The sequence below is a fragment of the Pseudophryne corroboree genome, chromosome 4 (assembly GCF_028390025.1).
Source record: "Pseudophryne corroboree isolate aPseCor3 chromosome 4, aPseCor3.hap2, whole genome shotgun sequence".
In the NCBI taxonomy this organism is placed as follows: domain Eukaryota; kingdom Metazoa; phylum Chordata; class Amphibia; order Anura; family Myobatrachidae; genus Pseudophryne; species Pseudophryne corroboree.
Window position 1 is genome coordinate 541,495,968 of NC_086447.1, and position 72,089 is coordinate 541,568,056.

Below are 72,089 nucleotides of genomic sequence, written 5' to 3' on the forward strand. Positions count from 1 at the left end.
GAGATGCTTCGTCGAGCTGCAGTCACAAGAAGGGGGGGAGAGTCACTCCCGTTATGTTACACAGCAAAAAGGGGATTTTGTGACTGCGCTGGGTTTTGATGATCACAACACTGATGTTATTTTCAATAAAACAAATTTATTCCTAAAATTGCACAATAGATATATATTAAGATAATAGATAAAATATGCACATGTATCAAGTGTTAAATAATACAATTATTAAAATGTAAAAATAACATCTTAAAGGACTACCCAATTCGCCAGGTGTTATATTAGGACTTCGTGGAGATATATGCAGTGACCGTTCCTGATGTATTTCCCCTATATCAATACAGTCCAGCTTATGTAATAGTCTCAGAATTTTAGGCAGGGTCCAATGGATGGACTAGTTACCGTTAGAGGGTAATGTGCTCCGGAATCTGTAGTGGAGAGCTCCTCATGCATTACGGTGTATGCTGTCCTTTATGCGATAATTGCCATATGTAGTCTGAGAATAAAGCAGGACGTCTGGACGAAACTTCGGGGAATGGTTCGGTCCTCCTTAGAGTCACTTCCTGGCAGGGGTCCCTGGTAGCACCTGACGCGTTTCGCTGCAACCAACTGGCAGCTTTCTCAAAGGTATGTGCAGTCTAAAACATGTGGGGTTTATATACCACCTCTAATATGGTGGCTAATTAGCCCCTTGAAACACATGAGTGCAATTACATGACCACGTTTTAAACTAGATACATAAAATCACAATAAACTTATTAGCTGAGACAGACCTACTTCAAGTGACATGTGTTAAGTAATAAATGTATACATTCTTTGTAAAAACGAGTTGTTTAGAAGGTTTTTATTAGTATGTAAATAAATGAATAGGGGCAAACAGGAAGTGTGCAAACGGACCTTGGCCAATGGCTTTGTTTGTTGTGGGTGACTTCCTATTCGATGGATGTGATAATACAATATTTAAAATACTTGTTATCAAAATTTATTTATTCATAGTCCAAATATCGGCCCTGAGGGGTCACATTCTTAAACATATTTGAAAGATACAGGCTTTAGTCTAATAGAGAACAAAAAACACAAAAAATTTAAATACCATCCCTTTCTCTGGTTCCTTGGATGGCGGAAGTACTATGCCCCCAATGCATTGGAGGGCGGAAGTAACGCTTACAATGACCCACAGATAAGGATGTAATTATGCTCTCTGCTATATACAGATCAGGGCCTAAAAACACGACCATTAAGTCAACATGAGCCCGGGCCAGTATAAATAAAGATACCATCTGGTTGCTTAGCAACCGTTTCTACACTCTGCCGTACGCTGTGGACATAATACAAGGAAATTCCGATCACGTGACATCAGTCACGTGACCGGAACAAAATAGAACATTGGAACTTCAGTCCCGTTCCTCAACTGTTCCCCCACCTATAATGTTAGTTGCCTAGCAACCGCTTCTACACTATGTCGTATGCTGTGGATATAGTATAAGAAAACTCTGATCACGTGACAACAGTCACGTGACCGGAATTGAATGGAACTACGTAACTCCAGTCCCCTTCTTTAACTGTTCCCCCACCTATAAGGGTAGTTAATAACCCCGTCCCCTAGACAACAGGACCCACAACAAACAAAGCCATTGGCCAAGGTCCGTTTGCACACTTCCTGTTTGCCCCTATTCATTTATTTACATACTAATTTTTGGACCCTGCCTACTAATAGAATTTTAGGCAGGGTCCAATGGATGGACTAGTTACCGTTAGAGGGTAATGTGCTCCGGAATCTGTAGTGGAGAGCTCCTCATGCATTACGGTGTAATGCTTTGTTACAATATGACATGAAACACTCACAGATAAATTGAAACTTGTATCCATTAGATGGTATTTCTATAACAGACAGTTCCACAGACATAAACGAGAGCTAAACTGCTTATCCAGCAGTGTTAGACATATATGCGAGAATAATGGCTGAAATATTGCTTGTTAAACAAAGCTCTGAAAGCGTGCAGCAGAACTAATCTGCAAATTGTCTCTCTGAAACTATTTGATACACATGTAGGTAACAGGTAAAGTGAGGCTGTGGAGCATATCACATATTATAGCACCTTAAATAGCAGAAAGCCTGCCAGGTGCACTGTATCATTCAGCTCTATAAATTACATCTAGCCACCAGAACAAATCAAATACATCCCTGTCATGGTAGACTAGTGACCAGCATATAGAACCTGTGAGTCGGGCATCCTGCTCTGCGCAGATAGTGGAGATGCCTGGAGACAGCTCCTGATGTACGTTTCACTGTGGGGGGCTTTTTCAGAAGGAAATCGTTCGCTGAGAACTACTGTAGACCCATCCAAAAATAAGGGACCTGGGGTGATTTGTGCAACTGCTTGGATCTCCCTGTCTGCCCTGAATCCCAAATCAATGCAAAACCTCAGGATCCCGCTGTTGGATCCTGTGGTTTTGCCTCTGGGACCTACCAGTCCCATTAAATTCAGTAATTAGCAGAGAAAGCCATCTCTCAGCCAATCAGCACATCCCCATAGACTTCAATGGAGTAAGATGGCAGCCCTCATTGCTCTGATGACACTGCCACCGGCACTCCCCCACTGCCGGCCCACCTGCACAGCTGGCACTCCTGTACTGAAGGCACCCCTGCACTGAGGACACCAATAGCACTGCTAACATAGCTGGCAGCCCTGCACAGAGGATACCAGAGTTACCCCACACTGCTGACACAGTCTGCACCCTTGCACAGAGGACACTGCCAGCACTCCTGCATATCTGTAACCTGTACTGTATCTGATCTGCACACTATCCAACCCACACTTTATCTGACCCACACTGTCTATAACCTGCACTGTAGCCAACCCACACTGTTTTTGACTAGCACTGTATCCGGTCCACACTGTCTGCAACCTGTACTGTATCTGACCTGTAATGTAGTCAACCTGCACTTTATTCGACCCACGCTGTATCCAACCAAAACTGTATCCAATCCACACTGTGTGCAACCTGCACTGTATCCGACCCATGCTGTTTTTGACACACACTGTATACAACCTGCACTGTATTCAACCCATACTGTATCTGACCTACACTGTTACCCTCACTGTATCCAACCCACACTGTATCTGACCTGCTGGTAAGGAACACTGTATTTATGGTTGGGAAGATTGTGGGGAATTGTTCATCAAAAAAGGATGATTGCTCTGGACTTTACATGGGCACAGAGTGCCATTCATCAGTGGCCCAGGGACCCCAGGAGGGAGGTACAGATTGGGCACTGAGAATAAGCATATTCTGGGGGCCTGTGCACTTGTGTAGGGGGTATCCATGGCTGCTGTTGCTATTTTACGCAAGGTTTAGGTTTTTTTTCTATTTGTTAACTATTACTACTTTACAGTAATGATATGATTAGCTGAAGGCTGCATAAAGATAACAAGAAAAAAAGGCTGCGCTGAATGTCAGAAAGTATAATGAGAAGAGAGCATACGTATGGATTATAAAATAAACAGATTTAATAATAAAAAATGTGATATATGATAACATTAAAAACAATGAAGAATGAATGAATAATGCTCAGTCACTTGTCTCAAAGTGTCAACACCATTCAGAAGCTTATAACGTGCTGCAGCTGTAGTTTAAAAAGCTGAAGTCCATATTCCGTAACTGGAAATGAATGCTGCTATTGAGCACAATACTGAACAGACGGTGCAATAGTTAGGCTCCAATGGTAGATGGACTGTGTGTAGCCAGTGAACATTCAATGATTGATACCTCTCCGATGGGCTGGTCCGTTTACCGGGCGTCCCCGGTCGGGTGTCCTGCGTTGCCCACAGATGCTGTGCAGCGGAGAGGAGATAGAATGCTGTGTGCTGTTGGCTGGCTTAGGCGGCATGAATAGTAGCGGCCGCTGGAAACGAGGATGCAGCCAGGAGCGTAGCCATCTGAAGGTGCTGAGCTCTGCACCAGACGTGAGACACCTGAGCACGGTGTGTGGAGAGGCGGGTCCTAACGCGTTTCGTCACGCTCCACGTGACTTTTTCAAAGGTGATTTCCTGCCTCCTGATTCTCCAGTATTTAAACTGTGATATATCCAGAGCAGACAGCTGTCTGCACTCAGTCCCAAATTAACGGACGAACATAAACCGTTTGTACTACGTGGCTCTCTTATAAAAACACAATACTTATCATATAGATCCATGGTAGACTTGACTTGCTAACAATAAGGATAAATAAGGATATGGAATAATAAATTGTTATGACTAGATGTGCATTTGAGAACTCATTGCAGTAAAAGGAGGTCCCAAGTAACGAACCTCAAGCACATGTAAATCAGGCTCAGACAACTTTTATATCCCAAGATGGAAACAAGATTTTAACCCTATATGTAGGGCAACAGACTGTGCCATAAGGAGACACTCTCTAGCCCTGATTAAAAACCTTCAATTAGTGGGAGACTACATACGAACTCATATAGCCTGCAATAGAGATTTCCATAGACATTCTAACAAGAGGAGAATTAAATTAAAAAGTGTATATATACATGATAGGGATATACAGAGTTGCCACCCTGCCCTATAATCAGATACCCTCTGGCACCTTGCTGACTCGATTCAGAATCGAACTAGGTATCCTTCAGACTAAGAAGGTCCATCACTCGACCATGCACGCCACTGGGCACACAGGAAAATATATAGCACCAAATAATACATTCTCTATAACTAAAATGTCAGTTAAATTACAAGGAGTCATTCCGACCTATAGAACACTATGGAGTCTGGATAACTGATATAGTCGGTAAAAACATATTCAAATGGATATATACTCCTGATACTGTACCTATACATAAAACATACTAAATTGGATATGATCTATCGCACCATTAGACTCTTAGGATTGAATGGATAATGTTAAAGATATAAGCGCTAACATCAGCGCTATAGATGCTAGAGTACATAATGCACGGGAACTGTAATAAGTTCTAACTAATGGAACACTCGGGTTCTGTCTGAGTAAATCTGAGGTACAGTTTCCTAATGTCAGATAATCAATAATAAATCCTGTGAGGTCAATCTAACAATTGTCAATAGATATAAAAATTAATTAAAAGATACAAAATAAAAAATAAAGTATAAAAAATATATATATATTAAAAAAAAAAAAAAAAGGGGAAATAAATAAAAATGAACAACTTCAGTGGTCTTGGACATCTCGTTCCATTGCGACAACTTGGGGGTGGTGCACGCTATCAATAACCAGCGTTCTTCCTCTCAACAGGCTTTGCGGCTTTTGCGTCATCTGATGTTAGTTTGCTTGCGGCGCAATATTAATTTCAGGGCCCGTCACATTCCCGGTATCGACAACGGAATTGCGGATGCGTTGTCTCGGTTCCAGTTTGATAAATTCCGGGTGTTGGTTCCGGGAGCGGCGGAGGAGGGTTTACCGTGCCCACCTTCTGTCTGGCAGATTGTCGAGTCGGTTTAGCTGCTCTGGCCAGGTGTGCGTTGGCTCCTTCCACGCTCAGGGCGTATGATGCAGCCTGGCGTGATTGGTCGGCCTTTCAAAGTAGTTATGGTGTGGCAGGTGAGTCCCCGGCTGACGTTTTGATGGCCTTTGTTTGGGAACATTATCAAAGGGGTAGGTCAAAAGCGGCCATGTCTTCTGCCCTTGCGGGCATTTCTTTTCACTCTCGGCTCCGCGGGATGACGGATCCCACCGGGTCTTTTGTCCTTTCCAAAGCACTTAAAGGATGGGCTAGGATGCGACCGGCGCCCGCGGACTCCCGTAGACCCGTGACGTTGCAGCTTCTAACGGAGTTGCTGCGTGTGCTGCCTCAAATTGCGACCTCGGAGTTCGAGGTGGCTCTATTTAGATGTGCTTTTGCCCTAGCTTTCTTTGGGGCTTTCCGAGTGAGCGAGTTAGTGGCGTGCAGTAAGGCATCTCGTGAGTCCGGTATACTTTACGGGAATGTGCGCCTGCAGGATGGCCTGTTGCTCTGTAGGATTGTGCGGTCCAAGACAGATCAAACAGGTCGGGGTCGCTGGGTGTCCTTGGAGGCCCAGGAGGAAGCGAGTGTTTGCCCGCTGTGTTTGGCACAGGAGTATCTCCGGTTGAGGCCTTCGGGGGGCGACCAGTTGCTGGTGCACGCGCACGCTGGCCCGCTGACGAAGTTTCAATTTGCTGCAGTGTGTAGGAAATGTTTGGCGGCGCTAGGCTTGCGTGGGGCGGACTTCGGTATCCATTCCTTTTGGATTGTGGCGGCTACCCATGTAGCTGCTACGGGCTCATCCCCGGCGGCTATTCGGGAGCTGGGCCGTTGGAAGTCTGCCTCCTATAAGTCTTATGTCCGTTTTGATAAGATGTAGGTGCGCCTGTTGCGCTAACCCAAAAACTTGTTTACTCGTCGGTTTTTGAACGCTTACCGTTCAGGAATCGAGGGTGTGAAGTGAATTTTTTAATTTTTCTCCGAGGGGGCCTAATTTCAATTGGCTGTTCTCTTAAGGTCCACAGGAGGTTTTTTGAGTTTTCTCCTTCACTTGGGTTATTTCTGTTTATTGCATTATCTATGTTTTGTGTTCAAATTTCTGATGTTAGGGTGTTTTTCTTTTTCAGCTGTTGTTGATTTTGGGGAGCATGTGTGGCTGGTTGGCCATTCTTATATTTTTTGGGCGGCGAGGCATCCCATGGCACTTAGGGCGGCTGATGTTTTTGGGTCTAGGGAGTTGCGTTGGTTAGGTGTCAGGGGCATGCTTTGGGGTGATTTGTTGTGGCTCCTTTTTCGCCGTGAGTGCCGCTGGGGTCGCCCCAGTTGTATTGTCCTGCATTTAGGTGGCAATGATTTGGGCTGAGTTAAGGGCATAGATTTAATTTTGTCCATTAAGGCAGATTTGGTGGCGATTCGTTGTCACTGGCCGGGAGTCCGTATTGTGTGGTCGGAGATAGTTCCACGTTTTCATTGGCGTGGTGCGGTGCGTTTCTCGGCTCTGGAGAAGGCTCGCAAGAAGGTGAATTCGGCGGTGTCTCTGTTTGTTAGGGCCATAGGTGGAGTAGCTGTCAGGCATCCTTTACTTGTGTTGCGTAATCGGCAGTTCTGCTAGAGATAAGGGCGCACAAGCCAAAGTACAGGTAAGTATTGTTTAAGTAGAGGCCCCCAGAAAGATTTATTGATTTAATTTCATTCTAAAGTTATCAGAAAAAGTGGGGGGTGCTACCACGGACACAAAGACTATAATCACATGATTCAAGAAGAAGAAAAAAATGTCCAAAGTTTGGTGCACAAAATATTACATAGTAGCTAAAATATAACTTTTATTAGTATTCTGAGTAAAAGATGTTCATAAAAAGCGAAAAATTTATTTAAAAGAAAAAGTGTAGAAGTGTCAAAAGAGATGAAAATGTGTTTTAAAAATCGCTATATGTGAAAAGACTCCATGAAATATTTTTCTGAAAAAAATCAGGAAATGGAAGGAGAGAAATGTATCTGTGCCCAGTATATTAATGTATCATGATATAATATCTAATCTTGGGTACAGTATGATCTCCAAAAAATATCAATCACTATTAAATCTATGGGACCTTATGGGCTCATTCTTCATATAACTTTGCATCTTAAGGTATGCCCTAATGGGTATTATTCCCAATGTCCTCAAAGGGTGTCATGCACCTAGATCTCTAAGCCTCACAGTTAGACAAATCAGCTGGACACATCAGTTTTATGTATATAATACATTAATAGGTGCTAACGCCCACTGCCGAGCCTCTTTTGGATATATCCAAATACATACACAGGTGATAATTTAGATGTATTAATTATGAATCAATCCACCTATAGGGCTCAAAATTCCTATATGTTGTTACAGCATATGTGAAAATGATGCACTCCATGTTGTTATAATTTTGTTATAATCATGTCAAAATACTTTATTATCAATCATGTGTAAATGCACCTAGACCCACAGTTTAGATATATCTGGTGCATAGCTGCCCCACAGTGGTAGAAATAGATAGTGTTGAATATACACTGATTTGTCTTACTGTGAGGCTTAGAGATTTAGGTGCATGACACCCTTTGAGGACATTGGGAACTCTACCCATTAGGGCATACCTTAAGATGCAAAGTTATATGAAGAATGAGCCCATAAGGTCCCATAGATTTAATAGTGATTGATATTTTTTGGAGATCATACTGTACCCAAGATTAGATATTATATCATGATACATTAATATACTGGGCACAGATACTTTTCTCTCCTTCCATTTCCTGAATTTTTTCAGAAAAATATTTCATGGAGTCTTTTCACATATAGCGATTTTTTAATACACATTTTCATCTCTTTTGACACTTCTACACTTTTTCTTTTAAATTAATTTTTCGTTTTTTATGAACATCTTTTACTCAGAATACTAATAAAAGTTATATTTTGGCTACTATGTAATATTTTGTGCACCACACTTTGGACATAATCGGCAGTTCTACAAGGAGGATGGGGTTCATCTTTCTCCGGACGGAGTGCAGGTTTTCCTGGAGGATGTTTTTGGTCCTTTTCGTTAGGGCTTTTTAGTTTGTTCTTATTTGTTTGTTCAGATGGCGGTGGCGGTTTTGTAAACCTTTGGTGGCGGGAGGTCGCTACCAACCAGTGGTCAAACAGGCATAAGTGGTCATTGTGGGGCACCCTCTTTAGAAGGACGGCAGGTGTGTCCTTCTCTTGCGGTTGAACATTTAGATGTCCCCTGCGGGAACTGAACGTTTGCCAGTGAAAAGAGTGGTGAGGCCAGCACAATGCGAGTTATGCAGGAAGGAGGCGGGGTTTGGGTACTCCCCTCCTTGGTTTTTTGGTTTTCATCTAAGTGACTGGAGCTGGTGTCTGGTAGCGACTTTTCCTTTGCCATCCTCCAATCTAAATTTAACTTTACAATCTAAATTAATTCCAATTCAATTACAATTATAGTTTAAAGAGTTGGTCAGCGATCAATAAATATTGTCTGACCTTTAACTCCAGCTACCGTGTCCGTGTCTTTATTTCAGTGTGTGTGTCGTTTTATTTTAGTGATAAGCTAACTTAAGAAAGGTTTATGTAATCACAATAAAGTTATTGGCGCCTTATTCACACACAGTTCTGAATTAAAAAAAATACAGATCCAAAAACAAAACATACAAGGGCAGTTTTAGCAAAACCAAATACAGATCCAAAGCATGTGAAGGAGATACAGATACAACACCAAAACACTGCATTAATCTTAAGCAAACATATGCAAGGTAGATAAATTATAATAGAACTAGATTAATTTCTTCATAGCACACTAATAATTACAGCAAAACTTACATAATAAATTATTAATGTTACTTAAAAAAAACATAACTTTTTGTACACTATTACTGTCACATCCTTTCATTTTACTACTGCACCAATATCTGCTTGTGGAGGCATATGATTCATCCATTTCACATGGACGTGAGACTTTTACACATTTTATCATTGCAGCACACTTTATAACATGCTGCTTTATTGACATTTATAACATACAAAATGAAAATGCCTACAAGATATCTGAGACTTCTGAGAAGACAAAAGATGAAAACAACAGGATGTGGCTTGCCAGTACCTGAGCAATTATTGAGTTGCCATTGTCTGTTTTACTGCTTTCATGGGACTACTCTAGCATTGAAGATTATTTAGGAAATGGTAGACATCACATAATAAAGCTCTAGTGTATATTTATTTTTTATTGTTGTTTTGTACCTTTGCAGTGTTTAATGTTGAAGGAGGTGGCTAACCTTTGTTTTAGAAAATAATGTATTTGAGTTGAGAAGCAACAGAAGGGCCAGACACTGGCCCTTACTTAGAAAATAAGATAAAAATGTTTTTAATATGTTATGCTTCTCTTCAGAATACTGGCTGTCTCTTGGATGTCATAAAGTCACTGACATGTAACCTGTTCAAGTCTTAGGTTAGAATATCTCAGCATGTCTCAGAGATACAGCAAATTCTCCATTTCCTTAGGGTCAATGTGTGCTTTTAGTTGACACCAGTTACATTTTTATGTATTTGTATTTCGGAAACTTTTGTATCCTGTATTTATAAAGAAATGTTTCCTACTGATAATATTGCTGCAACTTATATCGTATTTCTGTAGACTATATCCTACTAACCATGGATAAAATCACTGTTTTTATAGTAGATGGGAGAACATTGCATTAAAGTCATAAAGCAGTGCACTCTTCCGAACTTTCTAAGGAAAAAAAAGTGTTTATACCTTTACAGCTATCAGCAAATGATTTTATTAATTATGTTCTCAGTACTTGTGCTTGTTATCCTACTGTGTTCATATAACAACTATATTTGAAAATTACAGGAACACTGTACGCTTAGAACACAATCTAAAAATTCATTAGCTACCGAAGCCAAACGTGGACAATGGTTTTATGAGCATAACTCAGTATGGTTAGTTTATCTAAAGAGAAAAATGTAAACATATTATACCTTAGATTGTATACATGTATCATTAACAGCCAGCATTTCTTCAGGGGATTAAAAAAAATTATGCAGCACATTTTTTGTTTACAAATGTCCATATTTGCATGAACACTCTGCAGATACACAGGTGCTTGTCCTGATGATAGACTTTGATGTGGGTATGCAGAGATGCTATGTTTTATAGGAAAGTTGTTTGTTGTAAGAGTACACAACTCAGTAGAAGAGAAAAAGCACTTTAACGTAATGTTTATTATCACTAATTAATTGTAACTTATTTTATCAATAAATACTATTCATTGGAATTTTTATTTTATCGATATCATAAACATAGTAAGAAGGCATCAGAGCTGTCGTATTTCACATGGTAAATATATACATCATATGTTCTTATGGGGATTGGTATGATATACCGGTGGTCAGGTTTCTGGCAGTCACATGACCAACCGTGGCGATCCCAACATCAAAGAGGGTATTTTAACCCTCTTCCCACCTCTACACTAATCCTCCAGGGATGGTGGCTAAGGCTTACCCTCAGGAGGTGGTGGCTAGGGCTAATCCTTGGAGGGTGGCAGCTAGTGTTAACAACCCCTAAGGATTAGCCCTAGCCACCACCCCCCAAACCCTCCCATCCCACAGGCCCTAGCCTGAACCCAGATACTTACCTTCGTGATGTTGACTGTCGGTGGTCCGGTGTTGGTCTCTAGGCTTCAGTCACATGACTGCCAGGATGTCGAACGCATCCCATGCTATCATATAGCAACCTAGTGTTATTTAAGAAAAATGAACACAAGCATTTTATCTGTCACTATGGGGCAAATGTACTAAGCCTTGGACACTAATAAAGTGGGGAAAGATAAACTAAGCTCCTAACTGTCATTTTTTAAACACCGCCTATAATGTTGAAATAAGGATCTTATAGGCTGGTACTTTCTCCCTCTGCACTTTAGCACCCTCTACAGTTTCGTAAATCTCCCCTTATGGGTTTCATGACATTTGTGCTTATATAATAGCTGGATTAAATTAGCCACAACCAAATGTAAGCTAAATCCAAAACTAAGTATTTTTAAATAATTTAGAATTTTGAAACCGCCTCTAATTATTTCAGTCCAGTGACCAGGATTCATTTTGTTCCTACACAGAAAATTGTGATATTAGTACAACAGTATCAATTCAATTGTTTTGCCAACTGTGCAGCCAAAAAGTGAACTTGTGCCATTTTTCAAAGAATTCCACATACTGTACTTGTAACACAATGCATCAATATTTTTATTTTAAATGTAGATATTAATTTGTGTGTAATAAATGAGGTTGGTGAAATGTTCTATTGTTTAGAAAAACATCTTTTTGTCTGGGTTTAAAATTCATTTTAAAAAATATATATTTAATTACATTACAGAAGTATGCAGGAAACTTTATTTATATAAATACAGTATAATACTAATTAACTTATGATAAAATGAATTGCTTTTTGCTAAAATTGTTTAAAAAATTCAGTCCTTTTATAATGTAACACAGACATGAACACTGTTACTAATATATGTGCATTCATAAACACTCATCTCTGTTTAATAGCTTACACTTACAGAGAATAGCTGATGGAATTCTAACATTCTTTTCATCCTTTAATAAGACATTTCTCATCTTTTTTTTTTTACAGAATTGAATTTTTATAATTTGAATTGAACTTGTTTCATGTGTGGTGAAAGTAGGCTATGAAGTTTTCCATTAAAATAGGCACAATAAAACAGAACTCACTGTCTTTAACTAGTACTGTTACTTAAGGTTCATGCTATGCTGACAAATAAAAACGTGATTCTGAAGGAGTGAGCTATAGAAATTTACTTAGCAAATGAAAAGAAATAAAATGTAAAAAAAAATACAGCAAACTTTGGAAAATAAATAACAACTTCCAAGCACATACAGTAACTGGGGAAATGTAATTGGTTCCACTTCACAAAATCCATTTTTTTTTTTAGTTTTGATTGCTGTTTTTAAAATATCAATGTTGTTAAAGGTAAAACTCCAGTGGCTTTTGCATTTAATAGCATTTTTTTTACAAACATAACTGAAAACATCTATAGTGTATAGTACACATGCAATGATTACATACTGAGAGTTTGAAAACAGCTGTTTCACATAAGAGAATTACTGTATTCTGTGTAATTGTTATGATTACAAGCCTAAAGTATAAATGGAATTGGATCAAGAATAATGTATTCTATAACAGGATTTGGTTCCTACAATAAGTGAATTTCCAGGACATTACGTATTCACAATAAATTTATCAATAGAGGCTATTCCAGGTTCTGTACACCATTTAACCATGGGCACAGAATCTGTGGGGAATTTGATTCCTTAGAGCATTATTTAAAGCTACCAGCCTCAGTGATGGTGAATCCTTTCACTGATATTATCTTAAGGAATACCATCAGATTTATGTTTATGCTGTCTTACAGTATATGTATTTACATGTTAATTGGAAATAGATCCCAGTATCAATATTAAAGACATTGAGGAGCAACAACATTTGTGAGTGGTGAGAAATATGCCTATTCTCTATTCAGCTCTATAATATGTAAAACACAATATGCTGTGATAGAAAGTAACTGACAGAATATAGACCTCCTATTATTATGTCTAAGATTGATGCAAATTGCGATCAATATTGGGTGTAAGACACAGGGGGTATGCAATTAGCTCCAGTAATCTCTGAGCTATTGATTTCACCCCACTGCCTATTCAATTGAGCCCGTTTTCACCCATTTATATGTGAAATTTTCACCAATGCCTTTTCTTTAGTGAAAAGGCATTGGTGAAAAATGCCTCAAAATAAAAAACATGTGGATTCGCCAAGCCACATGTTTTTCTCTCCTGCTAAAATTTTTGCATAGGCAAAAAAACGGCCCTGCTATTGAATAGGGTGAATGACCATTCGCACTAAAAATAGTAAAAAGTCAATTTTTTTAACCTGGGCAAACAAAATGGACCTAATTGCATGTCTCCCCACCCCCCTCCACAGTTTCTTTCCACAGTGAAATGTATACAACTAGTGAGCATGCTTGACTGACATGCACAATAAAGAGGTTGTCCCTACCTGCAAAATTATTTGCAAGCGATCTAACAAGATAAGGTGATAAGTTATATTTAAAAACCAATCAGCACAGCACACATGAATAATCTTACTTGATGTAACCATGATACTTTGTACAGCACAAATTGTTAAACTGTGAACACTATGAAGAATTGTATGAAGAATGCATTTTTTAACTCACCAACCTAAGCAGTCAACTATTACTCAGTAGACCCGGGAGCTTCAGATTGTGTCTGTGGAAATGCAGAATAATAAGTATTTGGGGTGCTATTTATCAAACCTTTTAGAGAGATTGTGGAGAAGTTGCCCATAGCAAACAACCAGTTTAGCTGTGCGAAATAAATTATATCTAGAAGCTAGCTGGTTGCAACCTCTCCAATTTATCTCTCTCAAATGTTTAATACATCTCCCCTTTATTGTACGAATAAAGAATGGAATTATCTCTGAAATAGCACATAAATAAATACCACTGAGGGGCCAAAAGAGATAGGGATGATTCAAGTATTATTATAAATCATACTAGGAAATGCAAAAGGAAATTGCTGTTTGAGATATTTTTAACTATACCCCTTTGAAATAGACATTTTTATATAAGTGAACTGATAAGGAAAGCCCAATAATCCTATTCAAAATTATTGTTTGAAACACACAAAATATTGATCTTATTTTGAGTAATACAACTCTTTTTTTCTATTAAATATTTTTTTGTTTTAATTTTGCTAGTTTTAAACACTAAATTATGTAGATGTCAGGTTATTAAAAATTCACTAAAAGTTATGTATCTACTGTACCTGCGATATGTCATAAGACACTACATACCCCAGGAACCCTACCTTCTGTTTCTTTTGTGCATACTGTGAATGTAATTTTCAAAATTCAATTGATTAGCATAGTGAAAAAGAACACATCACCAAAAAGAAAGAGTAACAGTGCAGGAAAGTAATTTCCAGCAGTTTGCCCACCACTATCATTCTCGTCCTTAGTCGTCTGGGCCCACCAGTGGTGGCAAAGTTCCCACCCCCTTCAGTCCACACCAAAAATAAATTCCACATGTGTCTATTTAAGTTCTCCAAAGCAGTATCCTCAGCATATGCCAAATGGTCCAGCCCAATTCAAAGAGGTTCTTATCTTTCATGCAGGGATTGGTTATTTGACTATAGCTGGAGTTTTGTTTCCTGAACTTATATTGGCTAGTTGGTCACTTGTGCGCTTTCATTTTACTGCTGCTCTCTTCAACCTACAGTAGTTCAACTGATGGGTGTAATACAGTTTACCTTGCGGTCACCTGACCGACACTGGTATCCCGACAATGATTTGTAATTTTTAATAACATATTTATTGCTTTGAAAATCATATTAAAAAAAAGGATGAAATGTACTGCTCATATATATTAGTTTTCTCATGGTTGACTTGCAGCAACAGATGTATTTACCATACCAGTACAAATTGATCGTAGTTTGATTACAGTCAGGGCCGGTTCAAGGGCGCTCTGCGCCCCGGGCAGGAAAAGGGACGTGGCCTAATACAGGGGGCGTTGTCAGTTACGCCCCCTGTACATTGCTAGCGCCGCTTGAATGCTGAGCGGTGCGCGATGACGTCATCGCGCACCGCACAGCAAAAGGTCCTCTCCAAGAAGGGAAACTAGACGCTATGCGTCTAGTTCCCTTCGTGGAGAGGACCTTTGCTGTGCGGTGCGCGATGACGTCATCGCGCACCGCTCAGCAAAGTTACTCTCTACGAAGGGAAACTAGACGCATAGCGTCTAGTTCCCTTCACAGGAGGCGGACGGGGACGGCAGCGGGCAGCGGAGGCGGACGGGGGACACAGCGGGCAGCAGTGGCGGATCTTGCCACGGTGCGGCACCCTCCGGATGGCGCCAGCGCCCTCCGGAAGGCGGCACCCCGGGCAAAAGTCCTGCTTGCCCGTGGCAAGATCCGCTACTGATTACAGTATGTTAGGCCTTGTATGCATCAGTATGATGACTGCCGGGATCCCATCCGTCGGTCAATTGACTGCCTCCCCCTGTCTTCTCTGTGCATACGTTGGTACAGCAGGAACAGTGGCACAGGCACTTTGTGGATTTTTAACAAAATCATAGCTCATGCTACATGTAAAAACTTGAAAACTTTTCTAAAACCAATAAAAATTTCATTTACAAAAGACTGTTGAAAATATGTGAAAAAAATTAATTGAACAAGTTTATTTATGTATATTAAAGGTGTTTTTTTAATCATCCTTTTCCCTTTGAAAACAGGGAATAAGAATTTGAGAAAATTATTTGTCAAAAATGTATCTGGTTGCTTGATGAATTACCTTGCAAATTAAATTACATGGTTCACTAATTTCTGTTGTTAACATAAGGTAAAGTATGCATTCATCAAGAATATGAATCTTTGTAAACCCTAACCTTAACGGATGTGGTATGGCTGACCGGCGGTCAGGAGACCGCCAGTCAGCATACCGACCCGGGATCCTGGCAGCATACTGAAACCAGGATACCAGCGGGGAGGGGCGAGTGCAGCCAGCCCCTTGCGGGCTCAGTGGTGACCTGCGGGCTCGGTGGTGACCTGCGGTCACCACGGGTTCTATTCCCACTCTATGGGTGTTGTGGACACCCACGAGTGGAAACAGTCCCTGTTGGTTGGCATGCCAACCGTCGGGATAGTGAGGGGGTGAGATGTTGGTGGAGGTCGTGTGACCATCGGTCTCTTGACTGCTGGTCACATGAATACCATCCACCTTAACTACAGCAAAAGGAAAGAACATTGAAAGTAAAAATATGTATGCAGTCTATTGGAAACCACAATTTTTATTAGGGAATCATACAAGGCAGTCATGTATTTGCTGCAAAATCACAAATCTCAGAATTAGCTCTATGAATTTTGGCCAACATAGAGTATAGGCAGAACTAGTTCACAACCATACAGCATTTATAAATCCAATTCACAAGCAACAATCAGAATCAGGAACAATCTGTCAGTATCAAAAGGTCAAATAAAATGCTTTTAGCTAATTAGCCAAAGAATAAAATGCAGTAAGAAATAGTTTTACTTGTAGGCACATGCTAACAATAGTCATAGGAAAGCTACAATTACACAAAAAAACATTTTGGAGATTAGCCACATGTATAGTTATAATCAGTGAATTGAACCCCATATTATTTAACAAATAGTCTGACATTTACAGAAACGATATAAGGACTTGTTACATATATTAAAGTGTCAAAAGAGTCGAATATATGATATTTATAGAAAGGTAAATTGATGGTCTATTCTTTAATATTATATTGTGTTCCGTAAGACTCATATCCAGATATACTGTATGTAAGGTATAATCAGGAAGGTTTTAAAAGTAATTAGGGAAGTAGGAGTATTTAAACTCTGTTATGAGTCAGTATGGCCACTCACATAGACCATTGCAATGGGCTCGTTTTGGATATCAATCAAATTAAGAGCTTGTATTTTTACCAAGGTTCACTGATTCATTAGAAGATACAATTCTATGTAGTTTATATTTTGTAAGCTCTTCTTTTTTTTTAAACTGTGTTCTTGCAACATATTAGGGGGTAAATTTACTAAGGTGGGAGTTTATTTAGAACTGGTGATGTTGTCCATGGCAACCAATCAGATTCTACTTAACATTTATCTAGCTGCTTCTAGCAGATAATCAATATAATCTGATTGGTTGCCATGGGCAACATCACCAGTTCTAAAAATCTCCTACCTTAGCAAATGTACCCCAATGTGTCATATTGTAACAGATGCTTACAGAATTTAGTAGTAAAATGCTTCAAACTGAAGAGCCGTAGGATGCCACCTTTCCAACATGGCGCTTTGTTAAATCTCTGCCCTGATTAACTGTAACTGCTGTTATTATGAAGTGAAAACATATAGGAGCAACAGCAGCTCAACCACAAAGAACTGAGCCACACAACCTCCCAGAACAGTGCTGCTGAGTAGTGAATGCATCTGAATGGAACTTGTCCTCCCTAAATTCTTGTTGTTAATAGTAAATTGTACAAGAGGAGGAATAATCGTCTGGGGCTGTTTTTCAGGTTCCACTGAAGGAAAATGTTAATGCCAGAAAATATTATGACAACAACAGATAAATATATAAATAAATAAATAATAAATCTAAAACAAATTTTCGACATCATGGTTGATAGCAATAAAATAAACAGAATGGAAGACAGTATGGCATGATGTGGGGCAGCTAGGGTGGGTGGGAGGGGGGGGGGGGCACATGAGGCACATGCCCTGAGGCAGATCAAGATTTAGGAAACATGGGGCCCTAAGCAAGATACTGCTTTGGGGCCCTCTCCCTCAAACAATCCTTAGCACTATATTTTCATGACTACATTTGGTTTTCTATGATGGGGGACTAAGCACTTCACTACAGTGGATATCAGGAATGTGCAGCTAGGCCTTGTAGGAAAACCCAATGCCCTACTGGAGTACACTACATAAGAAGGAGGGAGGGGGCATCTGTGCTGATTTTGTTTTATTAATAAGGAATTGTACGGATATGACAATTTAATAATAAAATATTTTTAAATGAGTCACAGTCCTCCACATCAGTTGAACATATAAAAAAATGCACATTTATTAGACACATAGGTGCATATTAATGTAAATTAGCAAAAATAAGCACACATATAGGGACTAATTCAGACCTGATTGCAGCAGCAAAACTGTTATCTAACAGGCAAAACCATGTGCACTACCGCTAGGGCAGATATAACATGTGCAGAGAAATTTAGATTTGGGTGAGGTGTGGTCAAAAGCAGCCAGTATTTACCCTGCACAGAAACAAAATAACTCACCCAAATGTAACTCTCTCTGCACTTGTTATATTTGTTCCCCCCTGCAGTGCACATGGTTTTGCCCATTAGAGAACAATTTTGCTGCTGCAATCAGGTCTGAATTAGGCCCATATAACACACAATTGTGGTGTTGATCATGCAGCAAAATAGAAAATAATACAATTGTATCTTTATAGTAGGTTGGTTACCGCCGACCCCAGCTGTTCCCAGGTACAAGGATTGCCAATATTCTAGCACGTTGAACATTGCCAGCACACACTGCCATTACTAACATTACATTATCAGCAAACACTGCCATCGCTATCACTAACATTACACTATCAGCACACACTGCATCACTATCACTCACATTACACACTGCATCACTAGCACTGACATTACACAATCATAACATGCTGCATCACTATCACTCACATTACACGATCATCACACATTGCATCACTATCTCTCACATTACACGATCACCCACTGCATCAATATCACTCTCATTATGCAATTATCACAAACTGCATCACTATCACTCACATTACACGATCATCACACACTGCATCCCTATCACTCAGATTACATGATCATCACACACTGCATCACTAACAGACATTACACAATCAGCACACACTGCATCACTATATAACTCATTCAGTGCACACCACAAACTACATCAACACAAACTGCATAGTCAATAAATCAGCAGAGCATTTAAAACTCTCACTTGGCAGCTTACACAAGATTCCTTCTCTTCCCATCTGTGCAAACCTCAGTGACTGACCTGTCTTCAGGTCTCAGTTCAGGGCAGGGACACAGACAGGAATCTGATAAATGAAGCACTTCCCAGGAGCTCAGGTTAGGCAACTGAGATATTTTCCCTAATATAGGGATACAACCCAGAACCCACACTCTAGTACGCAGGGCTGGCCAGGGCCATCTTAACAGCAGTGTAGGCCCCTAGGCAAAGCAATGCACTGGGGCCCCTACCCATCCTCCAGCAGTAGGAGTAGGGGGTGCTGTCAGCGGCAGTTTTAATGTCCCGCGGGTGGTAGGGGGTGTTCTACCTTTGGCTCAGCATGTAGAACCTGGAGCAGTAATTTCTGCTAATTACTCCTTTACTGCATAGATGGTGGGAGGGAGAACACTAAACTGTAGAAGGCAGCATTGGGTTGAATGAAGAGGCCCTGATACATGACTTCCAGGGTGGTAGGGGGTGTTTTATATGTAGGGGAGGGGTGGATAGTGGAGTGTGCTTAAATTCATAATTTTACAGTGGGAGGGCAGCTTGCTTGGATGCAGATATCTCCACTTACCAGAAATAGAGTTACTAGGGACTAGGGACTTGGGGATCAGAGTTCAGGAGCCAGAGCAATCCACCAATGAAAATATAAAACTGCATAACAGGCTAGTGGAGCTGGGGCAGGACCAGCTGCTGGAAGGCTGATATCTCTGGTTCTGGGCATGGTAGAGACAAGCTGCCAGTGTCCACTGAAAGGTGATGAGTTCCAGCTTTAGGAGTATACCCTCAAGAAAGCACTACATCAGACATAACCTGAGATATCTGGCTCGGAAGAGCAATTAACAGGCTCAGATGGGGACCACTGCTTTGAAGTCAGATATCTCTGGTTCCCCTGGGCTGATTTTCAAAAATCTGGTACCCCTGGAATGAGGGGACCCTCAGTTATCAGCCTAGGGCCCTTATTCTACTGGGGCCCTTGGGCAAGTGCCCATTGAGCCCATATGAAAAGATGACCCTGGGGATGGCCATACCACAAGTCACTCAGCACAATCCTCTAGAACCAATCACTAGAAACAAGAGAACAAACAACCACCATCAATGCTACCACTCCCACTGATTGTCCGGTGAACTAGAGTTTGTCTCAGAAGCTAGTGATAAGTCTAACAGGGATGTAGTTGGGATCAAGGTGCTTGGGATCCTGACATCAGAATGCCAGTGCCAGAATAACGACACCTGTCAGAGTATAGACACCGGCATACCAACAGGCAAGATCTTGAATGTAAGTAGCCCACTGAGGTTAGGGTTAGGCTCTGGGTGAAGGGTTAGGGGTAGGCTGTAGGGGGGAGGGCTAGGTTTAAGCTACAAGGAGGGAGGGATAGGTTTAGTTTGTGGGGAGGGAGAGGATTAGATTTAGCTGCCTCCTGCACCCCTGTCAGCATTTAAAACAGTAGGGATGTCGGTGTTGGTATTATGACTGCTGGGATCATGTACCCAACACGTCCAATGTATACTTGCTGAGAGGAAAGGCAGAAGAAGAATCTTGAACTGGGATTCTTCACTGAAACCTGGATTATCCCCTCTGACACCGTTTCACCTGCTGCTCTCTCTGCTGGGGGTCTCACATTCTCACACACACTCTGACCTGGGGGTTGCCACGGTGGTTGTGTTGGGCTCCCACTACCCTCTAGTTACTCATACCAACTCATACAACCAGAACCATCCCTTACATTCTTTACATTTGAGGCCCATGCCATACACCTCTTCCAACCTGTTCATTTTCAAGTTGCTGTCATTTACCGCCCCCTGGTTAGCCCCCCAAATTCCTTGACAGCTTTACTTCCTGGCTTCCTCACTTCCTCTCTTATGACATTCCCTCCATTATCCTAGGTAATTTCAATATCCCTATCGATAACTCCACAAAATCACCTGCCTCTAAACTCCTTAGCCTCACCTCTTCACTTGGTCTCTCCCAGTGGCCCTCCTGCCCCTCCCATGTGAATGGGAGCCCACTGGATATGATTTTCACTCACCACTGTGATCTTTCTGATTTCCACAACTCACTGTTTCCTCTCTCTGACCATCACCTGCTCACTTTTAACCTATCTCTCTCTCCTTCTTCATCTCTACCTCCTAAGATTACCATCACTAAGCGTAACATTGAGGCTATTAACACCACTTCCCTATCCACCATGTTTGACTCACTCCTCTCTCCTATTCTACCATTCTCTCTCCTGCCCTGAACAAGCTACTTCCCTATACAATGCATCCATGCTCTTGACTCTGTCGCCCAACTGCCCACTATTCACTCATATCGACACCTCAACCCTGGCACACCTAATACACCAGATATCTGCCTACATACTGCTGAGCGACAGTGGAGGAAATCTTCCTCCACTACAAATTTATGCTATCATCCAACTTTGCTGCCCTTTCCCTTTCTAAACAATCATACTTCAAAAACCTAATCTCCTTCAAACCCCCAGTGCCTCTTTGCCACTGTCAACTCGCTCCTCTGTTCTCCCCCGCCTCAACTCCCCTCTTCATTCTCTGCTCTTGACTGTGCCACCTACTTGACATGCAAAATTGACTCCATATGTCAGGACATAACATCCCACCAGAACCTGAGCCACCCCCTCCTCTATGCCCTGACCCCCCCTCTCCTTCCCTCCTACCAACTCTGACATCTTCTTCCCTTTATCTGGAGAGGAAATCATGGTCCTCATCCGGTCCTCAACCCCCTCCACCTCCCCATTTGACCCTATTCCCTCCTGCCTCCACCGCTTCCTCTCTTGTTCTGCCTGTTCCCATCTTGCCCATTTACTCAATCTCTCACTCTGATCAGGCACTGTCACCTTTGCCTTCAAGCATGCACTTGTCTCCCCTATTCTTAAAAAACCTACCCTTGATCCAACCACTACTGACCTCCAAACTCCTTGAGCACATTGTCTACAACCGCCTGTCTTTCTTTCTTCCCACTCACTGCTTGACTCTTTCAAGTTTGGTTTCTGTCCTCTCCACTCCACTGAAACCGACCTCACAAAAGTCTGCAATGACCTCCTTGCTGCTAAATCCAAGGGCCACTACTTTCTGCTTATTCTCCTTGACCTTTCTGCTGCTTTTGACACTGTAGACCATCCTCTCCTCCTGAAAATCCTTTACTCCCTTGGTCTGCATGATACTGCTCTCTCCTGGCTGTCCTCCTAACTATCTGACCATTTCTTCTCTGTCTCCCCTCATGACTCCACCTCCCCCCTCCCCTTCCTCTACCAGGTGTCCCCCAAAGTTCTGTTCTTGGGCTTCTCCTTTTTTCTCTACACATCCTCATTAGGTTAGCTCATTAGCTCTTTTGACTTACAATAGCATCTCTACGCTGATGATACTCAAATCTACCTTTCCTCCCCTGACCTCTCCCCACTCGTATTTCCAACTGTCTCTTTGCTATCTCTTCCTAGATGTCCCAGTGCTTTCTTACACTTAACATGTCTAGAACTAAGCTGATCAACTTCCCTCCATCCCACATAACCTCACATTTTCATTATCCATTTATGGCACTACTATCTCCTCTAGCCCCAAGTGCACTGTCTTGGATTAATCCTTAACTCCTTCATCTCCTTCAAACCACACATTCAGTACCTCTCACAAACCTGCCATTTCCATATCAAAAATATCTCCAGGATAAGACCTTTTCTCACCCAGGATGCTACTAAGACCCTCATTCACTCACTGATTATCTCCAGATTGGACTACTGTAATCTCCTCCAATCTTGTCTCTCTTAAAAATGCCTCTCTCCACTCCAAGCTATCCTCAATGCTGCTGTCTGTTTCATTTTCCTCACCAAATGTACTACATCCACCTTCCTGTTCTTGCAGGACCTTCAGTAGCTACCCTTCCTATTCAGAATCCAATTCAAGCTTCTCACACTCACCTACAAAGCTCTCACCCACTCTTCTCCCTCTTACATCTCTGACCTTATCCCTCTTAACATTCCCATCTGTCCTCTTTGCTCTGCTAATGCACGCCATCTCTCTTGCTAACTGATTACCTCCTCCCACTACTACCTACAAGATTTTGCATGTGCTGCTCTCTATCTCTCGAATTCTCTACCTCTCCCCATCCAACTCTCCAGCTCCCTACAAAACTTCAACTGGGCTCACAAGACCTACTTCTGCACCAAACCCAGCCAACCTATCTCTCTTATCTATGCTCACTGTCTACCTCTTCTGTGTTACCATGATCTGTCGGACCTTCACTTTTTAGACTGTAAACTCACAAAAGCAGGGCTTTCTTTCCTCATGTGTCTTTCCTTTTCTTACTTACACTATCTTTTACTCTATACTCCCTTTGATGGCACCTAACCCCAGGTTTTCCATACTTGTCCTATATTGTCTTGAACTGTAAGTGCTGTTTTCTTGTCTTTTCATTTGATTATGTACTCTGTAATAGGCACTGCGGATCCCTTGTGGCACCTTAGAAATAAAGGATAATAATAATAATAATAATCAGGGAGTCTAGGTCACAAACTTTTGCTAAGCTCTTTTTTGTTAAAAACATGGGGGTTTGGACACTGTATTTTTTGGCAGATGCCTAAAAGTTGATAGGTGCATAGCAGATGTGAGCAAAGAGGTTAATCCATACGTTGAATCCAAACCAGAGTACTGTAGTTTTTATTGAAGACAACAGAATGCAAGCAATAGCAGTTAAACAGCAGTCAATATTATAAGGTATTAATATCTCCTGTGCTAAGTATTGTATAGCTGTACAGCACTGTGATGTCCCAATAACACGGTGACAGGCTTGGGCATATGCAGATCCTTACATAGAGCCAAATAAACATCATGCACATGCAGTCTAATCAGCCTGACCTTTAAGTCAGGTGACCTTTAAGTCAGGTGTTATTGTCGCTAATGAGTCACGCACAATAACACTCAGTTAAGAGACAGCTTGTAGTGTTTAACATTAAACTACATGTCAACATCCTCTGTCTCTTAGAGATGTCACTTGATATGTGTTCTAAATATGTCAAACTATCTCAAAACTTTAAATGTATGAATGTAGAAGAGAGTGCTTGAATGAAAGACCCAAGACTATGAGTGTCAGCATGCTTCTGCTGTCACACCAATATGCAGGAACTGAGTGGTGGATGAGACAGCAGGTACACTTGTGTGGCATGAAAAAATACAGAAGCACACTTCTGCTGTAAGAGCTGAAGACGAGAGAACACCCTGGTATCATCAACCATTGCAGGCAGTCATACAACCCGTATTCGTGATAAGGAGATGTGAGTAAGTCAGTGTAACTGAGTGCCTAAGTCAGTAATTTCAGATGTAATAGCTGCTGCATGCTGAAGTCAGTGCTGGTCTGGTGAAATGGCTGCTGCAGCGGTAGTGTCCAGGTCTCATGTGCATCTCGAGAACCCACAAGAGGCTGTAGTAGTGATACTATTAACTAGAGTCAAAAGTGTTTTTGACTACAGAAATAGAAGAAATGTAAGCCTGTATAAACTGTGTACTGTGGTAGTAATTAAATAGGAGCACTCTGGTATCAAGCAATATTATAAAGGTGGCTTAACATTTGGTAAACTTGTCTTAAAATTGGTTTTCCAAGAACCTTTGCTGGTTTGGGTGCAAGGGGAAATGACATGAGTAAGGGATTTCCACAGAATTGTTCCATAGATTTGCAATCAGTAATTGGAGCAGGTAATGAGTGCAGATGATATATGCAAATCTTGGATAGAGCAGATGGGTTGACTTGGGAAGTATGTTAATAAAAATACAGATGTATATTTGTGCAGGTTAGCTATTTTTTATTTTAGTACTGTAGAAGTATTTTATATGTGATTTAGAATTCTGCAGTAAGGGAAAGAGCAGAGCAGCAGTCAAGGAATGTTTTGCAAAAAAAAAATCATTTAGTCCAGAGTTTCCCAAACTTTGTATTGCAGTCAAGGTGTTAAGGATATCCATGATTGACTCCAAATGGTTAAATTAATTGACTGAGGTACTATTAAGTCACCTTAAATCACCATGCTCAAGCATGGACATCCTTAAAACCTGCACTCTAATGGCAGAGTTTGGGAAACTCTGGTCTAGATGATACATTCAAGATAGATTGTAGGGGTGAAAGTCTGTTTAGGGAAAGATCAGTAAGGGGGTAAATGCGGGAGATAATGAGAGACTGTATAATTTTTTTTCAGTGTTTTGTGTGAGATATGTGTAAAATCTGGAAATGTTTCACAGATGTTTGTAACAGACTTTGGATACAAACTGGAAATGGGGAATAAAGGACAGTTCTGAGTTAAATATGACAACTACAGTATGTAGTGATGCTTGAGGTTGTCAACAGATATAAAGATATCAGGGAGGCAACTTCTGCTTTTTGGTGGGAATATGTTAACTTAGTTTTAAAAATATTGAGTTTGAGGTTGTTAAATGACTTTCAAGATGAAGGGCCTAATTCAAGGTTGATTGCAAAAGCAAAATCTTCCTCTAATGGGCAAGACCATGTGCACTGCAGGTGGGGCAGATATAACATGTGCAGAGAGAGTTAGATTTGGGTGGGTTGTGTTCAAACTGAAATCTAAATTGCAGTGTAAAAATAAAGCAGCCAGAATTTACCCTGCACAGAAACAATATAACCCACCTAAATCTAACTCTATCTGCCCCATCTGCAGTGCAACATGGTTTTGCCCAATTGCTAACTTTTTTGGTTTGCTAACAACTCTGAATAACCCCCTATAAAAAATGCAGAAATACAAAATATTTTCTATAACATACTTAATTTGACCATGCATTTGCACCAATAGAGTAATATACATGTAGATGCAAGAAGATACTAGTCAACTTGGTTTGAATTGGGATATATGGAAAACTGGACGGACATAGAATAATAATGCAAAGTTTACATTAAATGAGGCCATCAGTACATATGTGAAATTATGTAGTTTTATTTTCACCAGTGTGGTCAGCAACCTTAGCAATGTGATGTGTAGTAAGTGTGGGCAGGAACAAGTTGTATGAATAAGGCAGGGCCATAACTAGGTGTGTGCGGAGTGTGCTCCACATATAGTGCTGCAAGATAGGTGGTACTGTTGACAGCACTTGTCAATTATGAATTATCTACTTACTTTCACTTGCAGCTTCCCCCATTTTTGAAGCCCAACATCTCCTGACTGCCTGTCTCCTACCGCCACACCTTTTGTTGCTAATTCCTATACAGTATTCATGGATTTGACCCACCCAAATCTAATTCTCTCTACACATGTTACATCTGCCCCCCCCCCCCCCCCCACGCCATGCATATGGTTTTGTCCATTAAAGGATTCTTTTTAATTGCAATCAACCTTGAATTAGGCCCAAAATGTCGACGAGACATTCTGTAATGCAGGCCAACAGAAATGGTGAAGAAATGGAGAGCATAGCTAGATTCTGCTAACATTCAAAGGGGCTTTTTACATTTTCCAAATGAATTGGTAGAGAGAGAGAGAAGAGTAGAGAGCGTAGCAGTGGACATTGTGATACACAAACTGAAGAGGAAATAGTGCAGAGTTGAATCTAGAGAATGGAACACTAAAGGAGCAGTTTGATAAGTTGGCTAAGAAATAGTATATGACAGTGTCTTAAAGACCAAGAGAATATAGTGTTTATTTAAAAAGAGAGTGGTCAACAGTGTTCAGTAACTTATGAATATTGCTACATTAAATACTTCAATAGCCTTTACAATACATACGCTTATATACTAGGTATGCGGTTAACATAAAGCTGCATGGGATCCCAGTAATCACAATGCCGATGCCAGGATCATTCACAGTGGTACAATGCTGGCACTGGAATGTCACCACAGGCTTTTCTCCCTATATGGGTGTTCACAACACCAATAGAGAGAAAATATAACCTGTGGCGAGGGCAGCGAGCCACCGTGCCCACAGCATGGCGAGCGCAGTGTGCCTGCAAGGGGCATTCTAGCGCACACCACTCTGCCGGCATCCTGATGGCCGGGATGCTGATATAGCAACTTGAACTTACATTATATTTTTCTTTTCTTTTTTACATGAAGACATGAATCACATTTCTTATTATTTTCTAATGGGGATATGTATTATGTCTGCATATGTATCCCTATGAGTTTGTATTAAATTGAGAAATATCATTATAATCTAAATCAGAAGAGTTATTTTAATAATGTAATATGAAGTACTTTTATCTTATTTTATATTTATGGATAGAAAGTAAATTACCTTATGCAATTTTTTACTTTTTATAACTTAATAATGGTGAGCTAATGAAAGGTCACGGATTGTAAAAATAACTGTCTTTAAGAGTGAATTAACTGTATTCAACTTAACCAAATGTATATTCAGTTTACATATATATATATATATATATATATATATACTGTATATATATATATATAAACTGTATTATTCTGAGTTCTATATTTTTTATCTTATTTTAAAAAATCTCTTTTAGAAGTAATCAAAACATATTCTGTTAAATAATAAATTAATTATAAGGTACACAAGATAGTTTACATAAGTCTAAACATAAAATTAATGTGGAACTTCTTATATGCATTAATCTAAACTTTTTGAAACTCTTCTTTTGACTAAGTACAGATATCAAGTTGAAATTAAATTTGTTATAAAGTATGAGGGTGGTTCAATAAGTAATGTAAGAAGATGTGTGTAATGTTCTCTATTCTCTATTTCATTCTAATTACCCCCCATGACAGATCATGTACAGTAGACCACTGTTTACCCTTATGACCATTAGACTGCACCTTATATTAGTCATACTGTCCCAACATCAGTTGTAAGATGGTGATACTGGCAGAAACATGGTCAAACATTGAGGGGTGTATTGTGATCACATTTTTGCCTCTATAGGGCACATTAGCAGATGAAATGAATTGCCAAATTGTCGAGGTGTATGGTTATAACATCATGTCACGGAAACAGGTTTAGGTTTGGTGCTCTGCCTGTGGTGGATGTGCTTGACCAGTCAGATTGCTGATCATCTTGAATGTCTGTCCTGCCATTATTAAAGGAAGTACACAAAACCTGTTTTTGTGACATGACATTATCATCATATACCTTGACAAGTTGGCAATAAATTGAATCTGCTGTTGTGTCCCTTAGAGGCATAAAATGTGATCACACTTTGCACCTCAATGATTGACCATATTTCCTCCAGCACCACCATCTTACAACTGATGTTGGGACAGTATGTCTGATATGAGGCCCAGTCTAATGGCTGTTAGGGAAAGCAGTGGTCTGCTGTACCTGCTGTGGCCTGGTGGTAAATTAGAATGAAATAGAGAACATTACACTTGTGAGAGGTCTTGTTACTTTACTTTTGAATCATCCTCGTAAGTCATCTCAAGAATGGTATTTATTCTTTCAGGCACTTTAGGTGTGGATGCTTATAATTTGTAAACCAATAAAACATTTTATTTGGCAGTGGCATCAATAAATAATTCCAACTTTATTAACAGTTAGAATTTGGGTAAACTACCTGAAAGAAATGGACATCTATTTGTCTCACATTGGAAGCGCTTTGTTCTAAATGAGTGAGTCTCAAGCATTCTCCAAATATACCACATTATTCAGTGTCGGACTGGAGCATGAAGGGCCCACCGGGGGATGCTGTTGTAGGGGCCCATGCTTAAAGTTGTGGCCAGGCTCCACTGGGGTGTGGCCAGCCCAACACAGAGATTTGGCTAACCGTTACCGAGTACATGTTCTGTTCCCCTTGGTAAATATATAATAAACCATATTATTGTGAAGTATAATGTAACATAAGTATAATGCATAATTCAAGTGCACTAGGATAGAGTCTGGAACCTGATCCCTAGAGGAGGAGGAAGAGGGCCCACAGGCAGTGGGGACCACTGGTGGTTTCCCCTGTTCCCCTGTGGACCAGTCCGACCCTGAGATTATTGCTAAACATTATCTATTTTGATATTTTTCATCATTGACAAACATGCCATATTTTAATTTTTAACTTCTTAATGCAATCTGTAACCAATATCCACTGCAAAAGAATCCTGAACTCTTGGAAAGACTCAGAGCTGACACACTGAAAGTGTTTATGAGGCTAACCAGATCATTCATGGGACACATTTTACCTAAAGGCCTTCAGATTGATCCTGCAAAGATATGAAAGCTGTTCCAAAATGTATAGGATTGTAAACTGCCATTAATGCATCATAAACAATATCTCCCAAAAATTAGTTCCAGACTACTCCTAATTTGTCTCAAGCAAAACCAACTGCAGCTTTGAGCTATATGTCAATGCTTGAAAGACAGCAATAGGAACAAGTCTTTTGGTAAGACAAGAATACAAAATGGTTAAGTACCCTTTCGCATTCTTCTCAAAGAAATGTATCCAACAAAACAAAGTTTATCAGTGGGGAACCTGGAACTTTTATAAGATGGGCTTACATAATGAAAGATTTTTATTAAAAGATGTTCAAATCCTGCAGCCATATACACCCAACAGCCATACCATTAAAACCACTGACAGGTGAAGTGAATTGATAATCTTGTTACAATGTCTCCTTTCAAGCAGAGTAAATGGGCAAGCATAACAATCTGAGCAATGTTGACAAGGGACAAATTGTGATGGCTGGGTCAGAGCATCTCCATAATGGCAGTTCTTGTACGATGTTCCTCGTATACAGTGGTTTGTACAGTACCTACAGTACCACAAGTGGTCCAAAGAATGACAACCAGTGAACCAGACACAGGGCAATGACCACCCAAGGCTCACTGATGGGTGTGAGAATCTACTTTTAGCCAATCTAATCCTATTCCACAGAAGAGCAATTGCAGCACAAATTGTAGAAAAGTTAGTTCTGGCTATAATAGAAAAGTTTCTGAACATAAAATGCATCACAGTTTGCTGTGTATGGGGCTGCATAGCCGTAGACCAGTCCGAGTGCCTATGCTGACCCATGTCCACTGCTTAAAATGCCTACAAAGGGATGCAAGGATAAAAACTGGACAATATAGCAATGGAAGACGGTGGCCTGGTCTAAAGAATCAAATATTTTTTACAACGTGTGAATCGCTGGGTGCATGTATGTCATCTACCTGAGAAAAGTTGGTACCTGGGTACACTATTGGAAGAATGCAATCCAATAGAGGCAGAGTGATGCTCTTGGCAATGGGGGTAATTCCTAGTTGACCACAGCAGGATTTTTTTTAGCAGTTGGGCAAACCATGTGCACTGCAGGGGAGGCAGATATAACATGTGCAGAGAGAGTTAGATTTGGGTGTGGTGTGTTCAATCTGCAATCTAATTTGCAGTGTAAAAATAAAGCAGACAGTATTTACCCTGCACAGAAATAAAATAACCCACCCAAATATTACTCTATCTGCACATGTTATATCTGCATGGTTTTGCCAAACTGCTAAAAAAAATCCTGCTGCGATCAACTTGGAATTACCCCCAATGTTCTGTTGGGAACCTTGAGTCCTAACATTCATGTGGATTTTTTTTAACATGTGCCACCTACTTTACCTAAACATTGTTGCAGACCAAGCACACCCCTTCCTGGCAACAGTATTCCCTATTGTCAGTCGCTTTTTTTGGCAAGATAATGTCCCCCCACACACTCCAAAAATTGTTCAGTAATTTGTTTAGGAATATGATAAAGAGTTCAAGGTGCTGACTTTGACTCTAACTTTCACAGATTCAAACCAATCGAACATCTGTGGGATGTGCTGGAAAAACAAGTCCAAGCCATGGAGGCTCCACCTCACAATTTACAGGAATTAGAGGATCTGCTTCTAATATCTTAGTACCAGATACCATGGGACACCTTCAGAGGTCTTGTGGAGTTCATGCTTTGGTGGGTCAGAACTTTTTTTGATGGCACACGGAGAACCTACATAATATAAGGCAGGTAGTTTTAATGTTACGGCTGATGGGTGTATACCAACCATTGTAGTTTGGACTAATTGAAAACTGTAAAGATGTAATATGTGCAGAGAGTTAGATTTGGCAGGGTTATATTGTTTCAGTGCAGGGTAAATACTGGCTGTTTTATTTTTACATGGCAATTTAGATTACAGTTTGAACACACCTCACCCAAATCTAACTCTCTGTGCACATATTACATCGGGTGTAGTTAGTATGGTATGCTGGTGGCCAGCATGGTATCCGTTCACAATGTTCGACCATGTTATGGTCGACAGTCATTAAGTCGACCACTATTGGTCGACATTGACATGGTCGACATGGACACATTGTCGACACATGAAAATGGTCGACACATGAAAAGGTCGACACATGAAAAGGTCGACATGACTTTTTTAACTTTTTTTTCTTTTGGGGAACTTTTCCATACTTTACGATCCACGTGGACTACGATTGGAACGGTAATCTGTGCCGAGCGAAGCGGTAGCGGAGCGAAGGCACCATGCCCGAAGCGAAGCCATGAGAGGGGACGCGGTGCACTAATTGGGGTTCCCAGTCACTTTACGCAAAAAACGACACAAAAAAAAGTAAAAAAACTCATGTCGACCTAATGACTGTCGACCATAACATGGTCGACCATTCATACCGGAACCGGCGAGCATACCAGCTCCAGAATCCCGACTTCCGGCATACCAACAGCTGGGCGAGTGCAAATGAGCCACGCTCACCATGCTATGGGCACTGTGGCACACTACGCTATTTATTCTCTGTCAAGGAGGATCGTGGACCCCCAAAAGGGAGATTAGGTGTCGGTATTCCGGCGCCGGTATACTGAGCATCAGCATCCCAACAGCCGACATACTGCATACCACCTGTTACATCTGCCCCACCTGCAATGCAACATGGTTTTGCCCAATTGCTAACTTTTTTTGGTTTCCTAACAACTCTGAATAACCCCCATAGTCATTTGAAATACCTGATAAAATGCAATCTAATAGTATACTGTTCAGAACCAGCCACCAGTGAGCTGGTTAGCTACAGATTTAACGCCTCTGCAGTAATGTAACTACCAAGGGTGCAAGGCGTACAGCTGCTATGGGGCCCAAACTGCTTCCATGGCCACTGGTCCCCCTGCACCCAGACATCAGCTACCTCCAAGGCTGGCTGCTACCCCCTTCACCCCTGCCCACTGTGAGAATGGCTGATGAAGCAGATAGCACTCCCTCCCCTGCAGGATGGAGCTTATGCGGAGGATGTAGAGGGGTGTGTGGGGCCCTTCCTGACCAGCTCCAAGTCCCAGCTGCTGATGCTGCGATTCGTGGACATTTAGGGATGAGGCCTAATTCCGTCAAATGCCCACCCCTATCAGAGACCTCCTCTGTGTTCAGGAACGACAGATAATGTATCACCTGCTTGTCACCTTCCCTTTATCTCCCTCAATTCTCCCTTTCTCTCCCTGATACTCTCTCCCTTGCTCCTCTCCCTCTTTCTTTCTCTCTCCGAGACTGTCTCTTTCTCTCTCCCCTTCTCTCTCTCTGATACTATCGCTCTCTCTCCCTCCCTGATACTCTCGCTCTCTCTCTCTGGCATACTATCGCTCTCTCTCTCTGGCACACTCTCCCTCTCTCGCTGATACTGTACCCCACAACTCTCTCCCCCTGACACTGTCTCTCTCTCTACCCCTGAAACTTTCTCTATCTCTCTTTGACACTGTCTCTCTCCCTCTCGACACTCTCTCCCCTCACTCTCCCTAACAATAAAACTCTCCCTCCCTCTCTGACACTGTCTTTCTCTCCCTCTCTCTCTGACACCTCTCTCATTCTCGCATCTTCTAACTCTCCCTGACCTTACTTTCTTTTGCTCCCCTCTCTTTCTCTCTCCCTCCTTTCCTATCACTCTTGTTTGCTCTCCTCCCTCTCTATTCCTCCTCCCCATGCTCTCTCTCTGACATCCTATCTCCTCACTCCTGTCTTTTTCTCATTACCCCTTTTTTCATTGAATCTCTCTCTCCCTAACCTCCCTCCCACTCATTCTTGCTTCTCTCACTTTCTTTCTCTCCCCCGACACCCAGTGTGTGTGTGTGTGTGTGTGTGTGTGTGTGTGTGTGTGTGTCTCTTTCCCCCACTCCCCTTATTGTCTCTCTCCCTGCTCCCATAAGTGGTATTATAGTGACAATGGTGGGGGGGAGGGGGTCCTTTCATGATTTTGGGCCCCTAAGTTCTAGTTACGCCCCTGCTCCTCTGTACTGAACACTCCTACTACAATTAAACACAATATAATTCAAGTACAAAATAAATTATTTCTTTTATTTTAAAGCAAAATCATAATGCATATTAAAAATAAGGAATACATTATTATACTATATAGTGCATTAAGGTACAGTACATATATAAAAATAACTCACTAATGTGAAAATACACATGTGAATCACTGGCTACACTCTTCCATTTGCACGAACATATGGACATCAAATGTAAAGAAAAAAAAGAATACGGAAAACACATAACACAGACCTGCAAAATAAGCATTGCGTCCAATGTCAGCAGTATGACTGAAAATTGACAGCAAAGTAGGGAAAAGCAAAGCATATTCACTAGCAATGACATAACACAGTTCTGAGAGGAAGATTCATATTGATTGAACAAAATAGCAGCCAAAAGTCATAAACAAAGAATATATCAGATAGTCAAAACAAGGCATGTATCCAATTAACCAACATAAGAACAACAAAACAAATCACAAAGAAAACATGTAAATGACTCTACCCAATTTATTAATGTCGTGGAAGTTCAAGTTCTTTAGTTATACAGATATGGCCTCCCTCATCCATAGAAACATAGAAACATAGAATTTGTCGGCAGATAAGAACCACTTGGCCCATCTAGTCTGCCCCTTTTTCTTTCTTTTTATCTGTAACCTTAATTGATCCTTATTTCTTTGTAAGGATATCCTTATGTCTATCCCATGCATGTTTAAATTGCTCTACTGTCTTAGCCTCTACCACCTCCGATGGGAGGCTATTCCACTTGTCCACTACCCTTTCTGTGAAGTAATTTTTCCGCAAATTTCCCCTGAACCCCCCCCCCCTCCAGTCTCAGTGCATGTCCTCGTGTCCTATTGCTTCTCTTCATTTGGGGAATGTTTCCCTCCTGGACTTTGTTAAAACCCTTGATATATTTGAAAGTTTCTATCATGTCCCCCCTTTCCCTTCTCTGCTCCGAATTATACATATTGAGATTTCTTAGTCTTTCTGGGTATGTTTTGTGATGTAGGCCATGCACCATTTTAGTTGAATGGGCAGCACATGTGACTGCATTGCGATTGCGACTAGCTGTGACCACATGTGACCCATTCGTTGGAACGTGTGCACCTATGCAATCCTATAGATTTCAGGTGCATATGCACACACCCACAGGCATGCTAGTCATGGCAAATAATTTGCATTTGTCATGGCTAGCGGCAAGGATGAGCTAGAACTCATCTGTATATACTATTTGGGCAAGGGGTTCATTTCCCTCCACACCCAATATACAGTAGGGTCTAATGATTCCTTAACACATTCATTTAACCCCTGCTGCAAACTTCAGTTCCTGGGAAGGAATTCAGCTCAGAGTCAAATCCTTAAGTGAGTTTAGAGAAACTTAGGACCCTTCACAAAATTGTTATATTTATATTTAACCAAAGGTCTTCAATCAACAAATTTATGTAACACTGCATTGTCTGTTCACTATAATAGGAAAACTATGTTTTTATCCAGTGCTTTAAATTTTTTCTCTACTATTTAACCTCTAACTGAATCATTCACCAAGGTCCAGCAAGGATTAAATTGACAGTCAAGGACTAGGTCAGACCCCAGGATGACTGAGGGAAAATTCATATTGCCTTTTTAACTTATCTTTCAACTGAATATTTAACTAAATTGATCTTAAAATTTTGTTAACTGAATGCAGACCAAATTATAAATGAATTGTTTGTATCCTGTTTCTTCTTCCTGGAACCAATGAAGTAAAAAAGAGAGAGTAATTTATATCTATCTATCTATCTATCTATCTATATATTTATACAAAACCAATACTCTCCTTCTGCGCTAATTAGTATAATGCGATTAATACAATTACTGTGATAGATAAAAAAAACAATTTATAATTTATACTTCAAGGATAAGATTGATAAAATCTGAGATGAAATGGCATGCTCTAACTCAGCCAGTGACCTGCTCAAATCCCTATCTGAACCCTCTGGCACTTTCTCTTCATTTGATCCCACAAGTGAAGATGAAGTATCAACACTCTTTTCATCCTCCTACTCCACTACCTCTTCTCTTGATCCTATACCCTCACAGGTCAGCAAAAGTTTGTCTCCTGTGCTTATCCCAACCTTAACTAAAATCTGTAATCTCTCTCTCTCTACTGCCATCTTTCCATCTCTGTTTAAACATGCAGTCATTACTCCCATTCTAAAAAAACACAACTCTGACCCAAACACACTCTCTAACTACCGTCCCATTTCTCAGCTACCCAGTCCCTCCAAGCTACTTGAGAGACTTGCCTACACTCGCCTTACACACTTTCTTAACTCCCACAACTTACTAGACCCACTTCAGTCAGGCTTTCGTGCCCAACACTCCACGGAGACGGCACTGACCAAAGTAGTGAATTATCTGGTCACTGCTAGATCAAAAGGCCATTACACACTACTTATTCTTCTAGATCTCTCTGCTGCTTTTGACACTGTTGACCACTCTCTTCTCATACAAACACTAGAGTCCCTAGGTCTTCAGGACACAGCCCTTACTTGGTTCTCATCCTACCTATCTAATCGATCTTTCAGTGTTCACTTCTCTGATTCTACCTCCTCTTCTCTACCTCTATCAGTTGGAGTACCGCAAGGCTCAGTCTTAGGTCCTCTGCTTCTCTCAATCTATACCTCCTCTCTTGGTAAACTAATCAGCTCCTTCGGATTGCAGTATCATTTGTACGCTGATGATACTCAAATCTACCTATCCTCCCCAGATTTATCACCATCTGTATTGGCTCGTGTCACTGGATGCCTGTCTGCCATTTCATCTTGGATGTCATCTCGCCATCTCAAACTCAACATTTCCAAAACAGAATTAATTATTTTCCCACCAGCTAAGGGTAGTTACGAACCTGATATTGCCATAACTGTTGGCAATGCAACTATCCACCCTACCCCACAAGCTCGCTGCCTAGGTGTCATCCTTGACTCTGAACTGTTGTTTGTTCCACACATTCAATCTGTCTCTAAATCATGTTACATGCACCTTAAAAACATATCCAAAATACGCCCTTATCTTACCCAAGACACTGCAAAAACTCTGATCCATGCACTCATCATCTCCCGCATTGATTATTGTAATAGTCTCCTTACTGGTCTTCCCAAACATAGGCTCTCACCACTTCAATCCATTTTAAATGCAGCTGCGAGGCTAATCTTCCTCGCCAGACGTTTTAGTCTGCTGATCCGCTCTGTCAGTCCCTCCATTGGTTACCGGTATTCTACCGTGTCAAATATAAAATACTTTTACTTACATACAAGGCTATTAACCAAACTGCACCATCATACATCTCCTCACTCATCTCAAAATATCTCCCTACCAGACCTCTCCGCTCTGCACAAGATCTGCGTCTCTCATCCACATGTATTACCTGTTCCCACTCAAAATTACAGGACTTTACCCGGGCTTCACCCACTCTGTGGAATGCACTCCCACGCACAATAAGACTCTCCTCTAGTCTCCAAACCTTTAAACGTTCCCTGAAAACTCATCTCTTCAGACAAGCCTACCAAATTCCTGACCCACACACATAACCTTCAATGCTTCCCTATCCAGTTACATTCCCTCTGCACAGTCCCCATAACCTCACATTTTGTCTTCCAACATTGCTGGGTGATCATATCATACAACCCACTAAGAACCTAGCAATCTGGGGAAACATTATGTAACAGGTTGCATCTATCCTTGAGTATCAATACCTATTTCCCTATAGATTGTAAGCTTGCGAGCAGGGCCTTCCTACTGCTATGTCTGTCTTTGCCCTGTTTTGTTCTATAACTGTTGTTCTAATTGTAAAGCGCAACGGAATATGCTGCGCTATATAAGAAACTGCTAATAAATAATAAATAAATAATCTGACTAAGTTCCCTGTTAGGAGGAACTAAGTATGAATATATATGACAATCGAAGAATTGGCGCCAAGGGGACATATCAACGCCCAATATTAAGCAGAACCCTTAATCAGTTCCTCAATTAAAACATAATAATAATAATATGTTCCACCATAAAAATGTATTTTAAAAGAACAATGTCAGTACTAATACTGAGAAGGTGTGGTGTGTTGTTCCACACTTCTTACAGCTTGACATTAAATATTGGAGACAAATGCAGGTAATTCTCAACAATCTCCTCCTTCTCCTTAATGTTGATTTGGAGGTAATTTCACAAAGAAGACAACCCAACGTGTTTTGTCTTATTCCAAGACTTCATCAGGGGTACATCTCAACTGACCAGTAAGTATAGTCATTAAACGTATAACGCGACTCAATAAATCATTCATGAGTACTTGATGAAAGACCCCATATGTCACTAGGACTTTCTGTTGGACAATCAGTCAAGCCTTATAGTATGACTCATAGTATGGCTGAGTCAGTTCTCGAGTGGGAGACTCTTGAGGAATACTCGGTGTAGTAGAAGATTTTTGGACGGTAAGCTCAGTGTCTAACACTGAAAGCAGATTCATCTTTATATTCAATCTTTATTCTACTTCTCTTTCAACACAACTAGCAGGGCAATTACGACTGTCCACCTTCAGTCTACTATTAATACCATTACTGAGGCTTAGAGTCTTGACTATTTGTATTAGTCCAATAACACTTCTTTCAGGCAGACAATTGAGACAAATCTGTGGATTTATTGTATATTTGTATTTTGACCTAACCCAGACAGCTTGGAACCACTATTTAATATCAATATCAGCATCATCGGTTCCATTGTTTCCCCCTTCTTTTGTCTTTTTTTTCTTTATTTGTACATTCAACTACTATTTGTTTTATTCATGTTGTTAATAAAAACTACATTTTATCAATTATCTTTTCTCTGATACTTTAAGATCATACAAGAGTGCACCCAAAAGAGAGTCTTCTTCTCTCCGTTTTTGTCATATTTTAGAATTTGTTTGTACAGTATGTTATTTTTTATTCTTACTATTTTGGGGTTATTAGTATGAGTCTTAGGGAAACTTGTCCATTATTTAGGGTCGTTTAGAGGACAAAGTTGACATACTGAAAGGTCAAAACTGTTGAACTGCTTTTTTCAGTCTGTGTGGAAAGTGTTTTTCTCATGACTTGTATTGGTATTGAACAAAATGGTGCTTTGTTCTTCATTTTTGTTTGCCGTTATACTTTTACAAGTTTGTCTGACACACACACAGATAGGATTGGAAAGTTCCATGATGATCTAGTAACTGTGGATCAACTGAACATCCTCTTTTGTTCCACTGGTACAGTACTTGCACTTGCTTTGAAATTGCCCTACTAATGGCAAAAGATGTTTTAGCCAATTATATACTTAAGGTCATGTTAATACTTTATATTTAAGTGGCATCAAGGCATTGTTCTCTGAGCTATAAAAGCTAGGGAGTTGCACCAGAATGGGGTTAACCAAATGGCCTCAGACTTGTGAACAGATACACAGCCAGTCAACCTGTTGACAGCAGGACCAGATTGTATCCAGCCTCGAAACGAGGACAAGACCCTGGATACCACAGTTTAATTGAACATATTGAGTGAAGGCTAATGTTTGTAGTTAAGTGTATTTCAATGCTTATTGATTATCAAATGATTCATACTTGAATAAAGCAATATTGTATTGATATACTATGTATGGACATGCTTTAGTCTATGCAGCACTTAGAGAAGTGGTGTGATCTACTGAAGGTGGAATTGTCCTTTCAGAATTTTCTGTATTGTCTCTAAACAGTTTAATTGACTAACTCTGTATCTGCTTCCTAAGTTTACATGTCTTAAAGCAGGGCTGGCCAAACCGGTCCTCAAGATCTACCAACAGTTCATGTTTTCCAGTCCTCCTGGAGATCTGTAGAATTGTCAGTTAGGAATGAATGCAGCACATCTTAATTAGTAATGACTACACCTGAGCACCAGCTAGGTGTTCTGGAAAATGTGAACTGTTGGTAGATCTCGAGGACTGGTTTGGCCAGCTCTGTCTTAAAGAAAGACAATGTTCCCTGCATCCTATTCGTTTGGACCTCATTTTTATAGACTGTAGTGATTAAATATTAAAATTCCCACTATTGTTAAAAAAATAAATAAAATAGAGATGGAGTTTGTCTTGTTTACTGTATGGAGTTCATTCCTAGTTGATCGCTAGCTGACGTTTTTCACAGCGATCAGTTAAAAAATATCAAATCTGCGCATGCATATGCACCGCAATGCGCACGCACGATGTACGGGTACATCGAGCATCGTGGTTTTGCACAGGTTCTTGCGACGCTTTCAGTTGCACTGGCGGTCACAAGAAGATTGACAGAAAGTAGGAGTTTCTGGGTTTCAACTGACCGTTTTCTGGGAGTATTTGGAAAAATGCAGGCGTGGCCGGGCGTTTGCTGGGTGGGTATCTGACATCATTACCATGTCACTCGTCGCAGCAATCATCTCACAGGATAAGTAACTACAGGGCTGGTCTTGTTTTGCACAAAATGTGTTTGCAGGCGCACTGCTGCACAGGCGTTCGCACTCCTGCAAAGTGAAAATACACTCCCCCGTGGGCGGCGACTATGCATTTGCATGGCTTCTAAAAACTGCTAGTGAGCGAACAACTCGGAATGACCCCCTATATTCGGTTTCATTTACCAACATGTCTGACAATGGTTGATTCAAATTCAGTGGTTTATCGTCAGCAATGGAGATGCTTTGAGTCTGGCCACATATGCTGAAATACTGCCTGATTTTGCAGTGTATATCATAGAATGTGTGGCCAACATATATTAAAGATGTCAAGATTTTTTATTTTTTTAAATGATGAACTGGAATAGACATGGTACAAGAGGGACATATTTTGTTGTACCCTAAATTTGCACTAAAAGGTGTCCCCTTAATAAATTGTGATAAAAAAAAATCTGTAATCCCTCTTGCTAAACTGAAATGTCTGATCACAATGACCGGACATATTCAGAGCGGGTTTTAGGCATAGGCAAACTAGACAAATGCCTAGGGCATTTGGAATGCCTAGGGGCACAAGCAGATTCTGCTGATTAAAATGATATGCGGCATGCCTATATTCTGTGTGTGACTGTGGCTGTATATGTATGCGAAATGCTATGTTACAGTGTATTCCTCGAAATCTCTGTAATGTAGCATTTTGTATGCAGATACAGCCACAGTCGCACACAGAATATAGGCATGCTACATATCATTTTAATCAGCAGATGCTGCTTGTGTTTTCTATTCACATAGCAATGGAAATAAGATGCATTTTCGTCAAAAAAGCGCCCAACATTAGCAGAGCTGGGCAGGAGTTGTATGGCATATTGAGGCAATATATATGAGGACACATCTGTATCCAAGCAGAGGCAAAGGGAACAGTGTTAGCAGCCATTTGAGTGCTGTGTGTGGGTAAGTTTGTGGTGCAATAGTGTTTGGCATATGTGTAAGGGGCATTGTGTGTGTCATTAGGTGTATAAGGGCATTAATAAAGGTTGGCATAATGTGTAAGGATCAATATGTTTATAAGGACATTAATAATGTGTGTCATATGTGTAAGTGGTATTACTATGTAGTATTATGTGTATAAAGGCATACTAATGTGTGGCATTAAGTGTATAAGGTGCTCTATTGTGTGCTGTAATGTATAGAAAAGACACTACTGTGTGGTTTAATGTGAATAAAGAGCAAAATTGTGTGGTATAATGTGAATAAGGAGCAATTCAGTGTGATATAATGTGAATAAAGTTGCACTACTGTGTGGTGTCATTTGAATTGGAGGTACTATTGTGTGGCCATGCCCAGTGTCGGACTGGAGCATGAAGGGCCCACTGGGGGTATGCAGTGGTAGGAACCCATGATTAGAGGTGTGGCCAGCCTCCAAAGAGGGTGTGGCCAGCCACCACAGAGGTTTGGCTAACCATTATAGAGTACCTGGTCTGGACTCCTTGATAATTTATATAGTAATTAATGCTTGTGCATGCATGATAATGTGACAGCTTAATGACAGCAGCGTACTGTCAAGAATACATCATAATCCTGTGCAGTATAAGGTAACATATGTATAATATACTGTATAATTCAAGTGCACAGTCTAGAACCTGATCCCTAGAGGAGGAGGGCCCCCCAGGCAGTGGGGCCTACCGGTGGTTTCCCCTGTACCCCTGTGGGCCAGTCCGTGCCTGGCCATGCCCCTTCCCAAGAGAACATGCCCCTTTTTGGGCTGCGCACCAAATGTGCGCACTGTTCCTATTTAAAATATAGGGGGTAGTAGCACCAAAATGAGGACTGCTATGACTGAGGGATGATGGTGATGAGAAAGGGGTGCAGGGTCAGAGAAGGAACTAGCAGTGGTGCTAGAGAGCACCAGCTAAAATCTTTCCCAGGGCATCGTATTGCTTAGGGCCTGCTCTGGACATATCTTAAACATCCTATGTTTGTTATGCTATAGGGGTTTAATTATGATGCACTGGGTTGTAATATCCAATGCTTCTGAACGTGTCTATACCCAATTTTTAAAAGGACAATGCTTTTACTACTGTAGCTGTGTCTTGCTAGTAAAATCATCACTTTTTAAATATTGGTCATAAATACGATCAGAAGAGCAGGGATTTACAACCTGACACTTTGTAAATAAACCTCAAGGTGTCTAATGGTAATTTCTTAATTGCAGGGTGCACTTTAGTCCCCTATTTAAATTAAACTATACTGAGTGTAAATAGAGTGCTGTGATATGACAATGAATAGGAAAAGCTAGGAGTTTCAACTGCATTTCTAATGAGAGTCTACTGAGGAATTGTGTACACATTTATTCCACTCACTGTGTGGTGGGGGCATGGAGTAGCTGCAATGCCTTATCAGGTAATAGAGACATGCAAAATAAATAGTAACCCACACTTCACCAAGATTGTGCTTATTCAAAAATATATGACACTGTTCATATCATCCTATGTCTATTCTATCATTTTAAAATATGCATTATAGAAAAAAAAATCAAGTCTTTCTTGATTGTTTCAGTCATTGGTCAAACTGCAAATTTAGATGTATGGAATCTTTAATTGAATAGCCAACTGATCCCACACTGTGGACCATTGCTTAGCAACGTCCCCTGATGTAATTCAGGTCATTTAACTATTTGCTACAAGCATCACTGCTCCTTGTTCTCCTGGAAACAAGCCAGCAAGTTTCAAAGATGGAGCTGATAATTATTATATTTATTAACAGTTATTTATATAGTGCACACATATACCACAGCACTTTACAGAGAACATTTAAAAAATTCACATCAGTCCCTGCCTCAGTGGAGCTTACAGTATATGTTCTCTACCACTAGAGTACCTGAAAGTAACCCATGCAAACTCCACACAGTTAGAGTCGAAGTAGGAATCAAACCCAAGACCTCAGGCAGTAATGATAACCATTACACTATCCATTGTTTAGGGATATCATATTGGGGGTCATTCCGAGATGATCATAGCTGTGCTAAATTTAGCACAGCTACGATCAGTCACACTGAGATGATGGGGGATGCCCAGCACAGGGCTATCCCGCCCCAAATGTCAGTGCCGGCCCCCCCTTCTCGTAGAAGTTCAAAGGCATCGCACAGCGGCGATGCCTTTGCACTTCAAGAGTAGCTCCCGACCAGCGCAGCTTTAGTGTGCTGGCCGGGAGCTACTCATCGCTCCCCGGCCCGCAGTGGCTGCGTGTGGTGTCACACAGCCGTTGCGGCCCGCCCCCCATTCGGTCCGGCCACGCCAGCGTTGGCCTCACCGCGCCCATGAAACGGTGGCCAAACGCCACCGTTCTGCCCCCCCCAGCGACCGCCTCTGCCCATCTGGCATGCACTGGCGCACTGCGGCACTGGCGCATGCGCAGTTGTTATCTGATCGCACTGCTGCGATAAACTGCAGTGTGCAATTGGGTCAGAATGACCGCCATTGTTCCTGTTGAGTTCTGTGACTGGGGACTTGGTTTCCCCATGCTACTTTCTTTTGGTTCTCCAGGCTTTAATTAGACTCTTTCCCTCATTCACCGGTGCTGTCAATTGCAAATTCTGATCCTGTGTGCTGAGCCTGTACTGTATTTGTTCGTGTGTTTCTCTTGGCTGTGTTTCGTGTTTTCTGCTTTGATTACTGAATTCCCCTGACCTCAAATTGCTACATAGATTCTGATTTCATCATTGCCCTTGACCTTGATCTGTCTTTTGGACTTTACTATGATCATTACCAATTCATCATTCATGTGTCCCTTTACATGTCACATATTCTGATATCTATTTCTCATAAAATGGAGGGATAAGAATTGGCATATTTGGTTATTATTTGTATTGCATGAGGAGGTGGAAGTAGGTTGAGATGGAGTATTAGTATGTGAGTAGTATTAATAACATTATTATAAAATTGTTGAAGGTGATTAATGAAACATTAAAATATCAGATTAAAAATAAAATTAATACAGAAATAAAATATGATAAAATGATCTGATAAATAAATAATTGCTTTATTCAAGTGGTTTTAATTAAATTAGTATAGGAAATTCATTTAACACAGATAACGTTAGAAAAAAAATCCCCATTTAGGTTTTCCTTATGATGCTGCAAAGCCCGAGGAATGTTTCCTAGCTGGTAACAGTAACAGCCTTTTACATAATATTACCTTTGTACTGTAAGTATCTTATTAATCTGTGGTACAGTGAGTAAAGTGCATCTGAAAGTGGCTATCCATGGGGTAAATTTAGAACTGGTGATGTTGCTCATAGCAACCAATCAGATTCTACTTAGCATTTATCTAGCTACTTCTAGAATATAATAGATAGAATCTGATTGGTTACTATCGGTAACATCACCAGTTCTAAAGAAAAGTCTCACCTTAGTAAATTTATCCTTATGACTGTCTGTTATTACACAGTTTTGTTTTATCTCTGGGTTCAATTGTAAAGCGCAACAATATTTGTTACGCTATATAAGAAATTGTTAATAAATAACAAAAAAGCTTCTTTCCCATAGTAGTGATGAGCATCTGTGGACAGAATCTTCTACTGAGCACAGAGTTGTGTGCCGATGTGGATGGTGAGGGTGAATACCTATACCCATTCTCTCCACTGTCCTTAACAGAAGATTATACAGCACCTATATTACCAGTTTCAAATTACAAATGATCTATGAAGTGCGGAGCAGCTGTATTAGAGGGATCAGTCAAGAAAATTGAACAGTATCCTGTACAAACTTTGATCCAATCTTGTCAATCAATGTTTGCAGCATCTGGAGGGATGCAATGTCCTGGTTCTGACTTTAAATAGTGTATTTCACATACTGTATGTACAGTATTCCATAAGGTACATATAGACACCTATATAAAAGAGTTTTGGCTTCATTTGATTAGTGAGGTATGTTTAAAGTGACCTAACATCCCTCCCAAATTGACAAATAATGAAGAACTTTAATTTTATTACTATAGTAAGTTCATATTTTTATACAGGTGGGGCAAATGTAACATGTGCAGAGAGAGATTGAGATTTGGGTGGGGTGTGTTCAAACTAAAATCTAAATTGCAGCGTAAAAATAAAGCTGTCTAACATTTGTGAGCCTCATGCAAAAGTAGCCAGTATTTATCCTGCACAGAAACAATATAAATGGATTTGATTCCCTTGCAGTGCAACATGGTTTGTTACAGACACATACTGTAGTGGAAAATTTACTAAGGTGGGATTTTTTTTTTAGAACTGGTGATGTTGCCCATAGCAACCAAACAGATTTTACTTAACATTTACCTAGCTGCTTCTAGAAGATAATAGATAGAATCTGATTGGCTGCTATGGGCAACACCAGTTCTAAAAATGTCCTACCTTAGTAAATTTAGCCCATAGTTGCTTGCTTTGCTTTACTTGCAAACATGAATCAGGTCCAGAGTCAGAGTTGTGAATGAGGCACAGGAGAGATGCACGGTGTCAAAAACTGTTGAAAATGTTGTGGACATTTTTGGAGGATGATAAGGAGGTACAGTAGTTTAGCGTACACAGAGAGATCATTATGGGAGTGTCATAGGCATGTTGGTGAAGGTGGTTGCATACATAGATGCCAGGGCCGTATCTAGACCTTGTGGTGCCCTTGGTGAAAAAATAGGGGCGTGGCTTCATGGAGAAGGGGCACGGTCAGTTATGCCCCCTGTAGCTGTGCTCTCAGTAGATGTGCCCCCAGTATTGTGCCCGCTGTAGCTGTGCCCACAGTAGTATTGCCCCCAGTACTGTGCCCCCTGTAGAGTTGTGCCACCAATAATATTGCCCCCAGTACTGTGCCCCCTGTAGAGTTGTGCCGCTTACAAAAAATGTAAAAAATAAATTAATACTTACAATCCCCGCTCCTGTTTCCCCGACCGCTGCTGCCCTCCATCTCCAGCCGCCAGCGACATTCCTCGGATCTATGGGAGAGACATCATGATGTCTCTCCCATAGCACCATGTAGATACTAGAGGTCAATTATGACCTCTAGCATCTATGTGCCGCTCCCACAATGCAGTGCGGGTGTGCGGTGACTTCATCGTGCACCGCACAGCACCGGGCTGCACCACACGGCAGCGTTGCCCTCCGGAAGGTGGTGCCCCGGGCAAAAATCCTGCTTGCCCGTAGCAAGATCCACTACTGATAGATGCTCAACCTCTCACACAGGAGGCCATACTCGGATAAAGAAACTGCAGCTGCCAGAGGGCTGATGCAAGCTTTGATGGTGTGACCAATAGTGCTATTAAAGATACACCAATTGTCATTTCACCATCAATGGATGCTGAACGTTGTTGGCTGAGTTTTTGCACATATGGGCTCATGGATGTAAATCAGGTAAGGACACTGTATCAGCATTTGTATAAAGTCACAGACGGGTGACTGTAGAAAGACACAGAAACAGAGATAGCTGTGTCTGCCTCAGAATCAGGCAGAATCAGAATGTTTTTCTACAATTAACTTAAGTATCCCAAACTATTCAACAGTTAAATAGAGGAGCTGTCATTGGATGACACAGATTTTCTAATTATCTTCAGCTATAGAGCAACAGTCACCGCAATAGACTGCAATGAGATATTCAGAATGAAAGCTTAGGCTCATTTTTGTTTTAGTACTGTTTATTGTGAGCAATATTTTGTGGAACGTAAACTGTATGGTGCTTTATACATTAGAATCAAATCTAATATAATAATAAGGGTTTCTTAAGTCTGTCCTGAAAAGCTACTGCAAGAAGATTCTGAGTCATGATATTCTGTATGTTTGTTAGCTCATTGCTGATGCATTTACCCCACAATGAACCAGCAATTTCCTGTGTTTCTTCAGGCAATCATGCAAACTGCATTTTAAGAAAAGATAAAAGCATTAAGCTGAAATTGTTAGCAATCAGATAAATTCATAAAAGTAAAATGCCTAAGAGAAAAAAAAATTGCATTTTCTGTAAAAATTAACTTCTCCCTTTTTTATTATAACATATTATCTGTGCCATCGTTTTTCACATACTGTACTTATAGATGACAACAGTTTTTTTTTATATTTTAATATTCCTTTCCTTTATATTTTTATGCTTCATTACACTTTTTAAAAATCAGTTTAAATTCAAGAGGATTGAAGCTAAGGGTGGGAAGAGGATTGTGTACTGTGGTCTTCCTTCTACCAAGAGCTGGGACTGTGTATTGGAAGCCACGTAGAGGAGGAGAAGGGAGATGAAGTGAAGGAGAGGGCATGGATGCATAATTTGAAAACTAGTGAATGGAATACTGTAAATACTGTATGGCTCACCCATTGTAAAAAATAAAAATAAAAAAAATAAAAAAATGGGCTGCTTGTATTTAATATGATATTTTCTAGATTGCAAAATTTTGTGTAGCCCCATACATTCATATTTTTTTATGTTGTTGCTCTATTATGCTATTTTGAAATTGTCAGACCAGGCAAATGACCATCTATATGATAATCATGGATGGGTTGTCCTGGGATCAACATATGCACCCTTTCACGGAACTGGCTTCCAGAATTCAGTGATAGGAGTGCAGGAAAGAGTAAAAATAATGAGCTGGTCGAAAGTTGCCATGGATGGGTAAGTGAAGAGGGTGTGGTATATATTATATGGTGGCAGGCGTGCTATGTATACTGGATAACCAACATAAGCTGCTGCAGCAATGTTAGTACCATGACATATTTATTTTCACTGCCTGCCTAGAGTCTGTCATTCTCTGGAAGAGCCAATCACGCTTGCCATTTTCTGTGTTGGGGTACAGGCATCCCATGTAAGTGCACAACAGTGTCCCAATATGGAGACTATCCTACCAAACACATGCATGCAAATGCCTTAAGCAAATGCCTCCATTTATAAGCAAATTCTTGGATTCTGGGATGAAATCCACACAAACATAGGGAAATTATACAAACCACAAATAGCTAAAACAGTGTAATTGTAACTCTGCTGCTTAATTAAAGTATTTTATTAATACACTTATACAGGTGTGTGTGTGTGTGTGTGTGTGTGTGTGTGTGTGTGTGTGTGTGTGTGTGTGTGTGTGTATGTGCACACACATCAACAGAAAAATATTCCTGATGGTGCAAATGGTTCTGTCCTAAATATTGAGACACCAAGACAGTGAATATTCACTTTTACCCTATTGAAATTTGACTGCTTCTCAATTCAGCACTGAATCCAAGAAATCTAGTAAAAAATTACAAGGGGGCAAATAGTGTAGCACAGTCAATTCAAATCTGCCCCTTTCCGAAACGTATAACATACTTTGATTATAGAAAAAAAAAATGCTTATCATTCAATAACCAATCCAGATACTCCTAAAATAAAAAGCCATAACAGGCGCACGTAGGGGGATATTTAATAAAACAATTATCTCAAAAAAGCTGGAAAATTTGATATTTATGTTTTCTGGAGAAGGAGATAAATATCTCCTTTCCAGTAACGGTTGCATCACAGTCCAAAATTCAAAGGGTGGAATTCAAATGTTTGAAAAGTTGGTTGGGTGTCTGTTTTTTCCTGTCTATTAGATAGGAAAAACAGACTCCCAACTGACTTTTCAAACATTTGAATCTCCCCCAAACAGTGAAGCCACACTAACTGCCAGTGAGTCCCGAACAGCAATGTCTGGCAGTGTTTGGGGTGGCAGTTGGTGTAGTTTCCTTATTTGAATTGTGGACTATTCTGCAACTGTCACTGGAGAGGAGATATTTATCTCCATCTCCAGAAAACATAAATATCATATTTTCCAGATTTTATGAGATAATTATGTTTTATTAAATATCCCCCATAGTGTTAAACCAAAGACTTTCATTTGTTTAGAATGATCTATAAAAATGGCCTCTTACAATGTAACATAATTGGTAAAGATTATTTGAATAACGTGTTCTCCAAACATATTCCTCCACCAATGGCTATTCACCAAATATATCACTGTGGGACATATTTCATTGTATAGATTTCATCAGGAGTATAGCCTCCCACCTCTGATGCTCAGTTTATATACCAATTAATAGACTGCTTTATCCTATTGCAACCAAGAGACTTTTGGCCAATCCAAGCCATATATTTACACAGATTATAAATATATACAATACATACAATAACACATACTGTAAAAACATTAAACCTATTAATGAAGATGTACAGTATACCTTCAACAGTTAAACAGCCCATAATCTCCACAAAATCATATTGTTCTGCCTAGTAAACCTATTAATAAATTGTGTTACCAGAATTCCATGGCAACCATACACTAATTTATTTATTTGTCTATAAAGCTCCTTGGCAAAGCCTCTCTGGGCTTCCTAGTGCAGGCAAATCCCAAAGGAAATGGTGGAGCATATTACAGGAAGTGAGGTCATATTCTTGTGAATTGAATGCAACATTATGTGTATTATGACATGCACACGCCCCAACATCTAAAGTGGGACACGTCATTGTCCATATTTATGTGTGCATGTGTAAAGTAGTAATTGCCTTGGAAACTGAGATGCGCTCAATGCTGATATTTAATAAGATGGTGGTCCCTCACATAGACTCATAATATTTAGATCAATATTTAAATGCTCCCTTATTCCTCTGAGATCCCTAGTAGGGATTTGTTTATTATAATAAGTTATATATTACCTATAGTTTTACATATACCTTTTATGAGGAAAGTGGTGCTACTGATCTCATAATATATACATGTAATTACATAATTAGGAAAATATGAGATATAAGGTGCACACTGGGAGTTTTGTTACAATTGGCTCTGCTGATATATATTTTAAAATCTACGTTGTGCCAAGACATAACTTATAATCATTAATGCAATGAAAGTCTTTATTTGTCTGTGCATTTATTCACTTTTGCTACTGTTTAAACATTTTGCAACTAAGTATTGCTGATCAACAAAATACCCAGTTGCTAAATACTGTTGTATTGTTTTATTATTGATTTTATATGGACAGACAGTCAATGTTAATATTTGTAAGTGTTCATTCTGTATTCTCTACTAGCCATTCTAGTGGGGAAAAATGGGAGGCATTTGATATGGCGCCTGTCGGGATCCCGGCGCTCAGCATACAGGCGCTGGGATCCCAACAGCTGGCATACCGACAACGTTTCTCCCTCTTGGGGATCCACAACACACCTGGAGGGAGAATAAATAGCGTGGCATGCGTAGTGGTTCTTTTGCACTCACCGCGCTGCCGGCATGCTGTGCGCCGGCATAAAGTAGTAGACTCTGGAAAAATGCATCATATACCTACCTATTCACAAATAGGATACTCTTGTTTTTGACACCAATTATTATTTACTGTGTCTTAACTTAATATACATATATTGCAGAAATTATTCCGCTTTATTTGTATCACCTTTAAAAGGTGTTATTATAGCAGATACAGTGACATCCGAGGTACTGTGTGCCTAATCAGATTGTATTTGTATCTGTGTATACTAGTATAGCTGCTCGTAAGGCCAAATGCAGCTTCTCATTAGTAAATATTAATCTGAATTTATATTAGTGTAGCCAGTGGCGTAGCTACCATAGGTGCAGGGGATGCAACTGCTATGGGGCCCGAGAGCCAGCAAGGCCCATACCTCCCCTGCACCCTGGCACGCTGCAACAAAGTTTAGGTTGCGGAACAGAGACTAGTTCGATGCGCTGCTGACTCTTCAGCTGAGAAGTCTATGAGATGAGGCATGGACATCCGACCAGGGCAGGCAGCAGCGCATCAAGCTAGTCCCGATCTCCTCTCTATTGTTTATGGGGCCTCGGACGACGTGTGCAGCCACTTGTCCACACGCAGCTGCTCGTCAACCCGCCCACCCGCAGCCACTCGTGCACCCACCCAGACGCACATCCACCGGCCTGCCTGCGGTCGCTTGCCCACCCATCCAAATAACCACAAACACGCTGCAGCTCGCCCACCCGCCACTTCTGCTGTTCCGTGGAGGGGAAGAGGAGGGAGAAGGATTATTCTGTCCTTCGCAGTCTGGTGTGGGACATGCGGTATGAATGGGGGTTTGTGCGCGGGTGTGAGGTATGTCTGGTGCAGGTTGTAATGGGGTGTTAGCCACCGCTGATGTGGACAGTGTGTGTGTTTCTGATGAGGGTGCAGGAGAGAGGGGATGGGGGGCTGATTTGGGGTATTGGCATGCTCTGTACTGGAAGGTAGGGGATAGTCTGCAGTGTGCAACCTATGCTGTGCCCATGTCATATATACAGTGTATATGGGTCTGGTATACCTGTTGAGCGCAAAGAGCCCTTTATGTGCTCACTATGCTCACCACGATGCCAGCTCGCCACACCTCCTAACCTCCAGATATGTTTATGTACTTATATATGTATGCATATATTTTATTATACATATATATATATATATATATATATATATAGACGCCTTGTTCAAACAGCAGCGGCACTCATGGGATTTGTAGTCAAATAGAACGTGTATTTCACATCAAATAGCCGACGTTTCGGGGCACACACGCCCCTTTGTCAAGGGGCGTGTGTGCCCCGAAACGTCGGCTATTTGATGTGAAATACACGTTTTATTTGACTACAAATCCCATGAGTGCCGCTGCTGTTTGAACAAGGCATCTGCATCATTTATTCCAGAAGGCACCGGGGTGTTATTCACTGAGGGGCAGAGTGCCGGTCCGTCCATAGTACCTATATATATATATATATATATATATACACATACTGTGTATATATATATATATATATGTAGTCCATAGCAGGCGGCACTCCAACTCTGAAACAGCAACAAGTCTCCGTGCAGCAGTGTAGAATCACATGCACTCCTCCTGAAATCACGGCACTGGAGACAGTTTGTATTAGAGCAAATGACTTGTATTCAGGTAGACGCACGTTTCGGAGCTACAGCTCCGTCCACAGTACCTTACAAGATCAGAAAACAACAATACAGACACAAACGTACATTTAAATACCTGTGAGAGTTCCCGCTGATCACCGCCGCTGTCCACCTGGTTCCCGTCGGCGGCCGTCGCGTTCCCTTCCGTTTCCGCTCCTAGCATCATGTTGCTGTGGCAACGCACGGCTTGCGCACCACCCGCTACACTGTTTCCGGAGAAGGCGGTCTTGGGTGCTCCGGCTCTATAGACAGGTTCCAGTAATGCCAGCGGCCGGATCGCAGCCAGAACCTATGACAAAAAGCGTGACAAAAATACATTAAAAACATAAAACATACATATAAACATCTCAGTGATCTATTGCCACACATCCATATGTGCCAGTACAAACATGCAAAAAAATATCTATTAATGCCGGCACAAGCATACATATAATTATCAAAGTATCCACAAGGAAAATCTCAAACAGGGGACCCCATGAACCACATACATATGTCACCTATTGCTGGAACAGTATTACCCACTGCACCAATACATTATCGGCAACCCCATAACTGAAGGGGAATATGCCCCAACGATAAGATACTTGCACCATATGACACACCTAATTATACAGTGTTCCAATTGATCTTATCATTAAGACCAAATGGCGCAAAAGTATTCAACATCATGATCCATCTTGATTCCTTCTCCACTAAATATTTGGCCCTATCTCCCCCCCGTAACGTAAGCGGTACATGATCAAAGCCAAAGTATCTTAGGTCCCCCAACATGTGGCCAGCCGTTTTGAAATGGCGTGCCACTGGTTGGTCAACCATTTTTCCTTTGAGTGTCAATTTAATGGCTGACCAATGGGCCACCATCCTCTCACTCAATTTCCGCGTGGTCTGACCGATGTAGTAAAAACCACATGGGCAGACAATTGCGTATATTACATAGGAGGTACTGCATGTGATGACATGTCTAATAGAATACTTTTTTGCTTTATTGTGTGGGTGCTCAAATTCCTTGCACGCCACCATGTATTGGCACGTAGCACATTTGGGGCATCTGTAACAACCCGGGGATTTATAATGGACATTAGGTTTCCTTATCATGCCCATCTCGGTGATATCTGTTCGTACTAAACGATCCCTTAAACTCCGGCCCCGTCTGAATGCAGCTACAGGTCTAATGTTTCTCAGTGCTGTGAGATCAGGGTCAGATGCCACTATGGGCCAAAGCGCCTTAGAGGCCTTATGTATAATAGGGCTGGCCACCGAATAGTCACTACTCTGAGGTAGGATTACATTCTCCTTGGTACCAGTAGGTTTAACAATTCATCCCGGGACATACCCAGTACCCTCTGTTTCTGTGCCTCTAACAGATGTCTATCATAGCCCCGATGTTCAAATCTAGAGATCATCTCATCCAGCAGTTGTGGTACCTTGGCCTGATCACTAGTGATACGGGCCACCCTCATCATTTGTGATGCTGGTAGGCCCTTTTTCAAAGCGGGAGGGTGGTGACTAGACGCCAGCAGGAGTGTATTCCTATCTGTGGGTTTGGAGTATATCTCTGAGTGCAGAGATCCACTGATCAACATCACCTTGACGTCTAAAAAATTAGCCACTGTGTCATTGCAAGAGTATGTGAATTTTATAGGAGATGTAAGGTTATTAATCTCCAACATTAAGGACTCAAAAGCCTCCAAACCACCCCCCCCCCCCACAGCAGGAATACATCATCAATATATCTAGTATACATCAAAATCTTACTTCTTACTTCTGGGTTACTAAAGAACATCCTCTGCTCTTGATCGAACATGTATACATTAGCATACGAGGGTGCGACTGATGATCCTATCGCGCACCCTCGCAGCTGCAGGAAAAATTCCCCATCAAATAAGAAGTAATTACGATGTAATGTAAGTTCTAACAATGTCAGGAACAAATCATGATCAAAAATGCTAGTAGCCAAATTTCTTTCTAAGAATACTTTCATAGCCCGCATCCCATCTTGGTGCGGGATTGATGTATATAAGCTGCGAACGTCTAAACAGCATAATAGGGTGTTCGATGGAATGTCCCGGAGAGTCTCAAGTTTAATCAGAAATGACGTTGTGTCCTTCAGGAAAGATTCTTGGATGGTCAACAGGGGCTGTAGAACACTGTCCAGTAACTGTGCCACTGGTTGATAGAGGGAGTCCCGGGCGGAAATGATTGGTCTACCAGGCGGAAGGGTATCATGTTTGTGCAACTTAGGCAATGTGTACAGCACCAGATTCTTCGGATGTTCTACACACAGTGCCTTAAATACCTTTTCCGGGAGCAAACCCTTCTCTTTCGCTTTTCTTAAGATATCAAATAGCTCTTTCTGATACTCAAGCACCGGATTAGCCCTAAGCTTCTGGAAGACTCCCTTTTCCGCTAATTGTGTTTGAATTTCATTTCTATAGTATTCCAGATCAAGGACAACAATTGCCCCGCCCTTGTCAGCAGGTCTGATCACTATATCTTGATACGCAGATAATTGATTTAAAGCCTCCCGTTCCACCTTTGTAAGATTAAATTTGATTCTTGCCGGGGCTGCCAAAAATCTGTTGACTGAATCGTCCATCAATCGGCTGAAGGTTCTAATGGAGGCATTATGTGAAATAGGATCAAACCAAGACCTGGACACATTTTTCAGAAATGGATCAAAAACTGACCCTCTTTGTTCCAATGGAGAGTTCTGGAAGTACTCCTTCAATCGTAACTTACGCAAAAAATTATGCAAGTCCCGCGACCAATTAAAGGGATAATGTTTATTCGTTGGCACAAAACTTAACCCTTTACCCAACACTTGGGTTTCAATAGCAGATAAAGGTCTCTTAGAAAGATTAAAGATCAGGTGTTCTTGAGTGTGACAGCTATGATTCCTTTTGTTCTGGCCACCCCTGCGGGTGGCAGGCTTCCTGAGCCCCTGGCACCATCGGGGGCCCTTTGTCCTAAAGGGACCTCACTCATGTTGGAATTGTCCTCTAATTCCGAGAATGCAAAGTCACTGTCACTGCTAGACCTTCCGCTTTTGTCTCCTTTGTGTTTGGGATTTTGCCACGGTCTTCTCCTCATAGTTGGTCCTGATCGTCTGTCAGGTTCTGCTCCCGTTAACCATCTATATACTCTATTTTCATCATAATCCTGATCCACCATTGTTTTTTTATTTCGTTTAAACTTCAAAAGCTCACGGCGGTACTGGTCACATTGTTTTTCCATTTTTGGGATCCAGTCCTGCGAGGTGTCCTTCTCAAGAATTTTCTTATTATCTCGTTCCAATTGTGCTAATTTTGTACGTGTTACCTCTAATTCCCTATTCGCCTCTTCTATTACGAGAATCATAAGGTCAAAACTGCAGCTATTAAGGATCCCAAACCATTTCCTAACAAAGTCAGGGTTATGTAGGCCTATCGTCGGTACATTCCGTACCCGGAATCCACGTGGAACCTTATGTTCTCTGTAATACTCGGACAAAGAGACACTATGAAGTACGAAATCTATTTCACAACGTTTTAATCGCATCATTTGGAAGAAATAATCCTCGGCTTTCATGGTTTGGTCCCTTGCTGGTATAGTTTCCTTTGACAAGATGCTTTCACTTTGGGCTGGCGTGAAGCTGAATGTCTCACTCATATTCATTGTTTGCATCACCATGCATCCTTGAGGGTCTTGTGTCACCGTGGCCTCTTGTTCCATATTGCTTGCAGTATGGGTCTTTGATGCTTACAGACACCAATAATATTACTGCAATACCTACTGGTTATTAAACAAATCCAGTTACACCACTTCGGACACTACCATCAGCTTAATCGGCACCACACCATATAATGCAGCCCCACAACATAAAGTCACTGTAGATAGGGATAGATCCTATGCAGATGTCATAAAAGTCACGTCACTTGTCTTATCCACAAGCATTCAATAAAGCAAATCCATGTGGGTGCCTTGCCAACAATAGCTCAATCTGAGCACAAAAATATGTAGTCCATAGCAGCCGGCATTCCAACTCTGAAACAGCAACAACTCTCCGTGCAGCAGTGTAAAATCACATGCACTCCTCCTGAAATAATGGCACTGGAGAGAGTTTGTATATGAGCAAATGACTTGTATTCAGGTAGACGCACATTTCGGAGCTACAGCTCCATCCTCAGTACCTTACAAGATCAGAAAACAACAATACAGACACAAACGTACATTTAAATACCTGTGAGAGTTCCCGCTGATCACCGCCGCTGTCCACCTGGTTCCCTTCGGCGGCCGTCGCATTCCCTTCCGTTTCCGCTCCTAGCATCATGTTGCTGTGGCAACGCACGGCTTGCGCACCACCCGCTACACTGTTTCCGGAGAAGGCGGTCTTGGGTGCTCCGGCTCTACAGACAGGTTCCAGTAATGCCAGCGGCCGGATACAGTGTACTCACAATAACCAATCCTAATGGTAAAGATCTGCATCAAGCAAATACATAGCACCCCTAACACAGCCTAACAGAACAGCCATACAGGTTATCGACTAACAGGGCAGAATAGACCTAGTGGATCATGTTTTTAAATCAAAGAATTAAGACCCAGCTGCTCATTTAACCCCCTAGGCAGAAGTGTACCAAGGCGGTAGATCCACCTGGTTTCTAGCTGAAGTAATTTGTGACCCCTATCACCCCCTCGTATAGTAGCAGGTACATGGTCTATCATACGATACCATAATTATATCAACGGATGACGTGCCTGGCAAAAGTGCCTAGCGACCGGCTGGTCGCTGGTACCCTTAACAATAGCCGACTTGATTGCCGACCTGTGGGCTGCCATATGTTTCTTGAACATACATTCAGTTTTCCTTAATTATGACAGCCCACAAGGGCATATCAGCTGGTATATCACATATTTAGAATTACATGTTAGTGTGTAATTAATGAACATCGTATGGCCCATCAGGGGGTGCTGGAACGTATTTCCACATATAAGAAACTGACACGTAGTACATGTACATCTGATACAACCTCTGGATTTACCTTACACTGCCATAGTAGGATACTTAGTGATATCAGGTTTAACTAGAATATCTCTAATATTCTTACGTCTAGTATAACAGGACATTAATCTAGTTTGGCCCAAATTGAGCTCCTGATCCGATTGCACTATGTGCCACAATTTTTTCGAGATACCATTGATACCCCTACTGGCAGGACTATACTGGCAAAACCATGGATTACAATTTGTACTAGTTTTAGTTTTGGGCTCGCCATATAATAACTGCGCTCTATCAATAGACATCGCTTTAGATTTTGCTTGCTCCACAATATTTAAAGGGTACCCCCGTGCCTGGAACTTATCCATCATAGTATTCATCTGGCCTTCAGCCAATACAGGATCAGAAATAATTCTATGGACTCTTAGCAATTGTGAATATGGCATACCCAGTTTAAGTGATGTTGGATGAAAACTGGTATAATGCAACAAATTGTTGCTATCTGTGGGTTTGCTAAAAAGTGCAGTCTGTATGCACCCATCAACAATAGAAATTATCACATCCAAATAGTTGACGGCCTGCTTACTCATGGAGTAAGTAGATTTCACCGGGTGATCACAGCCATTATGTGCATTGATAATACCCTCCAGGCGTTCTTGAGTGCCCTTCCAAAGAATAAGCAGGTCGTCAATATAACGATAATAAGTTACTATATCCTCTGCTACAGTGGGATCATCAAAAAACACTGCTTGTTCTACCTGGAACATAAAAATATTTGATTACGATGGCGCCACAGGGGGCCCCACCGCACAGCCCGTGCGCTGCAAGTATATCCTACCATCAAATATAAAGAAATTCCTAGTCAAAATCATATGTAATAATTCAAGGCAAAATTCAAATTAGGGCCCTTAAATTTAGGGTGTCCATCTAGATACTGTTGTACAGCTGACAGCCCAAGTTTATGCGGGATCACAGTATTGAGGCTCTGAACATCAATACTGCAAAGAATAACCTCTTCCTCAAATCTGGGTAATGCGTTCAATTTACGCAACAATGTACTGTTATCCAACAAAAGTCGAGGGGGGGGGTGTTTGAATACACGGTTGAAAAAGGGAATCGAGATAAAGGACCACTGGTTGCAAAAGGGAATTAACCGCCGATATGATGGGCCTTCTTGGCAGATTCACCAGGCTTTTATGGATTTTGGGAGTGGTATACTGTACCGGCATCAACGGGTGTTTGGATACCAAAGCATTACGCAGTGTTATAGAAATAGTACCTGAACCAACAGCCTCATCCAATTTAGGACATAATTTCTCTTTAAATCTAACAGTAGGGTCCATAGTAAGTAGACAATATGTAACCGAATCTCGCAACTGTCTAACTATCTCAGTTTTGTAATCAGACATATCTTGCAACACCAGTGCCCCACCTTTATACGCAGGTCTAAATACTAGGTCTGTACAACCGGATAATTTCTATAAGGCTAGACTCTCTGCTTTAGATAAGTTATTCCTAACAACTGGCATCTTAGAAATATACTGGTCAGTCTCAGACTCAAGCAAGCGCATAAATGTCCGAATGGACGCATTATGCGTCTGGGGCTCAAAAGTTGACTTAGGCAAAATGCTCTTTAACTTGACCGGAATATCCAGATCTGGAAGATTCCCAATAGGGTTTTTGGCAAAGTGTTCCTTAAGTTTAAGCTGCCGGTGCAGGCGATATTTATCCACCTTCCATTGGAGAGGATCTTGACAGCGAGTAGGGATAAATGTAAGGCCTCATGATAATACATCCCTTTCAACTTGGCTGAGTTCGTAGCTGGATAAATTAACAATTAGGGTCTCTGATATTTGGGATTTTTGGGAGGACACACAACTCTTTCTCTTCCATTGCTGGCCACGTCTGGTGTAATGGCGTTCTCTCTTGCACCAGGGAGCTTGGCCCTGGTAGTCACCCCTAAAGGGTAGTGACTTCTATGGGCCTGAGCATTAGATTCAGAGTCACTCGTCGTAGATGTATGTTCATTAGAGGACTCCAAATCACACATGTGATGTACTCAACGTCAAAAATATGGTCTGTTATTATCCCGTTTGGGAGCTCCATCTGCCCACTTATAGACATTATGTTGGTCATAGTCCATATCAACTTTATTGTGCTTCTGCGCCTTGAACTTGATAAGTTCGCGTTTATGGAGCTGCAGTTGGTCATTGAGTTATTAAACCAATTGACTGTATTGTCTGCTTTCATTATAGCCTTATGCACAGCCTCAAACTCTGCTGCCTTAGTTTTATACATATTCATCTCCTTGGTGGATTGCTCGATGATCAGTAGCATTAGGTCCATTGAACAGCGATTGAGGATACCCACCCATTTCCTGCAGAAAATGGGATCATTACGTCCAATCGTGGGAGAATTACGAACTCGCAACCCACAAGGAATTTTCTTTACTCTGTAGTAATCTGATAATGACAGACAATGATAGAAGTAGTCAATCTCTTTACATTTATCTTTAGCAAATCATGGTATAGATCTTCAGGAGATGCTGATTCTTGTTGTTCATGCAGTGTTTAAGTATACAGAATAGCATCTGCCTCAGCCTCGAAATAACTGTGTATTTCTCCAATCGGGTAATGAGTAAAAGCCGCCCCACAGTTCTCTAGATCTGCCGGTTCATCAGCCATGACATCAATATAGTTCCAATTAGACATAATATAAACAGTATTGCACTAAAATATTGGCAAAAAAGACACAGCAGGCCAATTCACATATAATATGCCAGAAAAAGTGCTTGTGTGCTTAAAGAGATAAGAAAAGAAAATGCATTAAAAAAGTGTAGATATTGGGGAATATTTACTAAGATTCGTAATTGCAGTGATTTTGTAGGAGATTCATCTCGATTTTTATCAGGTCGTGTTTTTTTTGCAACATTTTTTTTATTTCATGTAATTTACTAAGCTGCCGAGTTGAAGTTGTTCGTGATTTCCGATTTCGCTGTCATTCGCAATTTTCCCCGACATAATGCGGCTGATTTGTACTTTTGCAGCCGAAAATGTGTGGTTTTTTTACGGTTTCGTAGTTTGCATTCGCGGCAGTGTTTTTTGCACTTCACGGCCACATTTACTCTGACTTTCATTTTTGTCACTCGAACGTGATTGGTTGTGTTTCTGATAAAGGAGTGCATGTGCTCAGTAGTATAAACAGGGCCGGCCCAAGCTTATTTTTTTTAGTAAGCAAAAATCTATTTTGGTGCCCCAGGATGGGATAAAAGGGGTGTGGTCTTACAATAAAGGGGTGTGGCTACACAATTGTACTCCCCGTGGTACAGGGTGATGGTGGGTGACAGTGAGATAATAGGTTACTGGTGAGGCACGGATGACTGATGTCCCCAGTGCAGATACACATGTCCCCACAGAGCCAGATATGTCCCCAGTGCAGATACACATTTCCCCACAGTGCAAAATATGCCCGCAGTGCAGATACACATGCCTCCACAGTGTCAGATATGCCCACAGTGCAGATTCACATGTCCCCCACAGTGCCAGATATGCCCCCAGTGCAGATACACATGCCTCCAGAGTGCCAGATATGCCCCCAGTGCAGATACACATGTCCCCCACAGTGCCAGATATGCCCCCAGTGCAGATACACATGCCCCCACAGCACTATATATGCCCCCAATGCCAGATATACATTTCCCCACAGCACCAGATATGCCCCCAGTGCAGATACACTTTTCCCCACAGCACCAGATATGCCCCCAGTGCAGATACACATTTCCCCACTGCACCAGATATGTCCCCAGTGCAGATACACATTTCCCCACAGCACCAGATATGCCCCCAGTGCAGATACACATACCCCCACAGTGCCAGAAAGGCCCCCAGTGCAGATACACATTTCCCCAGAGTGTGAGATATGCTCCCAGTGCAGATACACTTTTCCCCACAGTGCCAGATATGCCCCCAGTGCAGATACACATGCCCCCACAGTGCCTCCCACAGCGCAAGATATACCCCCAGTGCAGATACACATGCCCCCACAATGCCTCCCACAGCGCCAGATATGCCCCCAGTGCTGATACACATGTCCCCATAGTGCCTCCCGCAGCACCAGATATGCCCCCAGTGCAGATACACATGCCCCACAATGCCTCCCACAGCGCCAGATATGCCCCCAGTGCAGATACACATGTCCCCACAGTGCCTCCCACAGAGCCAGATATGCCCCCAGTGCTGATACACGTCCCCCCCACAGTGCCTCATACAGCACCAGATATGCCCCCAGTGCTAATACACATGTCCCCACAGTGCCTCTCCCCCCCCAAAAAAAGTGCTGCTCACCTGCTGCTATGAGGGGAGGAGAGCACAGCGTGCACCTCTCCTACCCCTCAGTCTCCAGTGGCGGTGTCTATCTTCAATTCACCGCCGGCCCGTCAGCCAATCAGAGCTCGCGGTCCGGCAGCCAATCAGGAGCCTCAGCTGCTGGTCCGTGAGCTCTGATTGGCTCATGGGCCGGCGCCAAATTTAAGATAGTCACTGCTGCCAGAGACGTCTGTGCGCGCCAGGAGCGGATCGAGCCGCTTGCTGGCCACCGCTGCTGTAGAGCGCCCTCTACTGCCTGGCACTCAATGCGGCTGCGTAGCCCGCGTATGCTTCAAGCCGGCCCTGAGTATAAAAACGTTCCAAACCGGCTGCACCTCATGGGTTTAGCTAGTGGAGAGGTGAGAGTTAGTGGTCTGTGGTGTTGGAGAGTTGGTTAGTGGTTTTGGAGTGGTTCATTGATTGCTGAGTGCTGTATTGTGTCTGTAAGTAGTCTTGAGATTCTTGTTGTGTAGTTTGTTTTCAGTTTGTCAACTTTTAAGTGCTTGTCATGTTTTTTTTAAAGTCTTTTGTCAGTGTGTGTGCGTGTGTGGTTGGTGTATGGTGTGTTGTGGTAGTGGAGGAGTGTGTTTTGTGTTTTTTTTCCTCAGTGTTAATCTTTGTTTGTAATATGTCCCAGTCAGAGGTGAGGGTGGTGGAGGGGGTGAGTGAGGTGGAGGAGGAGGGTGAGGTTGCTGCTGCGACCTCTAGTGATAGTGACAGTGATGGTGCTGCAGCTCCGCAGCCACGCACCACTACAAAGATGGGCCACAATGTGAATTCAGTTATACTGAGAATGTGGCTTTGGTGTGTGAGCTGACGCGCCATCATCGGCAGCTGTTTGGCCGTGAATCAGCAAAGGTCCCATCTTGCAGGAAAAGTGTCTTGTGGGGGACAGTGGTTACAGCAGTGAATAGCGAGGGTGTGGTGAAGTGGACCAAGGACACGTGTCGCAAGAGGTTTTACGACATCAAGCGTCGTGTCAAAGCGAAAATGGCCAAGGAGGCAAAGTCTGCAAGACAGACCGGGGGAGGCCACCCCTTTATTGCGATCTATCGGGAGTGAGAGGAGCCTGTGAGGAGCCTAATTCCTCCTGAAGTGGTCGGGGTGACTTATGTCCGCGATTCGGATCGTCCGAGGCAGGATGGTGAGTTTTTGTCTTTTTATTGTGCATTTACATATGCGCTTTTGCCTTAGAAAAACACCACATCTTCTATTTAGTGTTTTGCAGACTGGTTTTCACCTGATGGTTGTGTGGTTAGTAGGTGTTATTGTTGTACCTACCCATATTGTCGTTAAAAACTGTTATGTGGCTTTTGGATGTATGAATAACATTACTGCATTTGCTTGTTTATGTAGAATGTTAAAGTGTACTTATTTGTTGGTTTTTGGTGTAGTTCATGGGGCACAGACCCTTTATCGTAGCATTGTAAATGTGTTTGTTACGGTGAAATGTATGTGTTGCATTTTTTTATTTTATTTTTGGAGTACTTTTGGTTGTTTTGATGAATGTTGTTATTTTTTTTTGGGGTGCTATGAATTTGGGGACGCATGTTCTTAATTTTGAAAAGGGGTATTTGTTGTAGCTTTTCAGGACAATGTGTTTTGCATTTTTATCAACTTTGGTCCAAAAATGTTGATTGACCAGCTGCTTAGGTTTTGTAGTTATATTGTTTGTGTACGCCAAACCATATTTGTCTAATGTATGTTGCATTTGTAATGTATTCTGTTATTGTAGATTAATATTATCTGATACTATTCCATGGTTCAATATTGATGTTTCTGTCTTTTGTGTTATGTTATTTTCCGGGACTATCCTCACACAATATACACTGCAAGAAATGTAGTAGATTTGGTTCGCATGATTATGATTTATGACTTCAGATGTCAAAAATGTAGGTGTGTTAATATATTTATTTAAACAATATTATGTTAACAACCAAAAACAACATTTATTCACAGTGTGCAAAAAAAGCACCACAGGCAGGACTCCCACCACGCAGGCACAAGATGAGGATGATGGTGATGCAGGTAAAGTTTCCTTTGTAGCACATATTATGAGTCCAAAAGTAAAATCAAAATATTAATGTTTTTCTTTTATCCATAGGAACATTCACATCGTGACACGTTTCGCAAAGGCACCCTCCCCAGGGATCCGCCACTCGTAAACACAGGCCTCACAGGAGTCACCGTCCTGATGTCACCACTACACAACCCGCATCTCCACCACAACGCTGCATATCGAATGTGTCATCACAGCCCCCAGTCCACCTTTTGGAGAGTCCGTCAACACAGGACCCACAATCCCCTCAGCTGCCTGGTGAGTAGAAACATAATAACATTACACACATACTTACACAGTGACCTTTACACAAAATTAGTGTAGAACAATACCATACACTAATCCTCGTACGGATTGATAAAGCTGATTATCTTTACAGGAATGAAAGCTATACCTTAAACACACCTTAAACCTTTAGCCGCTGTGGCCGCTATACTTAATTCACACTACACACCTTTTACGCTATTAGCGTAAAAGGGTTCCGTAGTGTACGGACTTTGCGTACACACGCCGCGCTGACGGTACAAAGTACTCGCAGTGCATACACACCCAGAACTACACTTTAAACCTTCTACAGCAATGCTATGCAATAATAGTAATAATACACTTTAAACCTTAGCAGGGCAATGAGCACACGACACCAATTGTGAGTTTACCGCTGGGTTCCGACACCACAGTGGATTATTTCTGAAAGGGGATTTACAATACAAATTATACACTACAATACAAGACAATATATATAATAGAATAATGGCTACAGTCAATGTACATACGTGAGAATATTTGCGTGCGCTTCCTGGTCCAGTCCTCCGTAATCAAATAGATAACGTTGTGAGTCTTGTGCCTGGCCGGGCTGCAGCAGGCTTTATTTAGACAAGTCTTCCAAAAGCAATACAATGGATACTGTAATCCCTTTGTCCATTGGACACAGGGATGCACTTTTACAGTACAGGAGAGGTCATAGGTTGATTTGAAAAGGTAGGCGATGTCTTTCTCAACTGCTCTTGTGGGTGGTCTCCTCTGAATTCCCACTGCATACATAATATACAGTAAATACAGTTTATATCTATATTCTGCTTCTGCACATAACTATCTGCAGGAACATGTGATCTTCCGCAGACCACCACCGGAATGTTACCCTTAAAATACCCTACAGCTGGATACCAAATATCACCTTATAACCTTAGTCTGTCCCCTCTTATCCTGTAAAGGTGAATCCCTTTGTTCTGCAACTATTTAAACAGCTATAACTTTCTGATGTGGTGCAATGAGACTATGTGTACATTGTGCACTATTTGGATTAAATATGTAATGTGTTCTGATGGCCCTCCATGCGTACACAAACTCTGCCGTAAATACCCATACCAAGCGCCGATACGCAGGTCCGCGGGAGCGACCATACGCAAAGTGCGTACATGTGCACGCACTGCAGAACAAGTGCACGCGCAGTGGGCATGTGTGTGCAGTTTGTACGGGATGTGTGTTCTGTAATATTTTTAGACTTTGACCGTCCACCCTTTGGCAGTCACCAATAACTGCCACTATCTAATCACTAAACAGAAAATATCAATACAATATCTACAGACGATTGGATGGTCGGAGGAGAGTTGTAGGTGGGAAATGTATGACCTAGTGGGATAGTAAAAAGCATGTATGTATGAATCCATGTCTGAGGGGCATGTATCATCGTGCCGTATATGTTTTAGACAAGCTTCGAGGTATTGCGAAGTATACATTAAATCCTTCTTATCCTGTATTAAGGGTCTGTAAGTGGGCTGACAAATACTACCGAGCTCTTTTTGGCTTCTTGTTCCAACAAATGGGGTGCACATTTAGTTGATGATACATGGGGGTAAATTTACTAACATTCGTATTTTCCCGTTTCAGGTCAAAGTTCAATCACGAATGACATCGAAAGTGTAAAACTGCAACTTTTTGAATTTGTTACGACGGATTTACTAAGCTGCCGTATTCGGATTTTTCTTTTGTTCCGATGTCGATGTCATTCGTGTTTTTTTTTTTTTTTTTTTTACGGCAGTGATTAGCAAAACACTGCCGACTTTTTTACAATGAATCTCGGCCGGATCTGTGTGATCCGTGCTGGGGTTCATTTTTTTTTTTTTTTAAATTAAACACTGTAAAATCCCAAAAAAAAATTGCGTGGGGTCCCCCCTCCTAAGCATAACCAGCCTCGGGCTCTTTGAGCCGATCCTGGTTGCAGAAATATGGGGGAAAAATTGACAGGGGTTCCCCATATTTAAGCAACCAGCATCGGGCTCTGCGCCTGGTCCTGGTTCCAAAAATACGGGGGACAAAAAGAGTAGGGGTCCCCCGTATTTTTAAAACCAGCACCGGGCTCCACTAGCTGGACAGATAATGCCACAGCCGGGGGTCACTTTGATATAGTGCCCTGCGGCCGTGGCATCAAAAATCCAACTAGTCACCCCTGGCCGGGGTACCCTGGGGGAGTGGGGACCCCTTCAATCAAGGGGTCCCCCCCCCAGCCACCCAAGGGCCAGGGGTGAAGCCCGAGGCTGTCCCCCCCCATCCAATGGGCTGCGGATGGGGGGGCTGATAGCCTTTTGTGATAATTAAAAGATATTGTTTTTAGTAGCAGTACTACAAGGCCCAGCAAGCCTCCCCCGCATGCTGGTACTTGGAGAACCACAAGTACCAGCATGCGGCGGAAAAACGGGCCCGCTGGTACCTGTAGTACTACTACTAAAAAAATACCCAAAAAATGACAAGACACACACACCGTGAAAGTAAAGATTTATTACATACATGCACACAAACATACATACATACTTACCTTATGTTCACACGAGGGTCTGTCCTCTTCTCCAGTAGTATCCAAGGGGTACCTGCTGAATAAATTCTACTCACCAGATCCAGGGTCCCAGGGTCCTCGGGGCAACCATTTGTAATCCAGGTACTTGAATAAAATAACAAAACGGAAAGCCGAGCCACGAACTGAAAGGGGCCCCATGTTTTCACATGGGACTCCTTTCCCCGAATGCCAGAAACCCACTCTGACTGATGTCTAAGTGGGTTTCTTTAGCCAATCAGGGAGCGCTACATTGTAGCACTCTCCTGATCGGCTGTGTGCTCCTGTACTGAGTGACAGGCGGCACACGGCAGTGTTACAATGTAGCGCCTATGCGCTCCATTTTAACCAATGGTGGGAACTTTCTGCTCAGCGTTGACGTCACTTTAGGTCAACCGCAGGGCAGAAAGTTCCCACCATTGGTTACAATGGAGCGCATAGGCGCTACATTGTAACACTGCCGTGTGCCGCCTGTCAGACAGTACAGGAGCACACAGCCGATCAGGAGGGTGCTACAACGTAGCGCTCCCTGATTGGCTGAAGAAACCCACTTAGACATCAGTCAGAGTGGGTTTCTGGCATTCGGTGAAAGGAGTCCCATGTGAAAACATGGGGCCCCTTTCAGTTCGTGGCTCGGCTTTCCGTTTTCTTATTTTATGCAAGTACCTGGATTACAAATGGTTGCCCCGAGGACCCTGGGACCCGGGATCTGGTGAGTAGAATTTATTCAACAGGTACCCCTTGGATTCTACTGGAGAAGAGGACAGACCCTCGTGTGAACATAAGGTAAGTATGTATGTATGTTTGTGTGCATGTATGTAATAAATCTTTACTTTCACGGTGTGTGTGTCTTGTGTTTTTTGGGGTATTTTTTTAGTAATAGTACTACAGGTACCAGCGGGCCCGTTTTTCCGCCGCATGCTGGTACTTGTGGTTTTCCAAGTACCAGCATGCGGGGGAGGCTTGCTGGGCCTTGTAGTACTGCTACTAAAAACAATATCTTTTCATTATCACAAAAGGCTATCAACCCCCCCATCCGCAGCCCATTGGATGGGGGGGGACAGCCTCGGGCTTCACCCCTGGCCCTTGGGTGGCTGGGGGGGGGACCCCTTGATTGAAGGGGTCCCCACTCCCCCAGGGTACCCCGGCCAGGGGTGACTAGTTGGATATTTGATGCCACGGCCGCAGGGCACTATATAAAAGTGACCCCCTGCTGTGGCATTATCTGTCCGGCTAGTGGAGCCCGGTGCTGGTTTTAAAAATACAGGGGACCCCTACTCTTTTTGTCCCCCGTATTTTTGGAACCAGGACCAGGCACAGAGCCCGATGCTGGTTGCTTAAATATGGGGGAACCCCTGTCATTTTTCTCCCCATATTTCTGCAACCAGGATCGGCTCAAAGAGCCCGAGGCTGGTTATGCTTAGGAGGGGGGACCCCACGCAATTTTTATTGAGAAAATAATCACTTTCCCACCACTTCCCACTGATATACATGCACGGATCTCATGGATCCGTGCATGCCTATCCAATCACGGAAAAAAAAAGCAGGTCTGTTTTTTTTTAGCACTTTTTTACGAGTTGTAATTTTTCACGGCAGTGTTTGTTTTTTTTATACTTTGCACTTCTTAGTAAATTACCGAGATTCATACTTAAACAGCCGCGTTTTGACCGATGGTGTATTCATTTGTATTTTTTTGGTTGGACTTCCAAAAAATTACGAATGCCCTCATCACTGCCGTGATTATTGCTTAGTAAATTACCGAGATGACACTTTGATGAAAAAACGGCAGCTCGGTCAAAATCGGGACCTTAGTAAATTTACCCCTATGTGTGTCATTAACTGAAGGTTGTAGAGATGAAGATAAGACACATATCTAAAATACATTCACATAACATTTACATAAACATTCTTGGGTAGGGCTGATGTCTTTTCCGGATGGGTGTATCTGGGCAGAGGGGGAGACAAAGGAAAAACGGGTGAAAGAAACAGGCCATGGAATTCATTTGCAATCCTTATCATAACACTGTCTCTATGGATGGGTCGTAAATTAAATCTGCTGCTATTACAATACCCTCGCTCCTTAAACTCATCAAATTTGTGCCGTGCTTGCGCCGCGTCAGAATTCGAGCACACCTAAATATCAAGCCAATAATTATGACGACTCCCAGGATACAAAGGAGAAACTTCCCTACACTCATAATAACATTTTGAGCCCACTCTCCTAATCCTGAGAACCAATTTCGTGGGTTCAACCATGAGACCCAGCCGGTCAGCTCATTACCCACAGCGGTCAGGGTAAGGTTGTGTCTCCTCCAGAACTCCCACTTCAACTGCAATATATCATCCATCTTTTGATCGATGATCTCTGTGGAGTCGTCAGTGCTGTTTGTAATATACGTACAGCACTTCACACCATACTGAGTTGCCAAAGTGACACAGTACCCACCCGTCACGGCTGTGATATAATTAAGGACCATCCTGTGCTGGATCAGTTCCGTCTTGTAAGCTTGTAACTCCCTACCCGTATACCTAAAGGTGTCGTCATACATCTCAGTGATATTATCTATCAAGTTCGCTAGCGCATGGATATACCTATAATTTTTTAATTCCTCTGGCAGTACGGATGATGTCTAATGCGAGAAGGAATTGAATCCCGGTGGATTCGTGGATCAAATCAGAGGCTACGTGCTCTGTCCTCTCTATGAGGTGTCTCTTGACGATGTGTTCATAGTGAGTATGAGTATAAGGAGCCTGAGCACTGCATTGAACATCTTTCATCTTATCATGGGTTATGGTCATGACCTCTGGCAACACTCTTCCAACATAACACAATCCCTCTGAGTTCGGGGCAAGCCTCTTATACGCCTTCCTCCCACACATGAAATAGGCATCATCGGGGAGAACATAGGGGACAGAATATGACATTACCATATTACAAACTTTCCAAGTGAAAAACCCAATCCCTAGTTCTCCCATCTGCTCAGTACAGGTATCAGGCTGGATGATATGAGTACAGTACCCTGGTGATACTTCTCCAACCCACATGGTCTTGCTTCCTCGAGCATACCTATACCGGAAATACCTTCCACTGTTGGCTATTTGGCGTACAAGTTCAGAGTCTATGGGTATCCTATCAGCTCTGTGCGAAAAGGCCATTGTCTGTTTATTCCACGTCACTTCCCAATTTCACGGTTTTTGGTCATTGGAAATATTGAAACATGATAAGGATCTATCTACATGATACTGGTGGAGCTTCAAACTAGGGAGCCTAGAAATATTGAATTTCTTGTCCACCGGTCTCCCACCCCGTAATTCGAGTACCTCATCTATTGCTAAAGGGTACGGTACTAATCCTGACTTGCTCTGACCTTGAGGTACTTGTGAGCACACCCAGCATTCTGTCTGGTTTAAGACCTTACCCACTAGTGAGTGGTAATCACTCAATGGATGACGGTCCATGTTGATATTAAGGCTGGACTGACATCTCTGGATGCACCCATCCTCGACTATGTTCTCACAATTCCTACAAATGCAATTTTCTTCAGCCAATAATCCTTCACAGAGCTTCCGACCTCCCTGACTACCAGATCGCTTTCTGATACTCGCCTTTGCTCGAGTGATGTGTTGCTCTTGAGATTCTACAAATCCATCCTCGCCATCAGAACCCATTCCAGATCCTTTCTCGACCTCTCTGGGACCCTCACCGAACGCAGTCTCTTGTGGTAAGTCCATCTTGTTAAGGGAAGAGTAGGGAAACAAGAAGGGGGAGAAAGAGAAGTAGAGAAGGAGGGTAGTGGGAGATGGAGAAAATAAAAAATAAAACTGGTGCGACAACCACCTCTGGTCTTGTTGTTCTCTGCGCTCAGGTGCCGTCTCAACAGTCCTGCCTCTCAGCTTTTCCGGAACAGACACTCCAGTGATACTATGTTCTCTCCGGGTCAGCGACCTTTCTGTAGGGAACATAAATCTTGCATTTCAATGTGTTTAACTGTTGTGTATTATCAGTTGTGTGAAGTAAACCATCTGTGGAAAGTGAAAAGAGAGGGCAAATAATAAAAAGAAAATTTGTCAGATTTGCGTTCACCATCAGGCTGTCACACCATCATGTATATCGGTATCTATGCACAGTCTCCCTTCACCAGTATTCCCATTCTCCACCCTTTGTGCATGACCAGGCACACTGATACTGGTGTCCCTATGCTGGTGAGATATACTGGATTTAGGCAGAGCTCTGAAAGACCGAGTAGGCATGTGGCGTTTGAACTATAATCCTGTCAGTGAACGTAAGAAATGAAGAGGAAACTTTGAAGACAAATCACAGAGTTTAGTAACAGGTAAGTTTGTAAAGGCAAAGAAGATTTTACAAAGTTTGACATCTGGATTGGGCACTACGGGGAATGATTCCCTAATCGGTCTGTTCCCCTAAAAAAAATTCTATGCGTGTTATATCTCTACTGGGACTATCCCAGCCATCAATCCAGTGTCCTGTCCATTCTAAATTCATAGGGAACCCGGTATCTTTGAGATAATTTCCTCTACCTGTGATGGACATGCATCTAAAACAGTGAAATGCAACATTAGTCTTCGTGGGTATCTAACGTATTTTGTGCTTCCTGGGTGGGAGCACTCAATATGTTTACCATCTCTAACAAAACTCCTGTTAAGTTAATTAGAGATCACTTCTGCTAGAGAGAGAAGCAGAAGTTTAGAGGCCTCCTCCTAACCCCAGTAAGTTCTGTCAAAAGGTAAAGTTGCATTTATTCTGTTCTTCCCATTAACCAAATCTGTGTTTTCTATATGTATCGTGATTCCTTACTATATGTCCCTTGATCCCGTCTATGTGTTTAATAACATGGCTTGTTTTCTCTGTCTAGGGGTCTACATTGGCTATGTGTTCTACTATACCTACAATCTCTGGCAAAATGCCCTTCCTTCCTACAAATGTATAAATGTAGCATGTTCTCGGTCTTTTCCAAACAGCAGGGGTCTGGGGTTTAGGCTGATGATACTTTGGTGTAAGAGCCTGTATACTTTCAATCTCTCAGCCATATTCTTGTGGTGTACAATTGCGCACTCTCTAAGGCAAGCTACTGTGACTCCTCTCCAACTAGGCACTCCGTCCCTTACTGTCCTATCGAGTCCGTCCATTAGCACAGAGACAGCCACCTCCCTGTAATTCGTATCGTTCCCTGTATCCGATACCCCCATGTATCTATCCATTATTTGCAGGGCCCGATGGAAATATTCAGATGTCATTTCATTTTCCCTCTGCTTTATGGAGAAAATTCTTCTCCACTTAACAGTTGTGGGGAAATACAACTCTAGTTGCCTGTTAATTTGCTCTAAGTTCTCCTGATTGTGTTTGTCAGTCATAAGACTATCCAACTCTAATCTACAATCATTGATAAATTTTTGGGTGTCAATATTAGGGGGTAGACATGCTTTCAAAAGTATCCGCCAGTGTTTGTTTGTCGGTACATACGCATTACCCAGATCTCTGATAAATTTCTGACATCTAGCTAAATCCTTCCGAGGGTCGGGGAATTCTGAAATGATTGATCGCAGCTCATCTTTGGTCCACGGGCAATACATTGCATTATTCCTGGTGAGGACTACTCCCTGACTATCGGTTCCCCCATTGGGAGTTACTGTTCCCAAGACAGGGTGTAATTCTACCATTCCATTCCTAATCTGTTTACTGTGTGGTGTTGCTGTCTCTGTGCAATGAACTGTCTCATACTTACCGGTAGCTGTGACCTCACCAGTTCTTTCATTGGGGAATATTGTTACTGCACTACCTGGTTGGACAGACCCCACCTGATTGTCCTGCAAAGTGACTGCTTGGAGGAGAGCTGCGATTTGGCTGGATCCTTCATCTTCCTGTGACCCATAACCTGGAAATGACTTCAAAACAGGATACATCCTGCAAAAATTAGGGTTAATACATTGTTTTTGCATACTACTATCGTTTACGGATATATATAATTGACTGTAGCCATCTCTTCCCCTTCGACCTGTGTCGACACTGGTGTGTTTGTGTTCTCATTCACGCTAGGTTTTGAACCTGTTTTGCGAATTTGTTCTCTTTGTATATCCCCCTCCTGTTGCCATAATTTTAAACAATCATTATGTCTAATCCTTTGTTTTCTGGATTTTTGAAGACATATTTTCCTGCTTACATTCTGCAGTACCTCTGGTTCAAAGCTGCCCACCTTAGGGAATGGTTCCCTATCTTTGTCAGTCACACATTCCC